Below are 72089 nucleotides of genomic sequence, written 5' to 3' on the forward strand. Positions count from 1 at the left end.
ATATTAAATAACATACCCCCAAAAAATCTCTGCATTATGCGTTCTGTAAAAAATTGCCCTACGTGCCAAACTGCTGTGTCAAGTAAACATTTTCAAAGGCACTGTCGTACTTGTGTGCCGGGAAAGCGAATATGTGCGACCAAACTGTGCTCTAAGTGTGGAAAAAATATTTCTATTGCCAACTTCAAGTTGTTTTTTTTTGACACGTATATATATTATTATTTTTTTAACAGAGGAAGAAAATCCGTGCTTCGGAAAACGCGATGATGTGCGTAATGATATCTTCCGTCTCCTGCATAGACTTGTACCAATCTACTGTGTACCGTCTTCTTCCCTGCATCGCCTCGTGCAGTTCGTCCGACCTCTCGTTCAATTTTTCCCCTGCAGCCGAAAGCAGAATGTTGAGATCACTGCACCTCAGGCCGCCGATCCCCCGAAGATGGTCCTTGAGAACCATTTCACAAGGGATGCGAAATTCCGGCGTTGTTCTTGCTATGATTACAAGTTTCCCTACATCCTCACAATCTCCGTTTACTGCGTGTTTAAATATTTTACATAGTAGCTCGGGCGGCAAATCAGTTATACGAGACATGTTGTTATTATTATTTTTCACTCTGTTATTTATATACCCCACCCTAATTTTTGTTTCGTGTTCATGGCGATGGTGGTAGAGTGCCACACACGTAAATTTGCCGTTGCGTAGAAACGAATTTTCGTTTCGTCTCCCTCTCTCTTAGCATCATGTGTTCTACCCTGCTCGATAACCTTCGCTATTGTTGCCACATTGTCATTCCATTCCTGGACATACTCGCGCAAACATCATTGAAAACAATTGAATAGCTCACGGTTCGCGGTTCCCACCGTTCGGTAGGGACGCTAATGTGGTAATATAGCACGGCGTAGTGGTTGCTTCTTTTATGCAGTGCATGTTCATTGACTAGCTAGTAACTAGTGTTGCCAACTGTAATAATGAAGCACTATTTCTGTCATGGAAGGGGAAAAGGCAGGTAAAATGGCGGTGAGTTTTGTTGGATTGGAAGCACCATATTTTTATTTTATACTAAGTATTTGACCGGTTTGACGTTGTGTGCGTGTATTGCGTGTGTGTATGTAAAAGTGTGTGTTTGCTAATGAACGTTAAATTCCATAATGCCTCCAGTTCTGTCGAAGTTGAAATCAAAAACCTTGCATAGCCAAGCTCGGGAAATTCTAAGCAACGTGCACGAGTTCATGAAGGAGGAAGCCAGTCATGGTGTTAGCATCCCAATAAAGCATTTTGGCAAGAGAGCAGCGAACAGCAGCAACAAATTGTTCATATTTCATAATTTTGGAATTATTCAAAATAAATAAATTATGTAGCTCCAACATCATTTCAATTCTGGCTCCGGCACGTGTTCTTGTAGAAATTGCATAGAGGAGGCTGTCATTTTTGCTGCTTAATGCGATACATATTGTTTTCTGTGTTAAAATTGCCATGCTTTGATGGGTGATAAGCCTATTGAAAACTGTGATCGAGCGAGATATTCTTTTGCGCTGAATAGTATTGAAATAGCATAAGAAGTCTCATTATTTATTTTATATTTTGATGTTTTAGTTAGGAATATATTGATTTTCAATTTTCCGTTGCTGCGTAATGACCGGGGGGGTCGAAATAGAGCGGCATCTGCCGCCACCTCCCAGGGAGGCAAAATGACTAGCGCCGGCCCTGGTTCATAACAAAAGAAAAAGCCGCGCAGCTTATTGTCTAGTGGCAGTATATGTACTTGTTATTGTTGTGGAAGCCGGCATTCTTTGTAAATGTACAACAAAGGCAACCGACTGTTGCCGATCTCAGAGAGGAAATAATAATAATACTGCTTCAGGAGGAGTGTTATGGTGCAATTGTAGCGGTTTAACACGTTGGCATGTTATTATCTGCCGTTGCAGTTCCATACCAGTGTATACGGGTTTTGGAAGTGAAAAGTTAAAACGCCACCAGTGCATTAATGCAATGAAAAATAATATATATATTTTTTTATTTTGTTTGAAATTACTCAAATAAGGAATTGTATGTAGAAGTCTTTTTTGCAGCATTTTTGGTAATTTTACTTATGTGTTAGTTCATATTTTGCGAATTTTTAGTCCATATGTATGTAGCTACATACAAAGTCACTTGTTAGTACATATTAATCCTAGTCCTGGTATAATGCATGACGTTTAAAACTCAACGTTAGATAGACCTGAATTCTCTAATTTTATTGTTGTACGTAACAGCTGTGCATCGGCGCACTGCAGCGATTTTTCTATCTGCTCTATTAGCAACACTGCTTCTTTAGTTGTTTCGCGCATCGCACGGCAGAATTATCTGCGCTGGACTCTACCCAGTGCGGCGACCCGTTCACCCAGTGATGCGTCTCTGCTCACGAACCTTTCGAAAGCTGCGTGCTCTAACTTTCTGTCTGCTTCGTGACGTGCATCCAGATCCGTCTGCGTGGTGTTGTAAGCAATGTCGTGATTTTTGCATGCGGCGTCCAACGGATTCACACCCTTGTCCCCTCTCTCCAATTTTTTCTCAAGTTTGGTACCCGGTCCGCAGTACTGGTAGCCAGGTAAATGTACGTGTTCTCGAAAAGTTTGGAGCAATCCAAATACCAGCAACTGATGAAACTGTACGATGGTCTGGACATTGCAACGTTCGCCTCGGAAATAAAACCACTCGACGATTGTCGTGAAAATTCAGTCGTTGTGTTCGACGACGCCATCCTGGAAAATCAAAATGAAATTCGCAACTTTTTCACGCAAGGTCGTCACAAAGGAATGGATTGTTTTTACCTAGCTCAAACGTTTTCCAAAATTCCAAAACAGTTAGTACGCGACAACGCTAATTTCATATGTTTGTTTCGTCAAGATCACACCAACCTCAAGCACGCGTACGATGACTACGTAGGCGGAGACATGAACTACAATCAATTTTCGGAACGCTGCTGTTTTTCTTGCTGGAACGGTGACGATTTCGGATTCGTGACGATCGACATGACGAGGAAACCCAACGACGGAAAATACAGAAACAAAATCAACGACTTTCTAAACGTTGCAACGTTGTGAGAAACGACGTTTATTTATAAACGTTTATAAATAAACGTCGTTTCTCACAACGTTGCAACGTTTAGAAAGTCGTTGATTTTGTTTCTGTATTTTCCGTCGTTGGGTTTCCTCGTCATGTCGATCGTCACGAATCCGAAATCGTCACCGTTCCAGCAAGAAAAACAGCAGCGTTCCGAAAATTGATTGTAGTTCATGTCTCCGCCTACGTAGTCATCGTACGCGTGCTTGAGGTTGGTGTGATCTTGACGAAACAAACATATGAAATTAGCGTTGTCGCGTACTAACTGTTTTGGAATTTTGGAAAACGTTTGAGCTAGGTAAAAACAATCCATTCCTTTGTGACGACCTTGCGTGAAAAAGTTGCGAATTTCATTTTGATTTTCCAGGATGGCGTCGTCGAACACAACGACTGAATTTTCACGACAATCGTCGAGTGGTTTTATTTCCGAGGCGAACGTTGCAATGTCCAGACCATCGTACAGTTTCATCAGTTGCTGGTATTTGGATTGCTCCAAACTTTTCGAGAACACGTACATTTACCTGGCTACCAGTACTGCGGACCGGGTACCAAACTTGAGAAAAAATTGGAGAGAGGGGACAAGGGTGTGAATCCGTTGGACGCCGCATGCAAAAATCACGACATTGCTTACAACACCACGCAGACGGATCTGGATGCACGTCACGAAGCAGACAGAAAGTTAGAGCACGCAGCTTTCGAAAGGTTCGTGAGCAGAGACGCATCACTGGGTGAACGGGTCGCCGCACTGGGTAGAGTCCAGCGCAGATAATTCTGCCGTGCGATGCGCGAAACAACTAAAGAAGCAGTGTTGCTAATAGAGCAGATAGAAAAATCGCTGCAGTGCGCCGATGCACAGCTGTTACGTACAACAATAAAATTAGAGAATTCAGGTCTATCTAACGTTGAGTTTTAAACGTCATGCATTATACCAGGACTAGGATTAATATGTACTAACAAGTGACTTTGTATGTAGCTACATACATATGGACTAAAAATTCGCAAAATATGAACTAACACATAAGTAAAATTACCAAAAATGCTGCAAAAAAGACTTCTACATACAATTCCTTATTTGAGTAATTTCAAACAAAATAAAAAAATATATATATTATTTTTCATTGCATTAATGCACTGGTGGCGTTTTAACTTTTCACTTCCAAAACCCGTATACACTGGTATGGAACTGCAACGGCAGATAATAACATGCCAACGTGTTAAACCGCTACAATTGCACCATAACACTCCTCCTGAAGCAGTATTATTATTATTTCCTCTCTGAGATCGGCAACAGTCGGTTGCCTTTGTTGTACATTTACAAAGAATGCCGGCTTCCACAACAATAACAAGTACATATACTGCCACTAGACAATAAGCTGCGCGGCTTTTTCTTTTGTTATGAACCAGGGCCGGCGCTAGTCATTTTGCCTCCCTGGGAGGTGGCGGCAGATGCCGCTCTATTTCGACCCCCCCCGGTCATTACACAGCAACAGAAAATTGAAAATCAATATATTCCTAACTAAAACATCAAAATATAAAATAAATAATAAGACTTCTTATGCTATTTCAATACTATTCAGCACAAAAGAATATCTCGCTCGATCACAGTTTTCAATAGGCTTATCACCCATCAAAGCATGGCAATTTTAACACAGAAAACAATATGTATCGCATTAAGCAGCAAAAATGACAGCCTCCTCTATGCAATTTCTACAAGAACACGTGCCGGAGCCAGAGTTGAAATGATGTTGGAGCTACATAATTTATTTATTTTGAATAATTCCAAAATTATGAAATATGAACAATTTGTTGCTGCTGTTCGCTGCTCTCTTGCCAAAATGCTTTATTGGGATGCTAACACCATGACTGGCTTCCTCCTTCATGAACTCGTGCACGTTGCTTAGAATTTCCCGAGCTTGGCTATGCAAGGTTTTTGATTTCAACTTCGACAGAACTGGAGGCATTATGGAATTTAACGTTCATTAGCAAACACACACTTTTACATACACACACGCAATACACGCACACAACGTCAAACCGGTCAAATACTTAGTATAAAATAAAAATATGGTGCTTCCAATCCAACAAAACTCACCGCCACTTTACCTGCCTTTTCCCCTTCCATGACAGAAATAGTGCTTCATTATTACAGTTGGCAACACTAGTTACTAGCTAGTCAATGAACATGCACTGCATAAAAGAAGCAACCACTACGCCGTGCTATATTACCACATTAGCGTCCCTACCGAACGGTGGGAACCGCGAACCGTGAGCTATTCAATTGTTTTCAATGATGTTTGCGCGAGTATGTCCAGGAATGGAATGACAATGTGGCAACAATAGCGAAGGTTATCGAGCAGGGTAGAACACATGATGCTAAGAGAGAGGGAGACGAAACGAAAATTCGTTTCTACGCAACGGCAAATTTACGTGTGTGGCACTCTACCACCATCGCCATGAACACGAAACAAAAATTAGGGTGGGGTATATAAATAACAGAGTGAAAAATAATAATAACAACATGTCTCGTATAACTGATTTGCCGCCCGAGCTACTATGTAAAATATTTAAACACGCAGTAAACGGAGATTGTGAGGATGTAGGGAAACTTGTAATCATAGCAAGAACAACGCCGGAATTTCGCATCCCTTGTGAAATGGTTCTCAAGGACCATCTTCGGGGGATCGGCGGCCTGAGGTGCAGTGATCTCAACATTCTGCTTTCGGCTGCAGGGGAAAAATTGAACGAGAGGTCGGACGAACTGCACGAGGCGATGCAGGGAAGAAGACGGTACACAGTAGATTGGTACAAGTCTATGCAGGAGACGGAAGATATCATTACGCACATCATCGCGTTTTCCGAAGCACGGATTTTCTTCCTCTGTTAAAAAAATAATAATATATATACGTGTCAAAAAAAAACAACTTGAAGTTGGCAATAGAAATATTTTTTCCACACTTAGAGCACAGTTTGGTCGCACATATTCGCTTTCCCGGCACACAAGTACGACAGTGCCTTTGAAAATGTTTACTTGACACAGCAGTTTGGCACGTAGGGCAATTTTTTACAGAACGCATAATGCAGAGATTTTTTGGGGGTATGTTATTTAATATCCAATGCTGTGCAATGCAAAATATAATTGTTCACTTTTTTTTAACTATTTTCTATGACCTTATTTGGGTTTTTTTTTCGCCAAAATATATGCTTCTAGTCTCCTATACAATACAATATACGTACAATATTGTCAACAGTATTATATTTCAGCAGGTCGCTTGTCGCCTAAACACTACAGCTCACAGGTCGGGAAAATCTGACATGAAAGCAGATAATACGCTTATGCCTTATTTATATATAATTTTCACGGGGCGTACAATATTGTCAACAGTATTATATTTCAGCGGGTCGCTTGTCGCCTAAACACTACAGCTCACAGGTCGGGAAAATCTGACATGAAAGCAGATAATACGCTTATGCCTTATTTATATATAATTTTCACGGGGCGTACAATATTGTCAACAGTATTATATTTCAGCGGGTCGCTTGTCGCCTAAACACTACAGCTCACAGGTCGGGAAAATCTGACATGAAAGCAGATAATACGCTTATGCCTTATTTATATATAATTTTCACGGGGCGTACAATATTGTCAACAGTATTATATTTCAGCGGGTCGCTTGTCGCCTAAACACTACAGCTCACAGGTCGGGAAAATCTGACATGAAAGCAGATAATACGCTTATGCCTTATTTATATATAATTTTCACGGGGCGTACAATATTGTCAACAGTATTATATTTCAGCAGGTCGCTTGTCACCTAAACACTACAGCTCACAGGTCGGGAAAATCTGACATGAAAGCAGATAATACGCTTATGCCTTATTTATATATAATTTTCACGGGGCGTACAATATTGTCAACAGTATTATATTTGAGCGGGTCGGTTGTCGCCTAAACACTACAGCTCACAGGTTGGGAAAATCTGACATGAAAGTAGATAATACGCTTATGCCTTATTTATATATAATTTTCACGGGGCGTACAATATTGTCAACAGTATTATATTTCAGCAGGTCGCTTGTCACCTAAACACTACAGCTCACAGGTCGGGAAAATCTGACATGAAAGTAGATAATACGCTTATGCCTTATTTATATATAATTTTCACGGGGCGTACAATATTGTCAACAGTATTATATTTGAGCGGGTCGGTTGTCGCCTAAACACTACAGCTCACAGGTTGGGAAAATCTGACATGAAAGTAGATAATACGCTTATGCCTTATTTATATATAATTTTCACGGGGCGTACAATATTGTTAAGAGCGTTAGTTTCCGTAGAGCTCTCTTTTTCCATCTTTCCTCTAAACAGTAAAGCTGTAGAAGACACAATTAGCTAACCTAGCATACGACATACCTTCCTAATTAATATGGATATTGTCACACATTCCTCTTATTTTATACTGTTGTAAATGGAAAAGATTATGTACGGTAAATGTTTTGTACATTATAGGAAAAAATGCAAAATATCCCCCAATTTTAATTCGAATCGAGTCGAATTTTTACATATTTCCACGCCGCCACATATTGTCCTATTTGCTTCTTTTACTTGCCTTGCTTAATTAACTCTCGCTAATTAGCATTTTTTTGGAAGAAGTCAACTAGAACAACATATGGCGGTATGAGAAATATGTAAATTAAAGAACATTTTAGCAATATATGGGCCCTAGCAATTAGCTTCGTCGACTAAGAGTACTCCTTCAAACATCTTCAGCTAGATCGTATTACTACGCGAGGACGTTTAAAATTTTTGGGTGTTGAAAAAGTTTGACCCTACTTTTTATTTCTATTGTTTGCTAATAGATGGCGCTAATAGTACCCCCTCCCCTCTCCTCTCCCCTCTTCTCCTCTGCTGTATGACAAATAGCACAAACATAAAAATCAAGATTTTGGAGAGCAAAACATAAAATTTGCATGCATCTGATGTCGAACCGGGAACTTTTATCTTTCGGGGAGTTAACATTATTTTTTTACTCAGTCGTCATATAACATGAACACACGCAAACATTCACATGTGCTTTTATTATTTTGTGTTCGGTAAGTACAAGTATATTCTTACATAAATTATTGTTTAATTTAATAAATTGTAAACTCAAAACCTGCTATACTAACACTCCTTCTGTCTATTGAAAGCGAATGTTGCGTGCATGCGGAAATAACACAGAAAAAAAAAGCGGATGGAAGCAATTTAAAATCAGTGGAGCAAGGTCAGTATTACGAGAGCGTAAAAACATGTGCTTCCATTCAACTTCGAAAAATAAGAATGAATGTGTGCATACAGAACACATATGCTTTCTTTTCACAGTTGTAAAATCATATAAATTGTGCATAAAGTAAGTTACGGGAAGGCTCTCTCTTTTATGTCTGTGTATATGTTGTACAATTAGGTACAAGTATTGTACAATTAGGTACAAATTGTTGTACAATTATTTTCCCCAGTTGCCCAGTTGGAGTTGGGGGGGGGCATAACACTGGTATTATTTGTAATCACAGTGCTTACTCATGTATTTTGTTTAATATTTTATTTCAAATTCACTGTCAGAAACTAGTGTTGTTAGTTTCTGCATGTAGGTTTATTTACTCTGTTGGTTGTCACTGTCAAGTTTTTAGTATTCGTACAGCATAAAAAGCTATAACCCCCCTCTCAAAATATATACATTGTATACGCCAAGATGCCCAATAGCCTGGCAACACATCATGAAAAAACATGCCAAGAAGACCCAGTGGGTTTATAAGTCAGTGCTGCCAATTCCTATTTGTAGGTTAGCTTAGCCAGTGAAAAATCATATAGTAGAATTTTTGTAGAGTGGGTGTTTGCGAGTTCCACGACACCTTGCCCGAGGATACCCTATGCAGTGTCATCCTGATTGCGGAGAAGTCCTTCGCCTACGACGTGAAGAACGAGAGGGTCACAGAGCAGTTTTAAAATTCATAAAAAATTGCCACATACTAAAAATCAACATCCAACACATTTTAGGTTATATAAAATTTGTGAAAACCCTATAATACTGAAATATTAAAACAAACAGAGTCCCTTGTAGGTTAGTTCGGTGCGTAAATAAAAAAATGATAGGTTAAGTTATATCACTTAGGATCGTAAAAAAAATTAAAAAATCGTAAAAAAAAGGATAGGTTAAGTTGTATCACGTAAGATCGTGATATACCTACCAAGTATAAATGGAAAAAATGAGTGCAGTGAAAATTTGTACTAAAACATCGCTAAACGCTATAACATCGACAAAAAATTGTCAAAATATGTCAAAAACTTATATTCGATTGATAAAAAAAAAATACCTACAAAATATGATCCTCAAATGATGACGATCAAACAGTGCATAAATAAAAAAAATGATAGGTTAAGTTATATCACTTAGGATCGTAAAAAAAATTAAATAATCGTAAAAAAAGGATAGGTTAAGTTGTATCACGTAAGATCATAATATACCTACCAAGTATGAGTGGAAAAAAAATGAGTATAGTGAAAATTTGTACTAAAACATCGCTAAACGCTAAAACATCGACAAAAAATTGTCAAAATATGTCAAAAAGTGATATTCAATTGATAAAAAAAGAGGATACCTACAAAGTATTACTTAGAAACAACCAATTTACCCTACTCACTTCTAATTCATTCTAATGTTAATAATAATTGTTATTTACATTTTTACTTCTCAGGTCGAACTTAGGCAACTCTAAGTCCAAATTACGCAACCGATTTCTCCATTTGGACCATTTATCCAATTTATTTTTTCTTATTTTATAAATGTTAGTACTAATATATTTTAAAATTTAATACTATCACATGAAAGTGCATGTAATGTTCTATACTTTAAAAATAAAAAAAAATCAAATAAGTCATTAATAGAGAAATGAATTAAGAAGAACCAAAAGTGGTCCAATTTCGGCAACCTTCCCCTACATATATATTAACATAAAATTCGTGCATGTTGTTTCTTTCCTCGCAATTCGCCGAAATTTCTTAGTTTTATTTTGTCTACGAAGAAAAAAAAATATGTAATTACATTGTAGTTATAAAATTCTTACTATTCACAGTAATTTAGAAATGAGGATATTGTATCTCGATGCTACTGCAGTCAATAATCAAATAAATTTTCAGGTATCTGTTGTCTAAGTTACCTGAAGAACAGTAAGGATTATAAGCACAGTTCCAGCAGCCCACAAGACAAGACACATGACTTTGGTTGATCGAAGCCCACATCCTCTCGTGTGTATGTTCTTGGTGCCTGAATAAATAAGCCCTGTGTGAATGCATTGTGATTCGAACGTACAGCAACTCTTGGGAACAGAGTCTTCGCTGGAAGATACATTGAATACATTAGTAAAAAACTGCATACACGTTTATAATTTACAACATGGCTAAATATATCTTCCACAGGAAAATGCACTATTGTGCTGATCCCCACAAGCTTGGGACCATATCTTTTGTATGTATTTCAGGTGTAAAACACGAATATATACTGTACAAAATGTCTTCAGTTATTTGGCAATTAACATTTCAAATAAAGTGCGCGATTGAGGAGAAGTGCTGTGTAAAATTTTGTGAGCTTCATAATTGCAACCAAAAGTAATAAATTTGAAAACTAGGTATTAAGATCGGTTCGTGTGTTGTATCTGAGCAACAGTAGTGGACCAGAAACCAATTTTCTCTATGTTGTGAGTGCTCCAAATTTTCCTGATATTTTCAAATCCCTGTCTAGACCAGCCATTCCCAAACTGTGGTCCGCGGACCTCTGGGGGCCGCGACGATAATCCAAGATGTCCACAATAACAATGTAAGTTGTACGTACTTAAAAAGCGATTATATGCAATTATAATTTTCTTTTGGTAATCTAAGAAATGATTCATACGATTTGATTCCCTTGAAGAAGATCAACTAGCCGAGGTATCTTGTGACTCGTCTTTGAAGACCCGCTTATCACAACTCCACGTATCTGATCTATTTCTGGATCCATGCACGTCCCCTATATCCTTCCATTTCTAGAAAGGCAATACTGCGTTTAATGCATTTCCCGACAACATACCTGTGTGACTGTACCTTTTCTGCTCTCACACAAATCAAAACGAAGCACAGAAACAGAGCCAATGTAGAGCCTGATCTTCGGCTGGAAAACAGCACCATCCGTCCCATTGATCCAACAACTGTACCAAGTGAATTTTCTCAAGTAAGTTTCCAGATCCAGCCAAGTGTCGCATTGTTTTATAATGTTTATGCATTTAGGAAGCATGTTTATGTAAAGGAAGTTTAATTAAACTTTAAAACGTTTAAAGGAAAATAAATATTAGGTCTATATTGTACGAATAAAATCAAACATGGTAACATTACAAAATTCTATCTTTTGGTTACTGAATTAAGTATTATGTTCTGTGGCTAGGGGGTCCTTGGACATGCATGCGATATGCTGAGGGGGCCTCAGACACAAAGAGTTTGGGAAACCCTGGTCTAGAACACTGTGTGGTGGAGAAGGAGGTTGATTTCCATTACTCGAACTGTATATTTCTGCATGCATTTGCACTCTATTTTTGAAGAGAAGATAAGTGAAAATTACTGCTGCTAATATTATTATTAGAAAACTGGACGAATACATTAAAATAATATAAAAAGTTCACATTCATTTTCTCACATAAATATCGCTACCGTGCATACAAGGTTTCACTGGTGGCTCAAATGAATTTTAATGTTTTATGAATTGTCATTGCATTTTGCAATCATTTTTCGTATACAGAAAATTTAACTGCTCTTAGAGCCAGTATTAAATAAATTAGCATTTGAAAGTGGAAAAAATATTTAGTGAGCTAAGTTAAAAAAAACAACAAGTTTTTGTGAAATAGAAACTTTTTCCACTGCAGGCTTAAAAACGTACTTCCCTTGTCATAGTTATTTAAAAGGCAATTTAAGTGCCAGGAAACACCCTTGTACTTACTTTATGAGAAAGGAAGGTACAAATCTCACTTCTTGAAACGTGCTATGTACGGATGTCGATTGGCTAATTATAGGCTATGTATCCAATTTTCATTTGTGGGATCTGATTATGTATGCAATTCTGTAAACAATACATCATCTCAGTTTTTTAGGACTATAATTTAATGTGAGAATGAAGAAATGAGAAACTTTTTAATGGTGTTGATTTTCCAGTTCCAATATATTTTTTAAATGATAAATATAATATAACTATTTTTTATCCAACAAACCAAATGTTTAAGGTTTTGGTGGGGATTTTCATTTTGAGTACACAAAAGAAACAGTTCCACGTTATAGTTCTGCCTTGTTTTCCTTTTGAGTGTTCCTTCATTAAATTAATCTAATCATCAGTTATCTTCATCGTCACGATTTGCCTGAGTAGCAGAAAATCGACGGAAAATAACAAAATTCCCTCCAAAAGACACTTCTACTTTATCAACTTACGTATACTGCTCCCCATTGGTGGGTTGTCCTTCTTCATCATGCTCATCATCATGCCAATTCACATCGAACCAATCGGTGTACGACACGTCACCACAACAACGTAGGAACCGTTGAATTTTGTCCGTAACAATTCTGGCGTCCTTGTCGCTTCTGTACTGTTGCATCGCTGGCTGGATGTTGTTGTTCTCTATCTGAATGACTCTAATCAAACAGTACATACCGGTGCAAAAGGTAAGCACCGAAGATATCAACATAGTGATCCAAACGCAAGCCATTTTGCTATCGAGCTTTACACGGTCCTCCATCGTGACAGATCTGTTCTGATTGGCTTTCAGGGCGGCGTTCAGATAAATGGGAGCGCTGATCAGAAATCCAAGAATCAGAAGAAGGGACAAGTTGACTGTCGTTTCCGGGTCGACCAGTTTGAGTACATCCAAGAGCCAGAACTGCAGTAGGACACCAGCTGCCAGCTGAACGATGGCCCAGAACAACAATCCGTAAGATGCTGCCTGCATCATGGACGTTTGCCTCTGTCTTGATGTTTCAGATAACTTAACTTCCATATCGATTTACAAACATCGCAACTCCGGTTGCAGAGCTCGATGTGATATGAAGTTTACATTCTGGCTTTATCCAAGCTTCCTTCCAGCTGGAAGAAAATATTAAGAAACAACTAAGAACAGTGGTACATACCAAAGACATGTTATTTGTCCACTCCCTACATACTTCCTAAGAAAATGCTGAATTGCCATGTACGATATCGTATCAGTTCATCAATGTTCATAATATTTTAGTGTAGCGGCTCTATTTATGGAGGGGCTAACCCGCTCATACCGAGCGCCTTTTGCAACTGACGGCTGGAAAGCGACTATCAGCGATCGGCTCAACAGTGGTCGGCAGTCATCGTTTACTTTCGTCTCCCAAAGTGCGAACGCCGCTCGCGTTAGGAAACCAGAATCGAAGAGACTCCATGTTTCTAAACCTACTGTAAGTGCCTATCTTCCTCCTTCGCGTTGCTTGATAAAGCCCTCGTGAGCGAGAGGAAAATAGCAGTCGAAGAAACTTGGCTCATTGTACTGCTAGTTAATGAGAAATCACGGCAACATGCAATGTTTTGCACAGTTGTCCCAAGGCAGCCGGTATTGTTCCTAGAAGTGAGCAAAACTCCAGCAAACGCCCCTTGAAGACGAATGGCAGATAGAAAGAGCTCCCAAAGTCGACCATTATTATTAGATGAGCCTTTTAGTATAAATTGTTTTTCGATGCACATTTCCGAAATATGCCATCTTAAGAAAATTAAAACTTGGCAAGATGAACTTAATTTTAATGTTTGTGGAAGATAAAATAATTTCTATTTATGTGCGCAAGGAAGAGAAAATATGGACAGATCACTGTAAGTTTTTATTCACATGCGGTATAAATCTTCACCTAAGTCATACAAATTCACTGAAACAGATTTACATGCTAAAGAGACTGAATTTTTCAAGAAACGGAAAATATGCATTAATGTGAAAAGAACATCGCATTCCACAATCTTGGAGAAAATCTGACTTCCTAACACACTGCATTTCAATCTTGAACGTCTGTTCCCCACACGTTGTATGTATGGCAAATTTTAAGTGAGCACACAATAGAAAAATGCTAATTCAAAAAGAAAAAATATACTACATTTCTCCCCCCAAAAAATAGGGATGAATCGTTGATAAAATACAAGAAAATAGCAACATATACGTACTTAAATGATGGTATGTATGCATGTGTATGTATATACTCACGGGCGTTTTTAAGGGGGGGTTCAACGGGTCCACCCACACCTTAGTTTCAGTAAAATTACCAGATTACCTGTAATATTCGTTTGTTCATAAAATTTTCATCGGACTTATTTTATTTTCATAAGTTGGAGACGTATAGGACGGGATACGGATGGGAAGGAAATCCACTCAATTTCAGTTGCAAATCTCTTCCATTGCATAGTAAGCTGTTTACTGTAAACAGTCATTGCTTGGGTGCCCGTACAGTTCAGTCCGCAGTTCTCAAATAAATAATTATATTTATTGTGAGATAGCAGCTAAGTTCATTATGGCACCTTAAAGGAATTGCAAGATTAATGATATACTACTTCGAAGTGGATATCTGTTGTTTTTTTTTAAAGAAGTGTAAAGAATATGATAATGGATAATAGTACATACACACAACTTTGTCGGGTCCAGAACTCCCCCCCCCCCCGCTCCACAACAAGCTTCCGGCCAGTAGTGTTCTGGATTTTCACTTATGAAATGTTGACCCCCCTTATGTGAACTATATATACGCCCATGTATATACATACATTCTCATAGGGAATGGAGAGTTTTCCTGTTGGGAACGAATTTCGAAACCTACAAACAGCAAAGAAAATTCAGAAGTGAGTAAATTCATATGACTCTTGCTCCCCCTTTCCGATTTAGACATTGAGATTCGCAAACCATAAATCGTAATATGAAAAAAATAAGATGAGTATTATTATCATCGTTATTATTACGGAGAGCGGTTATCCTAACAACCTCACCTCCTATACATTTCTAACTCATTATATTTTCAGAGACACGGAATCTAACTGCCTAACCTAACAAGCAGCGCAAAAAGAAATATAACTTACAAGAGAACATGTATGTTTTGTAAAAGAAATCCCCACACAGTTATGAGGTATGGGACCCGGTGAAAATAGCACAACAGTTAGGTTCACCAGCTGGTGAAGATACTCTGTTTTATAATACCTTGTAGATTATTTCATGCGATTCTCTTCAAGGATTTTCACTACTTTTTATTTTGTAGAGTTGAATTTTTCTTTAATACGACTTACTATTGTGTTTCCTTTATGCCCATTTGACAGTTTGTTTCCTTGTACTTGCACCGTTACAGATTTGTCCCTTCACATCGTCTACAGCTCACTGGGAGGCAAGTGCAACGACAAAAACTACGGTCCGAATTTTCTTTCAACTTTCAACTTTGAAGCACCTTTCTTAAAATTTATATGTTTGAGACCCAGAGGTAATGTTTACTGCCACTAACTAGCTTAATTTTAATATCATTACTTGTTAAAGCCTACTTTACATATAGGCAGAAAAATACCTTCCGGGTTCTAAATCAAAGACAAGATATATATTCAATAAGGTTAAGTACTATTTGCACAGGCCCGTCCATTGGCTACGCAAATTACGTCACTGCATGTTCAACACACGCTAAGCTATTGGTATGCAAGTGGGATATTCAGGAATATTTCTCTGCTTTTGGCGTAGATTGCTTGTATATTCTTATATAGCACTTATAGATGTAGATACACTCCCTATTATCAGTGCATAAAATTGGAAAGAATTTGTGGAATATTGAAATTATATTCGACTCCAAACTAATATTATTACTAATTTGTACTTCGAATGTGTATTGCTCCTACTTGAAAGGCCATAAACTTCTTGAGAATGAGCCTTAAATGGTTGCTAAGTCGTCGAACACCTTCATGTATTGTTCAACATTGGAAGGTCAGAAATTTTGATACTTAGTTTATAGTGTTTTCTTTATAATTAAGAACATATTACAAATAGTTGTAAACTGTTACTGCAATTCAATTCACTATCAACAAATTGAAATACTCTTAGATGAGAAATAATAAATAAGTGGCCTTGTTTGGCGATCAAGATATTTGCATCCAACCTAAAAGTGTAAGGAGTCGAACAATTGTGAAGAATTAAACTAGTTATTCACAATAAGTTAGCTTTATTGACAAAGCGATGTTAACATCAAGATATTCACATCCAGTACCTCTATTTACAGACGTGAGAATTTTTGCACATTCTACATAACGTTTTATTTCTTTATTTATTTTAAATATTTACATTTCGATGCATCACACCCTTATAAAAAATATAAAAGAAGTCGTTAATATGTATAACTCGTTTTGATGATTGTCCCTACCTGCAAGTTCTGGATCACTAGATCTCAAATGCACAAGATTTTCAACTAACAATATATTTTTAAGTGTTTTCCAGAAAGTAAGTAATCAAACACAAAACCACTTTTTCAGTACTGAACTGTATTATAACTGAAACAGCTGCTTTACGGCACAAAGGTGAAGCGATCCACTTGATCTTCTTCCCGCGTGGACACGAGGAATTAGTCGCAAATGTGGCTTCGCTTTTCGAAGCCGATCAGTGAGCGTTCCAGTCTAATATAGAGTTCAATGCCGCCCCCTCCGACACACTAGCTTTAGCAGCCTTTCCGATGGCGTAGTGGTAACGTGTCGCCTTGCAACCAAGATGTCCCACGTTAGACACCCGATGGAGGCACATAGTGGTTCGGATCCTACTTTAAACTGCAGGTTCATTCCCGATTAGCCTATCTGTGAATAAAATGGGCTTTAAACAAAACTTCGGACAAACTAACTTTAGGACATCGAAATGCCCTTTAAAAAAACTCTCAAATATTGTTGCCCTTGTACTGTACAAATTCACAGTTGCGAACCAACGAAGAACACCTAGGGTTACCAGACGTCCGGTTTTTCCCGGACATGTCCTACATTTTAGCCTTATGTCCAGCGGCCGGGAGGAATTTGAAAAATTTAAATGTCCTACATTTTAAGCGTCACAAAAATTAGGGAAATACATGTTTCAGTTGAACAAGAGAGATCATGTAAGTTATAAGTCTATGAACTACTCTCCCAAACTCAATAGTGAAATTTATTTTGATTCAGTCATTGCCCAAAAAAGAAAATAAAAGTTTGTCCTGCTAGAGGATAAACGGAAAAATGGGAGTAATTGATGAACAAAGTTTTGGGGGCCACATTCGGATGATGCCACTGTTCAATGCTTGAGCGGAATTTTGCCTTGGGGTTTATACTGATGGAACAAGGTGTTTCCCTGTCTTATTTAATATTTTGATTGTAAATTATAGAGAACAAAGTTATTCCGGGTGCCTACCAGTCAAGAAAGTCATGAAAATCAAGAAAAAGTAAAGAAATCAACAAGTCAATATAGGGTCAAGAAATTATACTTGTGGTCAGAATTTTTGCTTCACAATGACTTATTGGTTGATTTAGTTCATTTTACTTCACTTTTCTGCCTCTTTGATGCGTTAATAGACAAAGCAGGTCTAATTCTCTTGTTAAATACAGATTAAGTTTTAAACTTAACTGGCCTTTTGGTAGAGGTTTTTCATTAAATAGATATTTATTTTCTTAATTGCTAATTTCCAACTTTACCTATGTAGAGTTCGAATAAATAAAGGTTAAGAAAAACGGAAAAAAGGTCAAGAAAAAGTCCTGAAAAAGTCAAGAATTTTGGACTTGTTATTTTGGTAGACAGCCTGTTATTGAACTAAAAACTACACAAGATAAAATTTCTAGAACCATTTCAAATTACAGTAATTGCTGAATATTTGTTTGCATTACAGGTCATAATAGTACTTTAATTACCATCAGCACAAAACACTCACGAGAGAAATATTTTTTTCATAAAGACTGTGAAAGGTTTGGTACTGGTCACTATAATTTCAAAAGTCTCTCATAAATATATTTTGATTAAACCTTAAATTTTGAGAAAATTTGGCTCCTCTGAGAAGTAACAGTTAAAACATGTAGTAAAAGTTGCATTGTTTAGTATGATTACTAATTTGGAAATTTTGTATTTAACAATTCGTTAACAAATATTTTTTTTAACTGACAAGTGTCAAACTTAAATTACTTTTTAACGTGTTCTATAGAAACATGTATTATTTATTGCGAATGTTTTGTGTCCTACATTTTGGCGTAAAGTCCTACATTTTAGGACGTTATGTCCTGCATTTTCCTTATAGCAATCTGGTAACCCTAAGAACACCAAAACCGTGGAAACTATCGTTTATGCCATAGTGGCAGTCTGTCTATTTTACAGAAAAATCTCAAAAAGTTGATCACAGGTACAGTAAGTATTGCATTTAATAGAGTTTCATAAACAATTTTTCATTAAGAAGTTTCTGTTCCTCGTTTTTTTTTTCAGACATTGAGCCTGCCGTCAACATTAACGTGCTATACATCCAGGTACGTAGACTGGAAACAATGTAGCAGTAGGCAAGGCTGTAAATAATATTCAACAAAAATGAATATACACTGTCATATGGATGCTTCTGCATTTGTGAACAATAATTATTATATTTGTATTATAGTTTTAACTACAGTTAATGTAATTTAACATTGATATAGGCTTGAAATGCCTTAATAGAAAAATATGTAAACCAGGAGAGTTGTTTAGAATACATTGCAATTCTTAGCCTTTTAGATTCAAAGTTATTTTATAAATTCAAAGGGGCTACAGTAGGTCATCTGAGTGCCACGTGGGAGAACCGGGTTCGGGTGATCTAAGAAATTTTTCCGGTCTTGTCCCCGCATAAAGCGGCTCTGGCGCTCACCCAGCCTCAAATCAATGGGTACCTTGGTCCATACCTGGGGGGCAAAGTCGGTCGGGGCGTTGTGCTTGTCGCATCACCTCCAAAATGTCCGAGATCGAGAATGTATGGGGCCCTACCCCCACATCCCCTAAATGTACCTTCATGGCACGGTGCCATATCCACGGGGAACTTTACCTTACTTGGTTAATGTAATTATGAACAAAGTGTCAAGTAGCTGGTTTTGGAATTTTCACTTGGCTAAGATTTGAAAGGTTATTTCGTTTCGAATCTATTATCAAAAATTGCTAAGTAGTTTCTTGAAACCTTATATTCGTTTAGATATCTTCTCAAATTTTTAGGAGAAAATTAATTTGGATTGCATTCTATAACTAAACATGTATAAACCTATATTTTATTGCAAAGATCTAATATTTTTGTATTTAGTATTTCAGGGACGTTTTTGAAAACAGTATACATTTTCTAGGAGAAAATTATGCTCAAAATCTAGAACAACGAATAACATGGCATTAAACCTTTAAATATCATTGCACCATTTGCTTTTCTGTAGTGTTCACTGTTTGTGTAAAACTTATCCACATATTCTTGCAGTCACTGGTTGCAGCGCGAAAAAAGTCCAGGAAACACGAGAACGTTCCCCACGCCTATGTTTTATCTACAGTCTCAGAATGATCTCACAAATTGTTGACCTGCAATTATCACAACCATATTCTTTACTCAAAACCATTGAACAAAGTCCTGGTCTCAGTCTCGTATTTCCACATAGTATGGCAAAGATTTTATGGCAATTATAAATATATCATTCACATCAAACACGTAACGGTAATTGCACATGACCCTTGCCGAATGCCATGTAAGCAAGCACAGGGAACCTGAGAGACAGGAAGACAGCCAACCACATCTGGAAGTTCAAAAAGGGCCTCACAAGGAACGCGATGAAGGGCACCGTGAGGAGCCACTCGTGCACGAAGACTTGGAGTATGAGAAGGGCGTAGCTCTGTATGTGAATTGATCTTGACTTGTCTATAGCCGAAACTCCCGCCATGTACTTGGTGTAGGACATAAATGCGTCCCTGTCGAGGTAAGGTACCACTGGCCACATCCCGTCCAGCAGGGCGTTGGACATCTGTTGGAACTCTGAGGTGGGGTTGGCGAGGGAAGGTTTCAGGACTTCGTCAAGTAGGTTTTGACACAGAAGTTTTGTCTCTTCAACGCCTCCCCTACAAAGATTGAACCTGAAAGAAGAATTGCACTATTAGATTCCATTAAGAAGATTCTGGCAAAGTTGTCTTGTCTAATATACAAAGATTCAATCTAGCTGTTTCCAAACTTTGTAAATAATATACACCACTTTAATGGCTATTCTTATAAAGTAAAGAAAACGTAATAATACATATGCTGTTCCGTTGCTAAACAACGTGTTGTTAGAAACAATGGATAGATGTGAAAAAGCTTGTGTAGTTCAAATCACATTAAAGAGAACAGAAAGTTAATGTATTTTTAGTGCTAAATAATCATTAGATCCATTAGGGAGCTGTGTTGTGAAATGCCAAAGTCTCGACTATACTAGTAAATCTGAAAAAAGAACTAGGCTACTAGATTTAAAGAAAACGTTTGGCACAGGTGTTTCGTTTAATCTAAAATATTTGAACGCGAAAAATGCTGGGCTATTAAACGATATCAAGTAAATTTTGGCATAGAAGTTTTGTCTAATCTACAGAAATAAAAACTGAAAGAAGCAATGCGTCATTATATTCGATAAAGAAAATTTTGGCTCAGACGTTTGATGTAATCAAAAAAGATTGAAGCTCAAAGAAGAACGGACTAGTAGACTTTTGTAAGACGATTCTGGCACAGGCGTTTTGTAAAATCTACAAGGTTAGAGCCGAAAGAAGAACTTAACTACTAGATTTAATCAAGAAGATTTTGACCATGTTTTCAAATCTATAAAATTGAACCCCAAAGAAGAACTGGCTGTTATATCTCATCAAGTAAATTTTGACACAGACGTCTTGTCTACTCAACAAACATTAAACCTGGAAGATGAACTGAACTATTAGATTTCATCAAGAAAATTTTGGCACAGACATGTTCTCAAATCTATAAAATTGAAACCGAAAGAATAACTTGGCTTCAACAAGAAGATTTTGGCGCGGAAGTTTGTCTACTCTAGAAAGATGAACCTGAAAATAAATAACCTATTAGATGTTAGTCAGAAGATTTTGAGAAGATGAGAATATTAAAACTTAAGACATGTATAGTCTGCTATTTTTAGTCAGGTGATACCGACTTATAAGGTAATCAAATGGAAGTTATGAATAATTGAGGACTAAAAGTGGTAAACGTTGTAAGTGCCAAAAACGAAAGTGTTGGGAAATCGCATCGTTCCGCACATCAGCCCGTAAGAACGTGCACACTAGTGACCTCTTTACACGCCCTTTGAACTACTTAGAGGGCTACCAGCCACTTTTCACGTTTACCACATTATAAAGCATGTCACATTTCACAGTTTGACGTGGAAAACGGTGTTTGAATTATTGTGGCACTTACAGCGTTTACCAATTTTAGTCTTCAATTCGTTATTCTCTCGGAGATTGTAAGGGTAAAATAGTTCATGTCTAATTGTAAAAGTAATATTTTCATGACTGTTACATGAAGCTGTGATTTGTAATATGAACTTCTAAATTGCCACTTGTTCGTGTAAAACAGCCAGGTGTTATTTTTAACACTTGAAAATGCTTGTGGCCTATGGGTCAATTGTGAGGATAAAACAGTAAATTGTTAGTTTCAGAGTTATTGAAATCGAAGGAAAGGCCAATTTGCTCTTCAATTTGTAAAAGTAAAATGTTATAGAATACGAAGCCATGACGTTGACAGAAATAATTTTAAAAATAGTTTGTAACGTACAACGAAACACGGCAAATTTATTATGTTGGGTCAGTGAGGATGCAGATGTACAGTGAGATGCACAAGTATTGCTCGTCCATGACCATTTTCATTAATTTCTCTCTTGCATCCTACGTGCTTTTAGGAAATAATTTTTTACGTATGCTGATGCAGAGGCTGTTAGTAATGTGTTTGTCGTTTTCCTTCAACTCTTGAAGCTCTCACTGGGAAAGAAAACTAAGTAAATTAACATGGTGATGGACAATTTTCTTGATAGTACTTTTGTATCCAAGTGTGCCGTCCAATCCCTGATATACGAATCAAACCACTACTGTAGTAAAGTGAATGACATTCATGAGTCAAACATCTAGAGCACATATCATATGAAATCACCTATCATCGATGCCGAGAAGATACCCAATGGTTCTCCAGAAGTGGACGAATCCTTCCTCTTCCTCGGGTGTGAACGAGAGCCCAAGCTTCTCCGGGAACAGAACTGCGAACCCCATAAATCCAAACTGAGTGACCATCATGTCCCTCTGTGACAGGAGACCCAGTCCACACTTGCGAGATTTCCTCGCAGCCCCTGCGTGCCTTCCTCTCACTTGCATCAACGACTTGTACGCACTGCAATAGAAAGGAATGGTATTCAGTAACGTTCCAATATTGACATGCTGAAATGCACTTCTTAAACAAAACGTAAGATGATCATCGTAGAAAAATATTAAATAATGAAATGGAAACAAATTTGTGGAAAGATTACCACATCCAGAACACCAGTTAAGTAAAATACTGTAAACTTTATACATTTACATTTACATTTATTTATCGTATATGCCGAACACGACTGGTATAGACTAATACAGCACTATTTCGTATATTCTCTTACCTCATGCCTTATCAAAAATTTATAAACCAAAGCATTGTGAATTCACCTCTGCTGTCTTAGTTTAGAGTGGGTTACGATTTGAGCCTTTATCGATATTTCGGAACATGATAAATAGACCTCGAATTTTTAGGTTCTAAAAAGTGTGCTTTTTGGTTCCTAAAATAGGTTCGGAAAACCCTAAAATAGGTTCTAAAAATCCTAAAATAGGTCCTAAAAATCTTGTCAGGCTCCAAAAATCCTGAAGTAGGTTCAAAAAAACTTAAAATAGCTCAAAATTCCTGAAAAATGCTGATTAGCTATAGTCACCGACAATGAAAATGAGACACCTACATCCTGAAATACGCACTATGTTGCATAAAGTTATGTGTGTTGCCTAACCCTACGGCGATGGAAGAACTTAGCATTAGAAATTTGCTTTTAAAATCCACTCTTCGCCGCATAGTTAGACAACAATCTTTTTTCATGTTATCCACAGTCAAACTCCGCAATTTTGTCTGTGAGTAGCATCTTATATGATGAAAATAATCTTTCAACAAACACATAGTCAGTGGTGCAAACTTCAATGCTCAAATGTTAGTTTGCAAGCCGTGAATACCACAAAGCACCGAAGTGACGCAAAAGTGAGCAAGACCACACAGATCAATCAGACTACTTTGGATTGTACAGACATTTTATTTATTTATTTATTTATCGAACTCAACAGGTACGTACCTAATTACAGAGCCCATATGAAGGATACATAGTGAATACAATTACATCTACGTATTTCTGTAATATAGAGATAGATAATATATATATATATATATATATATATATATATATATATATATGTGTGTGTGTGTGTGTGTGTGTGTGTGTGTGTGTGGGTGGGTGGGTGTGTGTGTGTGTGTACACACACCTACATAAAATACATTTAAAATTATTTCCTATATATATACACACACACACTTGATCACATCATTTCATTAGGACATTATGTGTTTAAGCTTAGGTCATTGTGTTAATAGTGGCTTTACTGAGGTCCCTTAGGTTCATAGAAAATATGTCAATGGTGTTATTCTTGATTAACAATTTATTGTAACTCGTGCACTCTCCACAATGGAGATTTATTTTTTTAATTTCCGATCTAGCCTTCTTTATAAGAAAAAGCTTTGTTTAGAGCTTTGAAAAATCACCATGGACTTGGAGGAAGGGAAATCGACAGATAGTACGTTCGTCATTGAATTTTTTTGACCAAACAAAGCAAATGCCTCTGTGTGACATAAAAAACTGTAAAACCTTTAAAAATATATAAAAAAAGTAAAAAAAGGCTTGATTTATCAAGCAAAATAGGATTATATAGGCACTATAAAACTTCATCACTTGTTGCGTTTTTTAACAAAACGCTGGCATAACTTATTATTTCTTACATACCTGTAAATGAAAAAAAAATAGGTTAAAAACCTAGAATCCGAGGTCTAGTAATAAGCAATGTAGACCCTCGTAGACAAATAAAAAGGTTATGCAGCATATTTCGTATTTTTCTCTATCTCCTTCTTTCTTTAAATTCTAAGTTCTATATCAAGTTTCAGCGCAATCCGTTGCTTCGAATGGGCTCCAGAGGGCTCCGAGTTCATTGCGACCACCCAGCTTTGTGCGAATTAAGCATTTTGCTTTGGTGGGGGGGAGGGTTGCCACTCTGTGTTGAATTTTTTATCTCATCTCGAGAGGTAGTTTTTCTTTCTTCTTTTTATTGCGTATGCAAATTGTATATGTTGGCAGTGAGTAAAATAAACTATTGCCTTGCTTTAGAAAATTGGTTCTAAGCCAGCGGCCATTAGATCTTATGATAACATATACACGTAATTTGGAAACAGTATAAGCACGACTTCGGGATTTCTTAGAATGTAAATAAAAAGAGCTATCGAACTAGTAACACTGAAAACTTGAGCAAATTCCTATTGTCAAGTTCAAATTTAATGCCGATCTAATCTATCTATCAGTTTCTTGTGAACTCTTTAATGCTTGTAAAATATCAGCACATGCCATGAAAATAGCCTAGTGTTGCTCGGTTAAGTTAGTCAGGTTCTGAATGGTGTCTTCCTTTAATCCACAAGTTTGCATACTTTTTGACAGGAATTTTTTTATGACTGGACTATTAATGAACAGGAATGATTTTGTGTGTTTGTTACATAGTAAAAAAATTGCTTTCAATTCCATTTTCTTTGAGAGGATAAAAACATCGCTGGCAGGGATAAAAATTATTCCCCTTTGCCGACGATAAAATTTCTTGTTAGGGGGAAATCTCTGGCACTTCCCCCCCCCCTTCCAGGTTAATTCTCACACTGCCTCCCAGTATCATTGTGTTGGTGCCACCATCCAGTTCTCAATTCATATTCATCGTCCAGGTAAGAAAATACGACGCAAAATAATCGAATGAAAGCAAGAAAAAGAGAGAAGCTATGAATAATAATAATAACTCGTGGTTCGACAGCCCTCGAAAGGACTTGGTCCTATCTCCCGGCTGCCAGTCTCCCTCCCACAATCCTACCTAAAATTAGAGGTGTGGAGTTCTTCAACCCGTAATGGGGTGACGTGGGGTCAGCAAGTCGAACCCTCAGCCGTTGTAGGAGATTTCCGAGACCGGGTTACGCTACTCACTCGTAGCTCCCCAATTTCCTCACGATGGTGGGTTGCCACCGGCCCTATACACAGGTCGAGAACCAAGAGACTGAACCCAGGCGGACTCGAACCTATGAATACACTGGGGTAAAATAAACTGCTTTCGTTGGGAAATGTGTTACAGGTTCTGCATTAGAATTAAGGCCTGGGCATGGATATTTCTCTGTTAGTATCCTTCATCAGTTTCATCTAATCGTTGCGATTAATCAGAAGTGACAGATAAAACATATAAATAGAAAAAGTGGAAACTTACTTTGACCCAGGTTCCAGCAGGTCTCCGTTGTACCAGTCCATCATGTGAGCAACTGTTCCCAGGTAACGTCGAAAGGCCGCCGAAGCCTGCGACGATTGTTTCGTCATGACGAGGACCCTGATGATGCTGTGAACGGCCAGGATACTGAGAAGACCGCATAGTTTCGACACAAACAGGGCGTAGAAGTTCTTCCTGAAATAACGCTGGCCCCTGAAAAATAATAAATAAGCGAATGTTAGTTTAGAAAATATATATTTATTTTAAAAATCGAGAACGAGACAAGAGTTGTATAGGCGAGGGCGAGACAGACAGATTTGGTGTTTGAGTCTTTGATACTTACACTACACACTATTCAGACATACCAACAAAGCGAATACCGTGTGTGCTTGATCATTTATAAATTGGTCATAGTATGTTTCCTTTATCATAATTTCAAACATTTCCGCAATGCAATTACATGTATCTGTGTCATATGTTCCTTGCGAACCTTCTTAACGTCAGGAGCGTTGTCTAGCGTCTGTTGTCCATCTACTACACATATACACACGCGCGCGCACGCATATACATACATATGAATCATCAGTAAACTGTGTTCCCTGACATAAGTTACTTTATACAGGAAGTCCTTTATATCTCACAGACAGATTGCTTCCCTTAGGAAACTCAGAGTTATCATACACAAGATCCCAAAGTTCCAATCTTCTGAAAATTAAAACTGACAATACTGATTTTTTTAGTAACTCTTTTACTGTATCAGTGGTTAGGGACTGGAATGCACTTTCACATGAAATGAGAAAATCAATTTCCATAGGTATCTTCAAAAGAAGATTAAGAGAAAGTTTTATGGAGTATTTTTTTTTTGTTTTTGTCAAATTAATACATGTTTAATAAATATTTGTAGTGGCCTGTTATGTATATAAACCTATGTATGAGGGTGTGTACATGTATATATATGTTTTATGTATTTCTTTGAATTACGTATTTTTACCGCTGTTGGTTTGACGTATATGTGTGATCGTTATTTTCAATGTTTATATATGAATCAATTTATGAATATGTTCTATATTATGAACTTTTGTATGTGGTTGAGTGTAAAAAAAGGCATGAGCCTTAATCTCCACCACAAATAAGTAAGAGAGAAATAAATAAATAAATAGGTCTACCTTCCGACGACGTTACATTTTGATCTTAGCTACAAAGCCGAGAATAGATGTCGCATGGATGGGGTTGGGGGCGATATAAAGTTTTCACCCTGAGCGAGGTGGGATTTTTCGCACCGCCTTACTTTTTAAATCCCCCAATAAGAAATATAAACATGGCCATGTTCTATATTTACGGTTTTAACGACGAGAAGTAATAGCCATATTTGTAAAATACTTTTAAGTGTTACTGTTAAATAACGCGTTTATTGTTAGTATGTGCTTATTTAATATCTACACAATAACACTGCATGATTTTGCTATATACTTGTTGTTTTGATTGAGCATTATAGTATGTATAAATCATGTTACGAAGAAGAAGTAGTCTCTTGTTGATTACAATAGAGTTAGTTTCGTATTCCTCGGGCGCCATGTTGTACGCATGTTGAAAGTTGATTAAACCTCGTTTATGTTTTATGTACAGAAGTATTTTTTTTCCGTCTATCCGTGTTTTCACGTGTACCTAAGCATTCCACAATCACTCGGGAACGTTTCACTTATTTTGTTATGCGGCAGTAACTTCAATTAATTCTCAGCGGACAGAAAATAGTATGCCTCGTTGTTCACCTCACAATTGACAGAACTTGACCAGTGGGTCCGGACCTTCCCCCAAAAGACTTAACAAGTACTAAAATTAAGTAATGAAAATATTAGCATTTCTTGCATAATCGATGGTTATTAATTTCCTCTGAACTTTTTAGAAAGCAAGGATTATATTGTCTATCATACGGCTTTGAATAAGATTTATGTACACTACTACTCAAAATAATATGCATAAAATATTAATCAGAAACTTACTTTCTCCAACTACATGTAACATCATTTTTGTTATTCGATAAATATTCAATTATTCATCTATTTGACATTAATTTCATTGTCAGGGCACTTGTTTTTATGTAAATTATTCCGATCTTAACTACAGGTACGCATATAATTAGGAAAGAATAAAAATGTCTTAAGTTTTGATAAGCAAGTTCGCTTCTCAGTCTTTTTAAACAAATTAATATTAAAAAAATCCGTTGCTCAACAGCCCATGAAGGCCTAGGCGTACCTACCGACTGCTGGTCTCCCTCCCACGCTTTCCTTCGTCACCCCTAAGCGTGGAGATCTTCAACCAGTATTGGAATAGCCGGGGGGTCGGCCCGACGTATCCCCAGCCGGTATAGTAGGTCTCCGTGACCGAATTACGCTCACTCACTCGGAGCTCCCCAATTTCCTCACGATGGTGGGTTGCCACCGGCCCTATACGTAGGCCGAATAAATTCGACCAGAGCCGGATTCGAACCTACGCCGTCCCGCAGCGAACGATCTCAAGACGAGTGAAGGCCTTAAACCAGCGCTATTATATCTCTATTCTTTTCTTATACAGTCTTTTTACCTATTCGTGTAATAATAATATAATATTAATTTATGTATTGTAATTAGTAGATGCGGGACGGCGTAGGTTTGAATCCGGCTCTGGTCGGAATTTATTCGACCTACGTATAGGGCCGGTGGCAACCCACCATCGTGAGGAAATTGGGGAGCTCCGAATGAGTGAGCGGTAACCCGGTCGAGAAGACCTACAACGGCTGGGGGTTCGACGGGCTGACCACCCGTCACCCCAATACTGATCTAAGATCTCCACGCTATACTAGGTGACGGAGGAACAGTGTTGGAGGGAGACCAGCAGTCGGTAGGTAAGCCAAGGCTCTCAAGGGCTGTCGCGCTGTGGGTTATTAATTAGTAGATATTAATTTGATTCATTTAAACATTATTATTATTATTACTATTATTATTATTCCTGAGGCACTTGGTACGGACCCCCTCTCCGAAACATATTTCTAGACACGTGCCTGGCTGTAACGGAAGACTGAACAATTTTGAATTTATACTTACCTACGAAATTTATCCCATTCAAACCATGGTGGCAGTTCCAGCGGATTCCCACAATCTCCTGGTAGATTGGCGCTTTCTTTCAGTACATATTGCAGTTGGCAGTCAACAGCTAGTGACATCTCGCGGCATTTCTTCGGACTATCTTCACCTGCAAGGAAAAAAAATCTGGTATGTTATATAGTTCAGACACTTGTTGATAGATGGCACTGTAGTGACTCTGTAGTCAAAGATTTTCTTAGGTTTGTTTATACTCTAAATTCTGACAAACAGAATCACCAACAGAATAAAGAGTACACAGTACAGTAGACAATATCTTCGATAATATAACCGTTAATAGCGTAATCCGGTCACGGAGACCTACTATAACGGCTGGCGATACGTTGGGCTGTCGGACTATTCCAATACTGGTTGAAGATCTCCACGCTTAGCGGTGACGAAGGAAAGCGTGGGAGGGAGACCGGCAGTCGGTAGGTACGCCTAGGCCCTTCATGGACTGTTGCGCAACGGATTATTATTATTATTAATAATAATAATTATTCTGTAGAATCTCAAGTTTCTCTGACCAAGACTTCCAGTTTATTAAAGTAAACGAATGAAAATCGAAAACAGGCATCACAATTAAAATTAAGGTTTCTTTCACCCACAAACAGCAATAAGAATATTAGAAAATTTGTTAACGCACTAAAATTACAAACACGAGATTTTATAAATACTTGTATGGCGATGTACACGTAAAAGAAAATTTATTGATAGGATTAGATAATAATTCAATAAATATTTTCCGATTTTAAGAAACACAAGTCTACAAAGAAACAAATTGCCTCTGGATAACTAAGAAGATTTAAAATATCAGCAAATTGAAACGATCATTACATAAACAGTACAAACAAAAAAACAACCCTACCCTTAAAGATAATTACAACTAATCAACAAAAAATACTTTAAAAAGCACTTAACGAATGGAAAGGTGGATAACATGAATGCTGGAGGTGGCAACCCTATTAGGGTCTAATTATGTATATATATTCAGTTTCCTCCTGGTAACAGTTATTCCAAAAAATCTTATAATCCTAAATTCCTCAACGAGATTCAACAAGTTTTTAATTCACAGAATTCATCAAGCATTTTGGAATGTGTCAACTGTTGGTGTACTAAATGAATGGGTTGTGCAATCTAGAACAGATTATGTTTTAAACATTTTTGGATTTTAAATTGTAATTGATTCTACTGTAAATATGCTATCTTCTGAACGTCCAAGGAATATCTCAAATTATGCACTTATTATTGTACACGTGAAGATACTATTGTTTCGTTTCCTTATGCATCGAAACACCTTCCCAACGGTTCCTGGTTCGAGTCCCGGTGGAGACACATAGTGGTTGTAATGCCTCTTTTAACTGTAGGTTCATCCCGAAAGCCTCTGTGTTTATACTGTAAACTAATGTTCCTTCATTGCAAGATTGACAGCTATGAAAAGGTACAGTTAGCCGCGTGCAAATTTTAAAATTAGGTTAAGAAGAACAAAATAAATTTAGTTACTCAGTGAAGACTTTTTCAAATACCTTGAACCAATAGTGGCAACTTCTAATAAATTACCTATGTTTTATGTTATCATTTTATCCATAATTGAATTGTAATAATTTGCGACAGCTCTCAATTAAATTTGTACCACACACACACATAACCTCACCTGCCTCCTCTGTTCGTGAAGCCCTTGACTGTGGAAGAAGAACACGTGGAAGTATTGTCGCAGCACCAGTACACTGAGTTGTGTGGCATTTTTGCCAATAGATAGACGAACAGCAATGCGAGAGATAAACATTTGCACAAGAGCGAGGAGTGAAGCGTGTACAAACGGCGAGCATATTGAGAGAATCCTCAGTCTCTCTTTTTGGTCAAGTGCTTCCACCAATCGTAAACCAAAGAAAATTAGAGGGTTTACCTAACGTCCTACTGACCTTATGTCTTTGGAAGAGGTGAACTAGAAAAACAAAAGATGCTTTCAATAACTTTCCTCTCATATAAGCAACTGTTTGTGCAGAAGATGAAATCCATGGCCGCCTACAGGATGGATCACGCGGGACTTTGGGATTCAGTAAGGTCGGGAAGTCAAAATTCATGACGCAACCAAGACACGACAGATAATTGATTCACCTTTTACGCAGCCATCTTGGGTGCAGCGTATATAGCGGACGTCGCAGGAAATTTTGACTTCTTTGCGTGGCCGAGTTTCGATTGTTAGCTTGTGCTCGATTATGAAGGGAGAGAGTTCCGTTAAAGGGAGAAAGGAGATATGTACTTTCACTCTTTAACAACGGAACATAAATATGTCGTTCCAAGATTCAATGTACTGTCTGATGTTCTAAAAGTATAGGCATTTTGATTACCTTGTAGACCAGCCCAGTAGATAGACATTTTGGCGCCCTAGATAGGATTGTGAATCAATTAGATGCCATATACGCATTTCTCGATATCCCGTTCGTTCGTATGTTCTAGCCAATAATCGAATTCAATCGATGATCTCTATCTCTATATATAACAAATCCCCAAGGAATATCCATTGCGCATACACATTTTCTCGTTGACATCTGTAGATGTATCCTTTAGAGATCCTAATCGGACTCCTCAATGGCGTAATAGAAACTTCATCACCTTGTAATCAAGGGCTCCGTGTTCGATACTCGGTAAAGGCACAAAATTATTCATGTCCTACTTTAAACTGTAGGTCAAGCCATGATTAGCTTGTGTGTGTATATAGTAGGCTTAAAGCAAGAACTGTTTCACATCTATGTTTCTTAATATCGATGGCCTTTTTTTTCGGCTATCTAATAGAGCATATGCTTAGAACTTATATAAGTACTGACAATGCATAATATATACTGCGTAGGCGGATCTGAGTGGTGGAGTGGTTATCACAGTGCGCTATGAAGCCAGGAATCCCGGCCTGGGCATGAGTGTTCTTTTTGAGTTTTTCTTCATCAATTTCTTCATATCCCTTATCCTCCAAATCAAAGAATCAATAAATATAGCCTACTGCGTAATTCAAACACATATCGACATCTAATCGTTATATTTATAGGTGTCTTATCTTGTTTCAATTTAATATACAAATACCACAAAACAACTATAACAGTATTTTTTATTATTATTATTATAGTAAGTTCGATATAGGGCCGGTGGCAACCCACCATCGTGAGGAAATTGGGGAGCTCCGAGTGAGTGAGCGTAATCCGGTCGCGAAGTCCTACAACGGCTGAGGGTTGGTCGGGCTGACCACCCGTCCCCCTAATCTGGCTGCAGATCTCCACGCCGGCCTAATATTGGGCTGTAGCGCTATAGGATTACTATTCATAGTAATCCAGCTGGTAATGTCAAGCTTGAAGTCCGCGATTCAAGGATCCAGGGTCAATGTTCCACTTCTTTGTACGTAATCTAGCTCATGTGCCCGACGGAAGTTAGGTGAAAGTTTTGTTTTCGCGTCATTTCCAAGGAACTTTCAGACGTCTGAAATCCACCAAGGCCATTTGCGTCTAAGAAGTTGTTTGCTAGCCCACCATACTTGTGACATCCATATAACAAGTTCAAAAGTGGTTCAACTCTGCTCTCAAGGAATCTGCACAAGTTGCATTATGTTGTAAACTACCCGTGGTGCAGGAAGGGAAGAGGGTATAGTACCCTAGAAAAGCCATGTTCTACGTTTCAAAAGTTTGTCTGATAAGTGCATATAGTTAAAGTTGATTAAGTAGATTTGGTTAAGGTAAAGTGTTTTTCTCGAATAACATGTTCCCTAAATTCAAGTTGTTCCCATGTGAGGACAGGTGTATTTTGAAAAATTGCAGTTTTCAAATGTGCGTAGGGTTTTGTGTTTTGTGCAGATTTCGCAAATTTAATAAAACTCCAAAATGTAAGAGGTGATTTCTGAATTCTCCTCTTTGAGAGGGGAACAAGGAAGACAGGGATTTTATTTCAATGGCTTTCTTGTAGAGATCCTGTAGCAGCACTACTTGTAATTATTAGCCCCTGTATAATTATTACTGCAAATTATGTTATTCAAATGTATTTATATTTGTAAAATATTGTTGACATTAATTTTCGAGGGGATAGTTCTTGACTCCCCTCCCCGTTGCTTCCCTTCTGGACGCTCGTGTTGAGTTCGGGTCTGTAAAAGAGATGAGGTAATTCAAATTTTATACAAGACAATATGCACTGGCTAATTTGCCACACGAACATATTTAAAACTACATATGGTATAAAATTATAAATGGATATGAAGAAATAGAATGCTTTAAGATAAATTCACAACAGACAGCCTGGTTTTATTTTAGGGACATAGGTGATGTGTTGCTCTTCTCTCTCCTCTTGTCATTACATCTGAAGGTATATCTTATAGAAGACATATACCTGAGGGGCTGCAAGAACTATCTTTGATTCTATGTGCAAACATTTCTAAGTTCGTTGGAGATAATGTCAAAGGGGAGTGGGGGAATCGCCCTATAAATTGTGTTAATCGCTCATATTTATGCGAGATGACTATCAACAGAAAAATTGAATACTCTTTCGCTCATATACAACTACAAAATGAGAGAATATAAATTAATACATTATGCTCACACTTCCATTGTTTATTTACTTTCTCTAAAGGCCCTTCTAGGGCTGTCGAGCCACGGATTATTATTATTATTATTATTATTATTATTATAATGGATATCCTTTGCAAAATGATTTAGGTTGGTTTTGAGCTGTCACTGCCTCCGCTTCTTCCTCAGTCACTCTTCATGCAGAGTTGCCCCCTTCCCCTCCCCCCGCCCCCAGTTTTGGCACCCAATCGCCGCTACTGATCACGCATATAATTAGGAAAGAATAAAACTGCCTTAAGTTTTGATAAGCAACTTCACTTCTCAGTCTTTTTAAACAAACAATACTTTGTAGATAAGTATAGCTTCTATACAGACCATAATGACTGATATTTGTGTCCCAGTTCAGTTGTTTTCGCTCATATATGGACTAAAATCTGAGGTCTAAAATGTGTATCTAAGGATTTTCGAGGGTACTTCTTTAACCTACCCCCTTCCTTTTCACTCAGTCCATGTTTCTGCGCCACTGAGTATAATAATTTATCGCTCCGAGGATATTTTGGATGAAGTTATCTCCCGATGCCAGCCTACTAAAATATGCCCCTGTTCCATTCTGCCCATTTATGTTACATTTTTGGTGTGTATTGTTGTCACCCACTCTTTTCAAAACACTCGATAGAGGTCAGTGGCAGCACGTGTCCAGCTTGGCTTTCACTGGAGATCACGGTGCTCTAAGTAGAATGACGTGACGCTATGTGCTGTGACGTCACAAGATTGCTCTCATCACGCACCAATCAAATGACACCTGAAGGTCAAGGATGGGAAGGAATGATTTTTTTGTGTGCATCTCTTGTATTCCGTCCGACGCTGCAATACAAGCGAGGTTAACTGTTGCTTCATAGTTGCGCATATGAGACAGTTCGTGAACTCGGATACAATAGTGGTTTGTATTCATGTTGATAAATTGTTAGTTTATTTTAAATTGTCGAATTTCTGTTCATAGGCGCAACTACAATTTTTGTCTGGGGGCAAGTACCAATCCAGTATCAAGTACTTTTGTAAAAATCAAACACTACGCTTCCACGTAGTTCCTTTTTAATAGGGCATTTATTTTTGTAGATTTTTGAGGAAAAGTTTTCTCCAAAAGAATTAATAATTTTCTTATCCGGTGGAGAATTCGATGTTGGCCCAGCGTTGTGAGGATTCGGGAGCTACATGAAAAAGATAAGTGGCCATCTAAAGTCTAAAAGTCAGTAAACAGGCGATGGAATGTGTATGTGTGTCGTGATTCCTGTATGATACATAAGTACACAGACACACACATTCAATACGGAGACAATTTAATAAAAGTCGGTGTATTAAATATTGGAAAAACACCACTCTGTAACTATGTTTGAAACATATCTGAACAAGCAAATTACTCATCCGATCGTAATAGGCATGCGTCATTTCAGGTTGAAGGGGAAACTATTTAGACCTGAATCAGAACTGAAATTCTCCACTTTGTTACAAGTACGGAACAACGCTCTCTCCATGTTAACAGGCGAAGCTTTCAGGCGATTATGATAAGAGCTGAATGATTCCACGGCAGGACTTCCCTGAAGTTGCTACATAGTGAAAGCGGCAGAACAACTGTCCTTGCGCACGACCGACCATTCATTCCTCAAGATCTTAAACCAACAGAAAATATTTTGAAAGGTTACAAAATCGATTGTTGTACAGCTCTGATCGTATTTGCAGGGAATACATGAACATGACAAAAACAGTATGTGCAAAATCGCTTCACTGTTTAATTGCTTGTTCGTGGTGATCTAGTCGGTAAGGTGTCTGACTGCCACGCAGAAGTAGGGTTCGATTCCCGGGCTGGGTGATCTAAGGTCGGAAATTTACGGACTTGTCCCCGCATAAAGTGGCTCCGTGGCCCACCCAGCTTCAAATCAATGGGGGGTAAAGGTGGCCGGAGCGTGGTGCTGATCATATCATTTCCAAAATGGCCGAGATCGAGAATGTGTGTGGCCATACCCCCACATCAGCTAAATGTGCCTTCATGTCACGGTACTACATGCAACTTTACTTTTACTTAAGTGAAATGTGATAGCCTCGCTTGTACATTCCAGAGCAGAGAAAGGAGCAGTCAGTGTTGGATCCAGCCGCCTTCCTCCGGGGGTTAGCAGTTATTAAAACGGACGATAATTTGAATTCGTTCATTATTTTGACTTTAAATTATAAAGATGACTGTAACAGAGCTTATTATTACGAGAGGGCCAGGAAAAGAACGAATGAAAAAAAGCCAAAGTGAACGTGGTTGTTGCCACATTTCATAGATATTTCCCAGGTTATTGAAATTTTCGGGGGGAGGGGCTTTTCCCACGGGACATCGCCTGAATCCATCACTGCGAGTAGTTCATCCGTTTGGCATACATAAGAAGATTTCAGATCAGATTCATTTATGACAGAGCAAGAAGCACACATACAGGAGGATATGGGGGACAAGGAGTAGACTGAAGTAGAAAGTGGTAGAAAGAGAGAACTAAGAGAAAGAAGACCGAAAGGGGGAAACAGAAGAAGAAGAAGACATGGAATGTCAATTGGGCATTATCCATAGCCTAGTATTTCTACTATTTACATGAATTCTAACACTACGTTTCGAGAGAGCACCTCTTCTATTGTTTTCAGTTGGTCATTCCTTTTTGACGTCAGCATGATATCCGGTACTAGAATTGATATCCGTCCAAGGTTGGGGGGGGCAAGGCTCCCCCTGCCACCCCCCTGTGATTGCGCCACTGGTGGCCGTACACTAAAGAGGAGCGAAAACCACTACAAGTGACGTAATTTCAAGAATCTTTTTAAGAACATGCCCACTGCAAATACATTTGTTTCCTGTTCATTGTATGGTGCAGAGTGGTACACAAAGTCCTTAGTTCCGCTATTGCACACTCAAGGTTTCGGCTTGTCAACATGTCTGTTCTTGGGAAAGGAAGATCTTGTAAAGCAGAGACGACGCCAAGCAGTGGCGTGCCCAGGATTTTCGAAAGGGAGGGGTTATGTGTAGTTTTTCATGTAGTCAGTTCTCATTTTGCCATATTTTCCTGCCTTCGACGTTCTTTTTTTTTTTTTTTAGAAATGGTGGACCAAATGGGGGGGGGGGGTTATAACCCCCACCAACCTCCCCTTGGACACGCCACTGACGCCAAGGGTTGGTCAGAATGAGCCGTGGCTCAACGAGAAATATGATGGAACCTTTACTTGTTTCAATGGTGTAATAACGATATGAATATCACACTATCCTTTGAAGATATAGCTGATCCAACTCTTCTACAGTCATCCAGTGGCGCACAGACATCAAAATGTCTGACGCCGCCACTGCTGTAAAGTGATTCTCGGGCTGGCCCTGTGCTTTGACTCAAAAAGATCTTGCAAACTATCTTTCTTTCTTTATGGGTTTCCCTTTTTTATTTCGCTTTTCTCTTTCGCTCTTTCTATCTCACTCTATCACTATCTCGCCTCTCCCTCTCTTTCTTTATTTCTTCTTCTCTCTATCTTTAATCTTTCTATCTTTCTCGTCTTCTTTTCCTCTTTCCCTCTTTTCTTCTTGCGTTCTATATCTCATATTTCCCTTTCTCCTTCCCTCTCTGTTATTTTTATCTCTGTATCTTATCTCGATTTTCTCTTTATCTTCTTCTACTTTCTATCCCCCCCTCTATCGCTCACCCTTTCCCTCGTTTTATCTCACTATATTCGTCACCCTTCCCTGTCGTGTATGTCACCTTTTCTCTCTGTTCCTCGTTTTCTTCCCCACTCTGTGTTTTCTCTCATCATTTGATTTTGTAAGCGAAATTAATTACAAAATATAAATATATTAAATCCTCACGAATGTGTTTCAAATTTGTATTTACAAAAATTACTAACATTTTGAATCTCCATCCAACTTGTAAGGTATTCTCTACTATCACAAGCGTCCTTTGGATAATTCCGAAATGTGTATGAAGTAATTGAAGAGTGATGGTTCATGCTATGCTCCCTTAACAATTCAAAGGTTATAATACAACGGCTTTGACTTGTTTAAGTCCACTTTTTGCACAGATAGGCTAATCTGGACTGGACCTACAGTTTAAAGTGGGATGCCATGTGCCGCCACCGAGTATCGAATCCAGAACCCCTTAATTACAAGGCGACGCGTTAAAACTACGCCATCGGGGAGGCCCTACATTTGAGTTATGCTGTAATTTTGTAGTATGAATGGTAAATTTTTTAGCATGTCATGTAATCCAATTATATGTAATTTCGGGCAACAATGAACATTCTGCTATTTTATAGCGATTGATAAAGGTTATTTCCCTAATTTTAGGCGTTCCGATACAACATTTGCTGGTTGTTTCAATTACATACCCCCTGCAGAACATGAAGACAAACAAGAACCAATCAACAATTAATGTCATTTTCGAATTCATCAGCCTGAAATCTACAAAAAATATTATTTTGTTTCTGGAAAAATTGCAATGTAGAGCAGTGCACTTCGTCAAAATATCCGAATGGGCTGGTAAGTCCAGGCCTGACTACATATCGCGCCCTTGATGGTGGTTTCCGCACCCTTAGCGCCGACTATGAGTTCAATGCAGCTACTTGATGTGGAATATCACTCTCCTTTCGGCCTTGATGTTTGAACTTCAGAAGACTTATGGTGGTCTTTTATCAAGTCGAGACAAAACTCGGTAGCCGTTACACTGTGTGAATAACAACACTTCACCAGGAACAAAGCATGGTTGAATGCAAATGTGAAAGTGTTTCCAATCGCTCGATCAACCTTCTTGTCACGTTTGACACGTCGTTATAATAGACAGCGTGCAAGAATTAAATTGGGTTTTAGAGTCTATCAGATACTTTAAACGATTTGCTACCTACAAGTTTTAAACGATTGACCACCCAAATTACTATTCTCTATTCGCTGTGAGAACGAAGTCGATGTAAAGAAGAGTATGTGGCGTGTGAGAAATCCTATTGGTTGTTCGAATGGAAGCTGTGCAGGAATCTTGCGCATATAAATATAGTGCACGAGATAAAACCACACCATTCAACGTATGTGTTGTATTGGAGTTGTGGGATTCTTTACGAGCTGCACAACTATAACTAAGATATTCATGGGCAAAATAACACCAGAAATAACACATACGAAAGAAACTATTTATCGTAAGTCACATGGTTTGGCTTATATTAACTTCGTTCTTACAGTAGGTGGAGGAAAGTGACGATTTTCCTGGATTCTATAGCGATTTTGTAACATGTCGAAGCTTCATTTACTGCTTGACTGTCATATGCTCCTGCCATATCCATATTCTGAAGAATAAGATTATTATAACTTTAATTATGCTACTTTTCTCGTAGATGCGAGAATGTGTGATGAATTTTCGTTGTAAACCTTAATCTTAAGAAACAAACATTCTAGAATCTTTTGCAACTTTGCGAGAGCGTGCAATATGCATCACAGAAAAATGCCAGAAGCCCCAAATGAATTAGTAATCCTTTGCCTTCGAGGTAGACTTGCCAATAAGACATGTTCATCAGGTTAATGGTATACCTTTAGTGACTCTAGTTTACATTCTAGTAGAATGTAGTATATTGCAATGAACTACTATTCGTCTCCAAAATTTGTGTTTATAGTTCTGGCAGTATCTGACATTTCTAATGTTCATGTGGATAAATTGGCGAACACGACTAACTCACCAGCCAGTGACGTCACAATCGTAAATACATTTCATTCGCCAGGCCTGATGGACCAACCTTTATGTATTAACCTTGTTCACGCTCGTACATCTGGCAACAAAACACGGTGTTGCCATGTCAACCGTGCTGTCATCTGTTGTCGTAGAGCTACTACAAAACTGACTTCAGTACTGCCTAAATAGAATTCTATTGTCTATTTCTCCTCGTGCTCTTTTCTATTTCCTCTTTTTTACTCCCCATTTTTATTCTATAGCGTCCAATTAAAACATTTTACTCCATATCTACTACAATTTTTCTTAACCTTTGACTATAGCTGGAGTATCAGTAGGAAGAAGTAAGACAAAAGCGTAACACAATAATGCTCGGATGAACATGAAAGTAAGAGTTGTTCTTTTCTAAGAAAAAATCTTCAAGGAAGACGTTACACTCCCTTGACTTGCATTACAGCGGGACGACTTACTCCCTTTCTGCATGGAGCACACTTGTAAATTAAAAGTAAGCCTAAATCGACAAACTACTTAAATCTAAAGACAAACTATTTGCCATGGCTATCAAAGTAATTGGGGTAGAACAGCACAGTAGAGTACATACTATATCGCGCCGTAGTTGAATGAAGGTGAACGATGTTATCCGAAGAACTCCGAATACATCGCCTTTAGTACAAAAGCACTCAAATCAAAATAAAATAAAAACGTCATGGGTTGCGTAAGTATAAAGATCCACTATTAAGAATCGAGACGCGTCTGCATCGAGCCGTGAGCAAACGAAAATTTAATTTTTTTAAAAAAACACGCTTAAATTGTTTGTATGTTTTTGTTACCATACATATACGTAGATACAGATACATGTATTTTTATAGATAGGCTTTTTCTAGTAAACGGTTCTGTAAAATATTTGAACAGTTTGATTAAAGCAAATAAAAAAAATATTTGTAAATATATTTTTTTGTTTCTGATATTGTACACAATATGAACCTACTATGGAAATGTTTGTTGAGTGTGTTAATGAATCTTTAATAAATTTCAGTAACTTTTCTTCGAATGAAAATGAAACATTTTGGATGTACTTATAACATAACATAACCCACAGCGCTACAGCCCTTGGAGGGCCTTGGCTTACCTACCGACTGCTGGTCTCCCTCCCACACTGTTCCTCCGTGGAGGTCTTAGACCAGTATTGGGCTGACCGGTGATCAGCCCGACGAACCCCCAGCCGTTGTTGTAGGTCTTCTCGACCGGTTACGCTCACTCACTCAGAGCTTCCCAATTTCCTCACGATAGGGTAGCCACCGGCCCTATACGTAGGCCGAATAAATTCCGACCAGAGCCGGAATTTCGCCGTCCCGCAGCGAACGATCTCAAGACGAGTGAACGCCTTAATCCGCTCGGCTACGGAGGAGGACTGGATGTACTTATAATTGTAACTTAAAATATTTGTTATAGTCTATGTAGCTGAATTTTGGCAATTTTTATACTGATAGTTTCCAAAATATCAGCTGCCATGTTTATTTACAGTTTAATGATAATGACACTATCTATAGTGTAACATGGTTAGTATTTTGTATATTTTTCTACATCCAAAATGTTTCATTTTCATTAGAAGAAAAGTTAATGAAATTTATTAAAGTTTCATTAACACACTCAACAAACATTTCCATAGTAGGTTCATATTATGTACAGTATCAGAAACAGAAAAAATATATTTACAAACCTTTTTTATTTGCTTTAATTAAGCGGTTCAAATATTTTACAGGGTCGTTTACTAGAATACAATACTACCCAATTGACACCCAGAATTTGGTGAAATTCCACATTCTTTAAATCAAGTTGGATTATGATTTAAATCAAAGTTTAAATTAAGATTTAAATCAGATGATTTTTTTTTAAAAAGAAATCACTGATTTAAATCACTTTAAATAAATAATTTATAGAATAATGTACATAATGATTTTGTAGATATCATAATCACTTTTGGTGACAGTACATTAATCTCGCAATAATTTCATTAGGCTCTAAGAAAGAAAATATACCAAACATTTTTATTTATGAGATTAATGTACTTTCACCAAAAGTGATTCTGATATCTACAAAATCATTATGTACATTATTCTATAAATTATTTATTTAAAGTGATTTAAATCAGTGATTTCTTTTTTTTTTAAAAAATCATCTGATTTAAATCTTAAGTTAAACCGTGATTTAAATCAATCCAACTTGATTTAAAGACATAAACTTGGCGAGCCGATGGCTGTGTTTGCCACTGTCTACCACACAATCCACACGAAACTATACGTAGAAATTGTAGAAATGATACGAAGAAATCGTCCGTGGCACAGCAATCTCTCGATAGTACTATAGATGCTAAAATGCTGTTATACATAGCACTTAACACTGGACCTCCCGAAGGCGTAGTGGTAACGGCCCCGGTCTCGGGTTCGATACCCGGTATAGGCACATAGTGATTCGGATCCCACTTTAAACTGTAGGCCCAGTCCCAATTAGCCTTTATGTGCATAAAGTGGACTTATAACCAAACTCAGCACTTAAGATTGTTACTCTAATGGAGCTTACTACTGAGAGAATCAGTTGTTGTTGTTGTTGGGGAGGGGGGTGACGTTGATACACAATCCATGCAAAACTGTAGATCCAGTCCAGAATAGTGTATGTTTTTATTAACAAATAATTTTTCTGAAAACTTGTGTCTGTGTAGAATAATTCTCGAAAAAATATTTGACTGTAAATGGGAGGTGAGATGAAACCAGAGGAGTTTCGTCTCGTCTCGTGTGTGAGGAGGTCGGTTCTCAATTTCGTCTCGAGCTGTAAAAAATGCCCGTTGCAAGTCTCAAAATGCAAGAGAAGACTCTTATTATTTAAAAAAATGATGTCGACAAATCTAAGCGTTTCTTGTAATAAGGGTTTATAATTATTTAAATAAAAATAGGTATAAAAGGTAAGTTTGCACTTCAGAGTTTTTACTTAAAACTATGTGTACTTTACGAGTTACCACAGAAATGTCCAGACGACAGTCAAATTCAACTAATATTTCCTCCAGTATACCTCCCTGATCAACTCAATGACACTATTTCAAAACTTTGTTACTAATTGTAAGTCGGATCCCGCGTGTTCCAAAGTTGGATTCCCGTTCTTCGTCAAATATATTGACACACGCTGATTAACTTCGTATATTTATAATTATGACCCCCCACGAATCTCATTGCGAAAGTGAAGGAGGCAGTGTGAAGATAAAATGGAATGGGTGGTCTCTTTAGTTACACTGGGAGCATTGATGTTGCGGATTTAGTACGAACAAATAATGTAGGAATAATCCTGCTACCACCTTATTTTACGTCTTCTTGCCTCTTTAGGCTAATTGTAATGAAAATGAATGATGATTAGATTAAATTGATGAAGGGACGCTCACGAAGGAACAAGCCATGCCGACGCCAAGACGCTAACCCAGCACGTTGGTGGCGATAGCTCAACGCACTCGACCATCAAGGCCTTAAAATCACTCTGTAGTTCCTATGTACTGCAAGAAAATGATACAAAATAAATCGAGCTCAATAATTTCATTAGTAAACAGGAAGTGGGGAGGATGGTATACTCCAGAAGTTACCATGCACGTGTGAGAAACTTTTGTTCAGTAATATACTACAAGGTTACAAGAAGCTCCAGTTTCCTCGTTCATTGTTTATTAATTTCCAGCTGGATTCATTCTTCCCTCGGCGCAGGCCGTAACAACAGAGACTGGAGAAAGTGAGTTTGGAGACCATGAAATGGATCATCCTGTGAGAACTTTCCCTTTGCAAGCGCCTATACAAGAAGACAACGCCGTCTGCATCTTCCACTTCCTCGTTGTTGTCAACAACAATGTGGTATTTGACCGTTTCTAAATTCGTCGCGAAACCATTTCTCTTCATGGGTTAGAAAATGTATGTAGGGTTCTTAGAGAGTTGAAGCATGGATTACTAAACTCGAGGTAAAAGGCAGCTGTTAGGAATAGCTTCAGAAGCATGCAGATATAATGTCAGGAGGAGTTGTTGCTCTGACGTCACGCACTCACTCGTTTTACGCTAAGAACACCCAACCCAACCTGCTTAAGCTACTCACACGTTTATTCCTATGGTTCAGCGTAGCTTTTCTGCCACTTGTGGCTAATCGCGACGATGAGGATGAGTGATGAAATTGATGAAGGGACACCCATACCCAGGCACGGATTCGAACCCGGCAAATTAAAAAGCCATCGTACGAGTGGACTCTCATGAACGCGGGAAGAAATAGCAGTCGAAGGCCTTCTTTGCTCATTGTACTTTCTTCAAGCGTGCAAACTCAGCAACAGGCAACACTTGGCAACATTGTCTCAAGGTGCCCGATGTTCCTACAATGTTCACGTCGCAAATGAGATTGCCACCCGCTCCAACGATACCCCTCAAAGCAGGCGTAACTTTGTGGAGGCAAAATCGAACTTTGGGGGAGGGGAGGCCAGAATCAAAAAGTTTTCAATCCCATAATATTATCCATGTCTATTTTGATAAACTGTGTTTATCTGCTATCCATTATAGAATGTGTAAACACAAATAATTAGTTTTCCACTTTATTGTCAGGGATCGAAACACATGTCTTGTTTCTTCGATTCGAATCTGAGGCAGCGGCGTGTCTAAGGAGGGGTTCTCGGGCTTGAGAACACCAACGATATGTATGTAGCCAGGCAAAAATGACATGTCGGCGAATTACGGTGTTAGAATCCATATACGTGTACATGAATTTCAATGTCATATTTTCCGCTCAAAGTACATATTTATTTTACATAACATGTGGTATTTGTTCCATTTCTCAAGTTTTCATTGAGTAATTTACATATGTTTGTGGGGCGGAACTTTTCGATGTGAGTAAGATATAACTAACAATGTGACAAAAATCACAAAACTAGCCAACCCAGAAATGAAACTGCGAACTAGCGCACCGTGGGGGAGAACAGCCACGCAACCATCTAGCTCATTCCTGGGCTAGGAAGACCTATTCTAACCAGTCGTTTGCGATCAGTTATACGAAAATAATTATCGATCATTATCGTGATAACCATTTTCACGTGCAGCGTTTATTTACGAGTGAAACATCCAGGAAAAGGATATACGCAACCTGCAAATGAAACTTGAAAGGAGAATTCACACGTAAATTCTGTTCCTCGGATATATTTTATTGGAGTCATCCATTCTGTCGTACATAATGATGCCCGTTGTTATATGTATTGCATCATAACACTTGGCTGTGTGAGAACGAGGGAAATGCTCTCATTCCCATGTCAAAGACATTGTTGTCATGCTTCCACGCGATATTGTTACGATTGTTGCGATATACATATAATACACACACACACACACCTATCCTGCCCCGATTAGCCTATCTGCATGAATATAAAATAGACAAACTTGACGTTAACAAATTGAACAAATCTCTGTCTCTTTTCTACGCTTCTTTTCCTTGTTTTTCTTTCTTTTTCTTTCCCTTCCGTTTATTTATTCCTTTCGCCTCCGTTTATTTCTTTTTCGTCATTGTTCTCTTTATTTATTTTTCTACGTTGCTTTGTCGTGTCTATTTCTACCTTTCTTTCCCGTTTATTTCCCTATCTCTCCTTCTATCCTCATCTCTTTTTCTGCCTTTCTTCTCCCTCTGTGCGTGGCCTTCCCGATGTCGCAGTGGTAGCGTCGTCGCCTTGTAATCAAGGGGTTCCGGGTTCCATACCCGGTGGAGGCACATAGTGGTTCGGATCGCACTTTAAACTGTAGGTCCAGTCCCGATTAGCCTTACTGTGCATAAAGTGGACTTAAAACACCAAATCAATCAATTCTCCCTCTGTGCCTATCACTTTTTGTCTTCCCAATGGCGCAGTGGTAAATGGTGTCGCTTTGTATTCAAAAGTTCGATCCCCTGTGGAGGCAGAATAGGCACAATGCTCTCAGTGCATCCCACTTTAAACTACAGGTCCATCCCGATTAATCTACCCGAGCATAAAATGGACTTAAACATTGGGTTTTTCTTAACCTGTTAGTTTCTTTCAATTCTCAATCTTTGCCTCTATCCTTTTCACTGTTTCCTCATCTCCTAAATGATTCCGAGAACTTCTCATGTATTCGATTTATATAGCAAGAGAGAGATTTTCACATTGGGCTAGAGCGCACCCTCCCCCTTCCGCGGCGACGCCCGTGAAATCATCATATAGCAATAGCCAAGGCCGCCCGCAGGATTTTTCGGGGTGAAGCTTTCCCCCGGTTAAGATAATTCTCAAGTAGCATCCCCAGCACTATGATAATTCGAATAGGCTCTTAATCTGTTTTCTTTCACAAGACTTCACGCTACAATTTCAAAATTTGAATTACATGAAGTCTTTCCAGAAATCTGCCCCACCCCCATGGCGCCCTTGGCAATAGCTCTAACTTGTTATTTTTTTTTTAATGTGGAAGGAAAAACAATAAGGAATTACACAACATTCTTCGGTGTGCTTAAGAGGAAAATAATTGCCAATCTCATACCGAATTACATGCTCACAAGGTTGTTATATTTCTATGGAGACAATGCTGTACAGATGAAGCAATAGTTTCTTTTGTAAAATGGACATTAATTCCGGTATAAAACCTTTTATGTTTTCCCATCATTTAAAATACGTTCTAATTGTTATGTGGGCTCCATCCACTCTCCTTCCGATAAATACTATACAACTCAAGGACTCAATTAAATTTCACTTAAGTAATCATTGTTGAATGGGGTTATTGCTGAGTTCAGCACCTTTGGCATTAATAAAGATAAAGTTATTTTCTTTTAAGCTTGTTTTTTATACTACTGTTCCTCTACAGACAAGGTGTGTTTCTCAATAAATCACGATTTACTTTCAAGGACATGGAACATCGCCATGTGTTGGGTGTTCCTGTGCGGAAGTTGAAACTCAAATTCAAGGCAACGACTGACGTGATGGGCACGGGCGTAGAAAGCTGAACTGCACCGACTGACTTTCAGCAAATGCCCATTGTTGCATCCATTAGTTATTTCATGTCACTTTTCTGTCTTTCTTGGACTTTCTTTGCGACGTAACCAAACAAAAATGACGATTATTTGCGAATTACGATGTTGGGAACGATACTATACATCAGTGGCGGCGATTGTGTTCCAAAACCGGAGGAGCGGTGCGAAAACTAGGGGGCAAAGACATTATATTTCCCTTTGTAGATAAGGTTTAGCATCGTGCGGGGGCAAAAGTGGCCAAAAGTGGAGGGCAACTGCCCCCGTAGCCCCCCTAATCGCCGCCACTAGTATACATACATTTCATGTTACATATTTTTACATAATTTTAGTTACATTATATATTTTGCCTTTAGAGTGCATATGTTTACATCAAACGCGAGATTTGCGCCATTTCTTGATTTTGGTTCAGTTATACAGACATACATTTGTGGAACAAGTATTCAAAATATGATTTCTCCAAAAATTCGGTAGTTTTTAATCTGATTGTGTCAGAACCGTCACCTTACTGTCACTTAATATTGTTTTAACCTTATTGTGTTCACTTAGTATTATTCTTTGATTGTCTGGGAAAGTTATTTTTTTGTTTTTTACGTAACTTAGAAAGAAAGAAAGGGCTATGCTGAACGATAGACGTGCTTTCCCATTGCTTGGAAAGGATTGTACAGGAACAGGAAACATATCGTTGAATTCCCAGATCCAGGAGCCACCTTCCGGAGAAATGCGGAAGTATATATTATGAGAAAAATATTTTCGAGTATTTAGATATAGTCAAGACAAATAAACTGCTCATTTTGAAGAAGACTGGATGAACAATTATAATTCGTAATGTAACAATTGCTTCAACTGAAAAAGATATTCTTGTGAGATTGTCGTCCCTGTTCGTTGTATGCACATTCACCAGTCACGTACCTAGCTAACACGTAATAATTATAATACTCGTAATCATAGTAGTAATAAAAGAGTTTATAATTACTAGGTAAGAAGATTATTAATAATATTTTTAACAAATAACCCATTACTAATAATAATTATTATTACGTGAATAGCTAATTAGAAGATACAACAGCGTGTATTCATTATCTAGCTTATGTCTAGATAAGATCTCTACAATTTTGTGTAAATACACCTACCATACCAAAGAAATTAATTTTTAAAGAAATTAAATTGAGTATTTATTGAATACCGAAAAGGTTGTTAGGTCCAGCTGATATAAATTATATAAAGTCCCTCATCATTGTTTTTATGCGTATTATTATTAGTAGGGTCAGTAGCGTACGCAGGATTTCATCAAGGGGTGGGGGTTGTTTCTAAAACTTTCTCCAAATTCACATTACCATTGTTCTATTATACTTTAATTAAATAATAATAGCTACTCATAATTTATTAATAATACTTATAATTAATTAATTAGTTGATTTACTACTAATAATACGTACTACTAACACCACTACTACTATTAAGTAGTAGTACATACATATGGTACTTATGAAAGCAATATACCGAAATTAGTTTCTACATAGTCATTCGATTTTTAGCAAATTCTAGGAGCATTCTTTTGTTTCTTTGTTACGAAAGTCAACGAGGTGAGACATTTTAGATGTGATGAAAATCCATAAAAACAAGGAAATAAATTGAAATAATCAAAGTATCCAACTCATCCAAGGAGCTGCGGCTGCGGTAGTCTGGTCGGTAGGGCTCTGACAACCACGCAGGAGATCCATGTTCGATTCCCGGAATGAGTTGGATTTTTTCCGGCTTTATCCCCGCATAAATGTCTCCGATAATTCACATCTGGATTGTCTCGCTGTTCTTACCAACAAAACATTTTACAATGTTAAGATTGTTGTAATTTGAATTCAGAAATTCAAACGTGTCGACGCCGCGGTAAACAATGGAAAGTGTAGTGTATTCTTGACCGCCTAACCTTTGTCTATATAGCTATTAGCCGCTTACAATGAAACAAGAACTTTCTTTAGTTAATGCTCATTGTTCACACACAAGAAAATACATGTTCATTGAACATTGATGCAGTAATAAACAACTTTTTTTCTCTTTTAAATCAAAAGTGCCCTCATATTTTATTTTCAAGAATTCTTGTTTATTTTCAAGGCATTCACTAGACGCGTATGTTTGGAATGCTGTGCTTTTCTCCATGCTGCATGGGGAATGATAATGCAAATTATTATTATTATTATTATTATTATTAGTAGTAGTAGTAGTAGTAGTAGTATTGTCCCAGATCTTTGGCTGTGATAAATTGGCCATTTTTATTTTTTTCCACAGCATTTTTACATAATATTTCAAAAGCTCAAGCGGGGGATAAATCCTGTAACCCCCCTTGCGTACGCCACTGAGTAGGGTATGCATAATTTTCGTATGCATTGTCAATGTAAGCTGTATAATCACAATCAAATCCTTATGTTTATGAAAGTCCTGTCGAAATAAATCTACTTTGCTTTGCACAACAGTAAACAAGTATTTTGCTTATTTAATTTTGGTCTTGGTGAGTCTTTTGGTGTGGGTCCGGACCCCATGGACCCCTCAAAATACGTCTTTGACGCACACAGACGCACCATTGTTGTCAATTATGAATCTCTTAAAACTCCTCCCTAGATTTGTTCCTCTTACATCTGACTTCCAAAATATAACGACAGAAGAAAAAGTTTACAAACAAAAACTCTAAAATATTCATTATGCAAAGAGAAAATACTTAATTTGATGTCAGCATCTGTAACGGAGCCTATATTGCCTAAATTAGCTTTATGCCCGTGTAAATTAAAAAAAACGATCAATTAAATAGATTAGCGAAGCGCCAAAAATTGTAATTTCACCTTTGAATATTCAGTTCATTCTAGGCTGCGGTCTCAGAAATAATAACAATAATTCAAGTTTAAACACTTGAACTGTCTTGTTTTTATAGTGTTTTGAAAGGCAAATAAAAACTTATTTATTACTATTGTCACTACTGCCACCTTCCAATTTGACCTATAATCATCACATTACAGTTAAAACTAAATATATCCTTTTAAAAATACGCTATAAAAAAAGCATCAAATGTTGTTTGTGTATAGTACAGTCGCAGACGAAACCGCCTGGGTTGTAGTCGGCCCCTGTGCCGGAGTAGTGTCGACCTCCGTGGCGAAGTGGTTAGCAGAGCGCGCTACAACGCCAGGGGTTCTGGGTTCGAGTCCCGGGTAAGGCATGGGTATTTGTGTTCGTCCAGTTGATAAGAAAGAAAGAAAAATGTAAGAATTGAAAAGTGTAAAGTGAGAAAAGGAGTGAATGGTGGGGGATACCTCCGTGTAGGGGGTATTTCCTTTAAAAAAAAAAAAGAGTGGTTAGCGTATCGCGCTACGACGCCAGGAGTCCCGAGTTCGAATCCCGGCCTTGGCATGGATGTTTGTGAGTGTCCATTCTTCACTTTCATCATGTCATCACTCATCCTCATCTTCGCAAATTAGTAAAATGAACCAAATCAATCAAACCTTCTCGGTTGTAGTGAATCCAGTGAATATCCATTGGGTTGTTAAACGGTAGAATCATTATCGAAACTATCTCCATTGTTGAGAACATGTTAATTGAGTATGTTTTTTTTCTTTTTAAATGAACAAACCGAATTTCTGATACATTGTTGTTCACTTATGCTCGTCTCGATTATATAAGCGCCTATCTCGTATTTTGCTTCGATTCGATACACTTAATTCTCGAAAACACGCTCTCGATAACATATAGTATATGCCAAAACCGAGGGACGCTAGATTTATATTATAGAATAATATTGTAGCGACGGTTCTGTGGTTCGGGGGGGGGGGGGAGCTGAAACATGCATGATTTTTTTTTTCAGATTCTGGCAACCCTGAGAGACGTAATTAGTCTGCATCGAAAGCTAGGGCTTTGTTTGTTTTTCGTCATTTGACGACGCTGATATCCTTTCTTCGGTTGATCTCGAGTCGCAACGATGAGGATGAAATAGATCCACTGAGGAACGCAGTAACATAGCCATGCTCTGGTCTAGAGCATACCCGATAACGTAATGGCAAACTTTGGGGCCTTGTAATCAAGGGGTTCAAGGTTCGATTCCACATCAGTGCTGTAACTTGAAGACAAAGAAGCATTTAATATTGCATAAGTAAGTTATTACTTTCTACATCATCCAAATGATAGGTGTTTATATCTCTAGTCCATATTATGATAGCTCATAATTTGAACTTTACGCAAATGTACTTAGTTTACAGTTTAATCTAAAGTCCTGATTATAGCGAAGGAAATAAGAACGCTGTGTAAGGTAGACTCAATATGGCCTACATACGAAGAGTGTCTGGGAGACACTAAGGATGATAAGATACCTTTCATTTGCACAGACTGTAATGTGTAATCCATGGTCTGCTGATGACAATTATGACACGTCACTTTCTTGCTTTGTAAACGATGGCATTTCTTTGTATAATCTCATTATGTCGTTATGTAAATAGAACATAAGTGTATTAATATACTTTCTACCTATAAAAATAACATTCTGGTACTTTCTTTACAATTTCTGTTGCATTTTTGATGTGAAAGTACAAAATATATGACTAGGCCATATTGGGTACATATGTCCTAAACGTTACTTTTTTTTTTTTAAAGAAAAGGTCTTCATTGAAGCCTTCGTTTTATTTGAAACTGACTCCCAATTTTCAGTGAACGTCCAGTAATGTTCCCTCTTTTGAATCTTTCCACTAGTTTTACCTTTCCATTATAAACAATCGCAAACCGTAGGTAGGCCATATTTGGTTCAGGCACCGTATACCTTATGCTACAATGCGTATAGTTTCTACTTTCGTTTCGTTTATACTTATTTACGCAATTTGGCTATTACTCCAGTGAGCTTATTACTGCCATATAATTATAGTTTCACGTGATCGGGAACATAATGTCGGGAAAGACCGTCAGTTGATCAGAAATATGTGAAGATATGGCTTAAAACCACCTTGCCGCAAATTACGCCAATTCTATAGTTTGTGCAAAACGTTCTAGTGACACGTGTGGTGACGTATCAAAAGAGGCACCTAGCAGACAGGTAGAAACAGCTGCAGAAGAAAACTTTATTGCTTGATGGAAGTATAGTGCGGCCTTCAAAATATTTTTTCCCAACTTTTTAATTTTTAGTGTCGTAAGTACTAGTATTAAAGTTACGGTATTAACAGTTTACAGAATCACACAAGCAACATCAAGAAAAGAAAATACAATAACCTGCTGTACTGTCTCCCTTACGTTCAAATGCAATAACTACAATAATACGCGTCTTGTATTTTAAAATTGCCTTCTTTATTGTAATATGCCTCACTTATGCTAATTATGGGTATGTCATCATAATCATCACTATTCTTTCATGTCTGCCCCTGTGGCGGAGTGGTTAGCACATCGCACTAAGACGCTTGGGGTCCCGGGTTCGAATCCTGGCCTGGGCATGGATATTTCTGAGTGTTCACATCAATTTAATCATATCATACCTCTTTCCCATCTTCGTAAAATAGCCAAAAGTGGCATAAAAAGGGAAGTAAAATAAAGCAAAGGTTAACTGATTTCATCCTATATATTTAATGGGAACATAATCTAAAGTTAATGGAAACATGGTTTCTCCTTATAACGTTTCACAAATGTTTGCGTATGCCCTCTGAAGTGTTGGAACTACAGCACTGAACAGTACGTATGTAGCTCTGTAAGATGATTAACAGTTGTAGTCTAATTGAAGCCGCTGTCGTAACCAAAGAATTCTGATTGGCTGAGCTTGCTGGTTGGCGATAAGATAGACCTGGTTGCATGGGATTCGTTCTCTTCCCCTCTATTTCTCTACTTCGTTCAAGCTCTTTTTCCTTCTATTTTTCAGTCACGCTTTTTTCCTTTTCTTTCTCTCACAATCTCCCTCTCTGTTTTTCTCTTCTCTTCTATCATTCTCTTTCTTTATCTTAATTTCTCTTTCACCTTCCCTTTCTTTCTTCTTTTCCTCTCCTCCATATATCACTTCCTCTTTCTCACCTTTATCTCCCTTTTACCCTTTTTCCTACACACAAACACACACACACACACACACACACTCTCTCTCTCTCTCTCCCTGCCTATTAATCTCTACGCCATATTTTCTTCTGACTGCCTGTCATTATTTACTTCTCTCTCTCTCTCTCTCTCTCTCTCTCTCTCTCCCTCCCTTCTTCCCTATTTCTTTCACCCTTTCCTTTTCTCTCTTACACTGACTTGCCTTTCTCTCTTCCTGTGTAAGAACAGTTATTAGTAGCAGTGTTCTAAAAAAAGCTAACGATATTTCACCAATTCCTTTATTCCGTTCTTGTGTTTGATGATCTTATGAAGCTCTCAACATGTCTGATGTCCGGGATGTGGATATTTTTAACAAAACATAATGTCCTGCATTTTGAATATCACGTAATATGCATTAACAAAATACGTCTTTCCAGATGGAGTAACAGAGAAAATCTCAGGGGAAACTTAAGAGAAACTGGAACCTTGAAAAAAGTGTGAGTGAAAACACATGTAGTGTTGTTTGACATTTTGTGCTAAAGAAAATCATTTCAGAAACCCATAAATTCTAATAGGTTCTGTAACCTTTTTTCTCACACAATTTTTATTCGGTCCAAGTTGCGTATTGTTTCATTTCAATACCGAACTTGGACCGTATTTAAATTGATCAGAAAAAAAAGAGTTCCTTAACTGAATTTAAATAATAATAAAGCTTCATTATGATGCAGAACCCATTTACGCTTGCTGATTTTCTCTCCCGGGGCCGGAATTGAATTTATTTTGAATTCCTGGAGCTTTAGCAACATGTTTAAAATGCATTATTTTTACATTTTTTTATGTCATTTTCAAATTATTAACTGATATATCCCTGCAATATATTGTAAATGTTATTTTGTCCTACTTTTGAATTATATTTATCTGATAACCTTAGTCCAGCCTCGCCCACTCAGTTGCGGCCACCCTGATTGAAAAAAAGAATGAACATTTTCCAGGTCATGGCAACCCTGAGATGCAATTAGGCTGCATCGAAGGGTGTTTCTCGCAGACGACGTCAGATGTCTCTGCCCCACTTTCCTTCCTCTTCCGTCGCGTCCTTGGGTTCCCAGAGCAAAGGATGGGAATTTCTTTGAGGAAGGGATCAGATTGCTCAACAATGTCACAAAATCCTTCCGGAACAGGTGTTATCGCGCTGGAAAACGCACTTTGGAAACTATATTTATCCCCTTCCGGCTTTCCCAGCCTATGCAGGACAGGCAATCAGATTTGGACATTCTGTGACGTAATCCTGCACGAACATTAGTGGCAGTGGCCATGGACGTCACTGGAAATTTTTGTAGGGGGTCAGGCGATTGATAAAACTTTATTAATAAGAAATAATAATAATAAACAGTACCACGGTTATAATTGATATTTTACAATAATAACTATTATAAACGAATAAAAATAAACAAATTGTATCACAATTTTTTATTATTTTTATAGATGAGGAGACACACTTACCTATTCGATCCACTAGATGAATGAATATCCTATACAACTGTTTTCCATTTTTTCTTTTCTACATTTCATGCAGTTAATGTTTATAGTGATTTTATTTTCTTATTAACTATTACGTACCTCGTTCAAGAAATGACTTAATAGCAAGCGTTCTACATTTTGGTTACTTGATTGATTGATTTGCTTTATTTTACTTCGCTTTTTTGCCACTTTTGGCTAACTGCGAAGATGGGAGTGAGTGATGATGTGATGCAATTGATTAATGGACACTCACAGACATTCATGCCCAGGCCGGGATTCGAACCCGGGACCCCTGGCATCGTAGCGCGATGTGCTAACCACTTCGCCACAGGGGCCGGCTTTTGTTACTTGAAATGGATGTCAAGTTCCGGGGGGGAAGGGGGGGGCGACCGATCTGTTTGACACCCATGGCAGTGGTACAGGTTGTTGTTACATTATTCAATGTCGTTTATTTGTATAGATAGGTAACCATGGTGTGGAAGATGGAAAAACAAAAGGTGAATGGAGAACTTTAAGGGAACGGAAGAAAGCGTTCGTATCCTTCGTCAAAGGAAGCGCCTCAGCATTCGCCTTCGATGATCGAGTAAATTTACGTCAAAAACTCAGAATCTGCAATCGGGGATTTGAACCGTTCTCTTCCAAACACGAGATTGAGCTTTATTTCAAGCCCCTCTAATAGGGACTGGACCTACAGTTGAAAGTATGATCCGAACCATTATGTACTTCCAACAGAGCCTCTTAATTACAAAGCGTCGACGTTACCACTACGCCATCGGGGAATGTGTCTTCCAACAAGAGTTCATCACTTTAACCCCTCACCCAACTCACTCGGTAAGGTACCACAACTTATCTGAGGACAACAACAAACGAATGAATGAGCACGGGAGGAGGAGCATGGAGCATGCTATCCCTCATTTAAGAATATTTTCACAAAGCATCCCCCAGCTAGAATAATTTGCATAAGCAACCCCCTACTGAATTGTCTCTATGTTGATCCATATACAAGCATCCACCTTCTATCCCAAACCCCCCCCTCCCCACCTCTAGGAATTTCCACTTCGAACATTGGGTAGGAAGGATTTACCCTGTGAACGTAGTAGGCTTGAAACTAAAAGACTTGGATATTTCACGGTTAGCATAATAGATGATGTTTCTGAATATACAAATACACAAAGAGCGTTTACTGTATATGGCATCTCATACATGTTGACAAGCGGAAGTACAGATGAGTTAAATAGATTGTATAACCGTCAGGCACGTAGCCAGGGGGAGGGTTAAGGGGACTGAAGCCCAACCTCGAAATTCTACAAATATCTAATTTCAATAGGGTCCTTCGACTCCCTCCTGGATATTGACATCGTTCAAGTTTTAAAAAGGCAGAAGTTTTTATTTTTATTCTTAATAACATAAATAAAGTTATAACCAAAGTAAGAAGTGCATTACATCGAAAAAAGTTTAGTATATATTCTACCATTTAATCCAAAGAATATATGAATCGTCAGCCTCCAAAATTTATAGTTTTCTTTCTGAGAGGTCACACAATATAAACTTTATGATTAAAATTTACCCCTAACTTTTAAAGCCTTTCTTTTACGGAATGTGTAAAATTAAATAACAAAATACAGTAACGGTGAATTCCAGTAAACTACAGTAACTGTACAAAATGTAAGAAAATAGTGGACAACAGTTGTGTTGGATATTCACTCATACGGTGGATCGAGTAGCAAAGTATTATCTCCATTTATATAATAATAATAATAATAATAGTAACAAAGAATCTGAATTAAATTTGCTTTATATTCAATAACTTATAATAGTTGTTTTTGTAGAATAACAATAATTTTTATTGTCATTATTATTTCTACTAATCAAGTTTTATCAATCGCCTGACCCCCTCTACAAATATTTCTGGCCACGCCTGTGCTGATAAGGGATGAGCCCCCCCCCCCCCACGAAATGAAATTTTGGCTACGGGCCTGCCGTCAGGCGGTAATCGAAGAAGTGTTTGTTGAGTAAATAGATTATTCGGAGACAAATATCGTGGATTGTCAGAGTTACTTTAATTCTTACGAATTGTTTGTTAACATTTAAGTGTGGACATCTTAAAGTTATAACTTGCAACAATACAAAAAGGCTGAAGAAAAGTTATTCTCATGTCTGTACAAACATTTGTGATCATTGTCATTAGGTTAAGGAGACTGTGAAAATTATACAAGTGATCTAAAGGCGAGAGAATATGATTTGTTTTTAAATACAGTATACCATAAAGGCATTCATATTTAAACGAGATTAAGCGTAGAACAGCTACAGTATGTTTATTGTCATGGCTGATAATTTTCTTCTGATCCATCCTGTTAACCATAAAACTAGGGGTGCTGTTACTAGGGGTTGAGATTGGGCACTAAAGCGCCATGACATTGTCTGAAACCATCAGTCCAAAAAGCACACACCACATACAGGTATTTTCATATTATGCTAACGTAATTGTTAAAACACACTTGCCAATCTTGGCCACCGAATCAGAATAGCCGAAACAAACCATTGCCTAAAGAGAGTGGGGCGTCACCAGAATACTGGGTAGTTTTTGTCCATGTTTGCCCCATTGAGTTAATGTGCCATTGCCTGAAGCAAATGTACACACACATTTCCCAACCTGACCTCACTTCGAAAGGTGTCGCCTGCTTGTGTACACTAAACGTAGTCTTAGTAAATGTCAACGACAGGAAAAACTAGCACTTGACCTAGTTCGACCCAACAGCTTAGGGTACTTACCATTAGGTGGCCTCTGTTGGTTCTTTGCGTCACGTTCCATGTCTTCGTAAAAGGAGAACTAACACTTCACACAATAGATGTCACCCAACACTTCACTAGCACATAAAAGGATCTAATAGTGCACAAAATTGTAAGAATCCGTCTTTACTTTGTGCACTTAATTGGTTCAATCGAGACTTTTGTTAAACACGGCTTCTACTACCTTTTTGTTGATAAGAATTAATAACTAACTTGCACCAAAATTATCACTTCCTAATTGTATGATCCTTCAGATTGCACATAAATAAAATAGTATTGATCCTGCTTCACTAGGTAGAACGAGAACTTCAAAGTGTTAATGAGTTTACGTAAGTCGCGCTGCGGGAAGTGATTCCTTATACAGATAACAGATGTCTCTCACCCGCTCACGGTAACGGAACGCCTTGTACTGATGCTGTATACCTCGGACGTTCTTTGACCCACTTCAAAGACATCGGGAAAGTGAACGTGAGCCGGGCAGACACACGAGTTGCCTCTGGCTACATTGAAGAACTTAGGAGAAAAAAAGAAACAAACTGGTTTCGGAGAAAGTGAACTGCTGCATCAACAACAACGCAACCTGGTGGAAAGTTGGGGAAGGTGGATTGGAATGAAGGAAGAAATTATGGGGTGTGCAGGTAAAAAGCAGCATCCCCTCAACATAACTGAGTCTCTCTGATCTACCTGCGTCTCCTGTGTAAGCCCTGAGGCGTGTTTTATCTTTTTAAAAGATATTGCAAGATCTGACAATCTTGAGTATTATCGGAAAACAGTTTTTTCTCCCTTTTTAGATTCCGGTCACGGCAGTGGAGTGGAAGTCAATTGCCAATGAGCTAATCGGTAACGATATTTAGGAATTGAAAGTATGCCACGTGAGTGCATGAACAACGTACAGTCACCGGTAATAAAATAGGACACCTATATCCTAAAGTCCTGCTTCGTTGCATTATGTGTGTTGCCTAAGTCTACGGTGATAAGTGGATTCCAATAGCAAATTTCAATGGTAACTTCTGCCACCGCCGTAGATTTAGGCAATACGCGTAACACCTTGCAGGGAAGCGAGTATTTCAGGATCTAGGTGTCCCATTTTAATTGCCGGTGACTACATACAATACCACATTTGGCACAATTAACTCTAATGATGACTAAGTAAATGGCATGCCCAGTGAAGGATGATGGGTATGGGGTTGTCCAGAATTTTCCATCTTGTAAAAATTAAGCAAAATAACCATAAAGTGGACCTTTGTAGAACATTTTAGGGGATGTTGAAATTTTGGGGGTGTTTGGGGTAAAGTAAAGGGAAGGTAAAATTGCCTTTGAGGGGATGTGGGGTAGAGCCTCACACATTCTCGATCTCGGCAAATTTTTGGAGGTGATGTGATCAGCACCACGCTCCGACCGCCTTTACCCCCAGGTTTGCCCATTGATTTGAGGCTGTCTGAGTCGCTCTATACGGGGACAAAGCCGGAAAGAATCCGATCTTAGATCACCCATCCCGGGAATCGAACCCGGGTCTCCCGCGTGGGGTTGTATTATTGAAATCGATCTCTCTCTCTCTCTCTCTCTCTCTCTCTCTGTATATCCCTATCCGCACCCTAACAAATCAGTATTATGAAAATACAATGTGCCTATATTTCGCTATTTCGATAGTTAAAGTATATTTTAAATATTTTCACATAATGCATGAAAAGTGTGTTTTGTGTGCTCTGTTGGCACAATTCGCAATCGGCACTACAATGACATAACAACCGTTGCTAGTTTTAAGTTTTTGTACGGTGTTACATTGTGTAGCCAAGGTTTTCGGCTAGTCACATTTGAGTTGTTCCATCTTTCCAATGCTATGCACAAAGTGCAATTAGAGCAAGCTTTATCAACTTGTAAGCGTTCCCTACTTATACACAACAGATTTCTCTTCCTGTGAAAGGAATTGTTGTAGAAGTAACGCAAGGACGGGTCATATTTAACATCTTCAATCTTATTTAATCTCTTTAAGTACATATTTCGTCTTTCGTTGCATATTTAACAATATTTTTCTTTTGGTGCATATTTTACATTCTTCAGGGCATTATTACCGTCTTTTAATGCATAGTTTCCTCTTCTATTGCACATTTAAGCACGTTTAGTGCATATTTGCTCTGTTTTGGATTTAGAGCATACTTTCCTACCGTAAGTACATATTTTAACAACGTTTTGTTCGTATTTGTAGTCTTTCAAGGTAAATTAATTTTCATTTAGTACTATTTTTACCAGATTATTGTATTTTCATTCTTCTGTAGCCTATTTTTCTTCATTCAGTCATAGGCGGAGTTCTGGAGGGGCCAGGGGGGTGGCCTCGTACCCCAAGTTAGAAAAGATTAAAAAAATAACACATGATTAAGTTCAGTTACTACATTTTTGTTACGAAGCCATACCGCAAATCTTGACTTTTGGCATGATCGCATGTGCGGTAATTGCGCAGCAATAGCGGGTTTTAGACGATTTGATTGATGTGTACAGTTTGAAGAAAGAAAAACGTAAAATGACTTTGTGTTGAGTCAACAGTTACTGCGAGGCATCAAAAGAACTTTTCAATTTAATTTTTCTAAAATTTCTGAAGCTTACTTTGTACCGTAACTTTTTTAAAGTGATAGAGTATTGTATCAATAAAAAAATAATGAAATGCAAAATGCAATAATCGTGCTGTTTTGCTTCTTTTAAAACTGATAACCCATATACTAATTAAACATTTTCAAATCTAAAAGGCCTAGAACTCAGTGTTCTTAAGTTGTTTTTTTTAATTTCCGGGGAAAGTCTCCGGATCCCTTATAAGCTAGGGGATATTCAACAACCCTCAGGTACAGTGGTGGAAAAAGGTTCTTCCCCATAAGACTTTAATAGCAGTAAATAATGCCGGAAGGGTAGGCAACACACATTGCACGTTTAGGCGATCGGGTGATTCAGTGTCTCAAGAGCAACTCGTCTTACATGCAAAAGCCAACAGGCACAGGAAATGTAGGAAAGTCACGTGACTTGTCAGGTGGAATGTTGTTCGTCAGAAAATCGCCTTTTCTCAAGCCAGGTTGCAGAACCGACAAGAACAACCTACACGTTATATCTCCGAAAATGATTCACCTAAAAACGTTGAACGAAACGCTAAAACAATTCTTGCCTTAATTACATAGGCTACTATGTTGTATGTGCCGCAGTAGCTCGGTCGTTAGGGCGTTTTATTACCATACGAGAGATCTGGGTTCGATCACCGACGGGGGAGAATCGGGATTTTGTTCACGGGTTCAAGAGGCTCCGGTGTCGTATAAAGTGGGTACCTGGAGGAAACTCTGGGGTAGCGAGGTAAGGCGGCCAGGGGTGTGGTGCTGATCACATCATCCTCACCTTCGGACTGATGAAGAAAGCGTGGGACCTAAACTCCACACCCCCTATACGCCTTCATGGCTTGATGCAAAGCACAAGGTTGCACTTTGCTTTTTAATTTACTGTACATCCCGATTTTGTCGGAACGGAACTTCCCAATCTCTACGTGGGCTTTCTTCCAAGTTCCGTAGGGATGGGAATAGGCTCCAATTTTTCTTGACACAATTCATACATTTTATATTTCGTTATAAGAACAACGGCCGATATATTTTGTGTGTGGGGGGTGGGGGGGAGGGTAGGGTAAAGACCCCGAATATGAGACCCTTTTGGTAGAATTCGATATACTTGTTGATTAAAGCATAAACGATTTATGTTTTTTTTTTTAAATATATTTTGTAGGGAGTCTATTTTATGATACAAGGTATTGGAATATAAATAAAAGTAACAACCATAAATTATAAACAAAAAAATGAACACAAGTGCTAATGAGCTATTTTTGTAGGGGATACCGAATAAGAGACCCCGACCTTGTTTGGGTTATATAAATCATTTGAATCTCTGAACTAAATTATTTTTTAACTAAATGATCTAAATTATTTTCTTACCCAACTATAAGTGAAACGAAATTATTTTTACACCATGTTTAAAAAGCTTAGGCTATTCTAAACAGAAACTGACAATTTTTACCATGCTAAAAATACAAAACAAAATGTTCCTTCTATGCTATCGTCACCAAAATTGGTTCACTTCAAATGAAACTGTGAAAAAACCTACATTGTGTTACACATGAAGTAGCTACCTGGTAGAAACGAAGTTCATCTAATTCTAAACTGTCAGACGATTCTGCTAACGAGAAAGATTCTTCCGACTCATCTGTGGATTCTTCACATTTCTTTGATACAACCTTCCTCTTCTTACGTGAAGTAGAACGCGAGTAATCTGATTGCTGCTTTTTCTGGACCTCAGTAGGCTTCCTACTGTGAGTGCCTGTAACACCCCTACCAAAAAGGTTCTTCTTCACTTCCTTCTTAGTTTCTTCGAAATGTCTGCAAGTCTTTTTTTGTATGGTGGTGTTGTTATAACTACTGGTTGATTCACTAGGCGAGATTTCCCGGAGTTGGTAAGAGATGGGCTGTCTAGTGTGGGCAGTGGCTCAATGTCTTCTGGCATTACAATGGCATCGTCATCAGGGGTGGTACTGTTTGAAGACTGCGTAGCCTGAATAGGACTGCTTTCAGGCTCCTGTTCCTGTTCAAGTTGGCCTAACCTGCTGCAGCTTAGTTGGGGTTCCACTTCACTTTTGGGTAGTTCAACTGACTGACCTGTCACATTCCGCTTTCCCTTTTTAGAGCTGACAGAGAGTATTGCAAAATCTTCATCACGAGAAATGTATCTATTGCAAGGAAAAAAACCAGTCCTTCGAAATGCATTAACGGATGTTTCCATAGTAGCAGCTCTGTTGTATGCACCTGACAATATTCTGGCAATTTTAGTTATTTTTAGTGGTTTTTAGTGGTTTACAGCCCTTATCATGCTTTCTGGGCTCTACTTCTTCCTTTGGGATGAGGCTGCTCCCTGAAACAATGAAATAAACATTTTCGTAATAAATCCTAGGCTATAGGGCTATAGGCCTACACATTTCTAAACTGTTCACATTTTATTAATCTAGTTATGAGTAAATTGGGTTACATTTGAAAATGAGTGGGTCCAAAACATGCATCCAACAATTGAAGTACTTTATGGTTTTGTCTTTTCTTTCGTTAGAAAAAATACGTCATTGAATTTATTAAAAATTGCAATACTTTGCCTTCAAGTTTCCTTCCCAAAAATATTGTCCGATATATTTCGATATTTTGTGTAAAAGCTACAAGAATATTCTATTCATTACATATAACAAAAGGTAAAGATTAATAACCATTTCATTTGTAACATAATTGCAACGTAACTCCCAAATTAGGAAAAGCAATGATGAAAATCAACGTAAAATATTAGATATATTTTGTGACTCCTAATATGAGACCCTTCATTATTATGGTAGTCCTATTATGAGACCGGTCTCATATATTGAACCTCTTCCAGGTCTCATAATAGGACCTTCGCAGGGTAAATAAATGAACAACGCTATCTCTCTTACAAGTGGACGAAAACTAGCAACTAATTACATGATACAACACACACACTCACCACTACGAAACACAGTAGAGAGGGGATCAGTAACAACTTACCTTATCCATTTTCAGCAGCTAATTTCCAAACGGCAGCAAAATTTCCATGAGCACGCTTTCTTTTTCACATTCGCTGCCTCACCAACTCTACACACAAAGAGCTCACGTGACTTCCAGTGATATGGCGCGATTCCTCCTTGTGTTTCAGCTTCTTTCAGCTAGGGTGCAGCTATTCGTTTACGAGATACATGGGGTCTCATTTTAGGTGCCTATCCTCATATTCGGGGTCTTTACCCTATAATCCAAACATGTGAGGTGATCCTTTTCCCACTACTGCATTCTCAGAAATAAATCTCAATTCCACAGACCGTAAATGTAGCACTTTCTACATCTTAGCATGCAAATATCTAGTAGCAAAGTAACGTGTGGAAAGAGAAAAAATTAACGATTCGTAGTTTATTATTTTTTTTTCAATTTGAACTGACATTCATAATATTCATTAACAATCCCAATATTGACTAAAGAATATCTTAGCTTTTCTTCATTACCATAGTCACCGTAACTCTCTCTCTGTCTCCCTCTCTCTTAGCCTTCCCGATGGCGCAGTAGTAGCGGAGTCGCCTTGTAATCAAGGAGTCCCCGGTTCGATACCCGATGGAGACAAATAGTGGTTCGGATCCCACTTTAAACTGTAATTGTAGTCTCGATTAGCCTTACTGTGCATCAAGTGGACTTAAAATACCAAATAAAAATAAAAATAAAAATCACCGTAACTCGCTACAAAGCCAGAGGATCCAGATTCGAAATCTGTTGAGGCTTAGATGTAGCATTGCATTCGTATCATTACCCATCATCTTCATCGTCGCGATTATCGCAAGAGGTAAAACTGCGACACAAAATACCCCCAACAGAAGCTTGGAATGAATCTGAATATTGGTTACGTTGGATACGTGGTAGAATTGTCTTAAAAATCCCTTCCTGTGATGTAATAGGGTTTTTGATTGGAGACCATTTGTATAATACATACATATCGTTGTTGCGAACAATAAGTAATTTCACGTTCACCACACTCTTTGGTTTAGAAATCGTAAGGAAGAAGGATCTCTAACTTTCAGCTTTCACATGTCAATGAAACTTTAACATAAGTTCAGTGTAGGTCACAAAAGAGATTTACATATTGTTATGGTATCTTTTAAACTTCACCAAATCTAATTCCAATAGAATACGATACTACTCCTTACGTTCCTGTAAATGTTCACCATTAGTCTGCCGAAAATAAAGTTACGAAGAATTCCGTGTTTCTTTGAGCAAAGATAAGGCACCTGCAAGCAAGCACCAACTGCTTCGATCAGTGACCTTCACTGCCGGAGTGACTCTCAGCAGACCTGCGCTCGTTCCAGTGTGTGTATAAAACAGGTATTTTATTTCGTTCGTTCCAATCCACAGTTACTGTATATCAAGCTAACATTCTAATATTTTCGTAAAGTATGTAGTAAACAACTTGTATACATTATGGTCTTCCAGAGTGTTGTTGCCTGCTATTTACACGCGAGAGATGTGGGTGTTGAAAACATTTCTGAACCCAAACGTCGAGCACGAAAGAAAAGTTGTGTAAGCATTGGAGGTAATAACAAGGTAATAGAAGTTGAAAGAAATGCTGGAATAAATTATATCAGAAATTGAGTAAAAACAGTTCTCATCACGCATAGGGCTATCAGATCACTCGTGAGCGGGAAGTAGGACAAATTGTCTCAAAATGTTGGACACGAACTCATTTGCAGTAAATATAATAGGTTACTAGGACATCGTAGCATATAACGAGAATGTGACACATCTTCAGTTCAAAAATTAATGTTGCAGTGAACGGTTGAGTTAAAAATTCCTCAACTGCAAATTAATAGCACGGCCGTATGTGATTTCAACTTGTGTATGCAAGGCAGAACGTTTTCCGTCGAGACGGGGCCAGGAAGGGAAAACAATCCATGAATTTGGGAAGGAAAAAGTTCACAATTTCTTAAACAAAGTACGGATGTTCTTGTGTATTGAAATGTAAAAAACTACTATACACTGAAAAAAAAAACAGAATTGTGTGCCTTATTTCTCCAATAAGAACTGCTTATGTAATTTCTAGAATGAAACTTGTTGCTTCGAACAAATTACCGACACTTATAGTATCGATAAAACTTCACAAAGTAAGCATTTTTATACATATATCCGGACTTTTCCGGATCTAGAAAGTCTGGAAGTAATTACTGAACTGGGATTGTAATTGTTTTTCCGAACATCCAGTAGCAACCATGCACACTCTTTGATTTAAGCATATTTCTCCAAGGACCACGTTATCTCAGACTCCCCTCACATTTTATCTTTCTCCATCAAATTTGAAGTTACGTGATACCCAAAATACGTATAAGACATTTGTGATTTATTTCAAATTCCTTCCGGAGGCCAGACATAACTATAAAATCTAGGACACGTCCGGAAATAAGAATGATTCTTTTTATTTTCTTACTTAGCGTTGTTTTTCTTTCACCTTTTGCTAATCGCAACGACGAGGATAAGTGATATGATGAAATTGATGAAGGGACACTCACAAAGAACGCCCATACGCACGACGGGATTCGAACCCAGGACATCAGACATCGTAGCGCGCTGTGCTAACCACTCCTTCACGAACGGAATTCTTATAGCCCTAATCGTTCCGCAAGCATTTTTCCTATCTTTAACTACACACGAAATATAAAGAACGATCTAAATAAACAGGTTCACACTCTAACCGTAAAAAAAACATATGCATGTGAAAATGCAAATTAATATTTATTTTTAGGTAGTTGTGATTTATTATTGTATATTATAGAAATATGTTAGTGATAACATGACAGAAGTAGAGGAACATCTCCAATGAAACACTCATGCATTATGGATATTTGTATTTCTTGCCGAACAAGGTTCCGAGTTCGAGTTCCGACCAAAATGGGTTCATTGTCTATGTTCATTCATGTCTTTAGTGTAATCATAAATCGTCGTCATGAATAATTTAACTTCAGAGGAAGAAAACTGAGGTAATTAACAATAACAAAGCAAATTTGATCTTAAAGCCCCGGCTTTGCGCTACATATTCCATCACGGGGACTGACACTTTACGTAAGTGTAGACACGCTTCGTACAATTTGATGATATCGCGATTACGTAATGGATGTGCAGCCACTTAACTGAACTCCCCAAAATTCCCATTTTATTACTAAATTCTAAATTAGCATAATATCACAGAGTTTACCTATTCATAATATGCGCCGCTTTAGTGCACTTACTGGATTGTTTCGTTGGTTGGTTGTTTTAATTAATGTTGCATTAATCAACATCAGGTTAATCACGGCAGGCAAAGTGGAGGAAAAATGACAATGAAGCAGAACGAGGGGGCCCTTGGATCCCGATTAATGAAACTTTGTCTACATGCAACTGAGTCGCTGCGTGAAATAGCTGAAAATGTCATTTATTAATTTCTTAATTTTGCTTATTTTATATTGCTTTTCTAGCACTTGCGTCAACAAAGGCGATGAGGATGATTAATGAAGCTATGAAATAGATGATAGGACAGGATGATCCATGCCTTACACAAAATTCTAAGTTGGGACTAATGAATATCGATTCGTCTTTTCATTTGTCAAGTACTTGTTTTTAACTCGAATCTCTTTCAAGGACTCCTGGGTTGACAGCATGTGTATTGCGCGATGATCATTCAATGAAAACCACCAACTTTCTTGACAATGACTCCAATATCAGTAAAGAGAACATTTCCTTACGAGTAGCTCTTGTTAAGAAATCAATTCCTGAAACTTTTTCTGGTGGTCTCACGGCACCCAGCTGTTGTTTGTTATGGCTGGGCCTGGGGGGTATGACTCACGCTGCTGTCAATACTCAATCGTTCCCGAGAATCCAGGTCCGCCAGGCAAACCTAAGCGACAATTTAGTTATTTGGGTTGCATAGACAACAGGCTTTAAGATGTTACGATCTCGTAGGTCTCGTGGCCCAAGAACTACTTTCTCTGACTGTACATCATATGCTTCTCCCAGAGTCTGCCCCCCACCCAAAAGCAAAAGCTCAAACTCCGCCCATGCTTTCAGTACGATTTTTACTCTCTACTTGGCTCACTGAAAAATAGAATTTGAAAAACTTGAACCGATGACAACGTACTCATTGCAAGAGTGCGGCTAGAAATCTCGGTCTGTGCATGCAAGTCCAGTTCTCACACACAGCAAACTTCTGAAATTCTCTCCTCAATCAATGACTGGACTTTCACTTTTTTTTTCCAACAGAGTAATTTTGTTTGTTGCGACAGAACTCGCTTCCGAAACGAAGGTAAAGACCCATTTCCCTACTTTGTTACATTGCAGCAACACAAACAAATACAAAAGATAAAAAAAATCGGCTAATATTGTTTAAATAAAAGTCGGTTGGATATTTGGTAATGCTGTATTGCATAAAGAGCAACGACAATTGCATCACAGTTTATTCATTCCTTTGAATTCTACATGAACGATACTGCAGAAAGTTTCAGAACAAGTGCATGATTGACTTATCTGAATGTTTTCCACCTTGGGTTAAAATCGACTACGGAATTTGCATTGTTTATTTAATTATTAATAGTAATAATTAATGATCAATGATATTTTAATATTTATAATATAATATATAATACAGGGTGTTCATAAAGTATCGGTACCATTACAAAAAAAACATCCAGGAACCAGTTCGCCTTCGAAGGGAGGAAGTAAATCTTGGTCCAGGAACCAGGACGTCTAAGATATTGGTCCAAGGATATTCGAGGTCTTCTGGATAGGCATTTCCCTGGCAGGTGAATAGGCCGTAATGGACCTATTCCCTGGCCACCGCGCTCTCCTGATATCACACTCTTGGATTTTTTTCTTCTGGGGGTATGTCAAAATTGTGTTTACCGCACTCCTGTTCCAGATGTTGCTACTCTTCGAAGAATAATAACGGAGATTATCCTAACTGTTACTGGTGATATGCTGGGGCGTGTATGGGCAGGAGTGGATTACCGCTTTGATGTTCTGAGAGCAACTAGAGGGGCGCACATTGTGGTGTATGGCATATAAACGTGGAGAGTTGTAGCTCATTTTGCAATCAACAGCATTGTTCTATTGCATGTTAACTTACGACTAAAGAGGAGCTCCGTACCCCCTGGACCCCTCCTGCAGAGGAGAGAAGAAGGAGAGAGAGAGAGGGTGGAGAGAAAAGAGAGAGGGGGCTTCTCCTTCTCCTTATCTTTATTTTCATTCTCCCTCCCCTTGCCCAGGACAGGAAGGGAGAAGGAAATCGTCGCCTTGTAATCAAGGGGTCCCGGGTTCGATACCCGGTGGAGGCTCATAGTGTTTCGGATCCCACTTTAAATTTTAGGTCCAGTACCGATTAGCCTTACTGTGCATAAAGTGGACTTAAAACACCAACTCAATCAGTCAATCAAAGTTACGAGTAAAAGGTACAATTAGAAAATAGTTTGAGAACAATTGCTCTACGATATTGTTTCCATATTGCTTATTTCCCCCCCCCCCTTTCCTCCTTCTCTTCTCTGGTAGCAAAAGAAATCGGCGCCAATGATGGCGATACATAAGACTTCCGCAAAATTTCGGTATTTTGTTCTAGCATTTTAAGTCAGTGATATGTTAATCACGTGGTTAGAGGAGGGCGGGGGCGCGTTTCATTCAATAATTCAGAAACGGGGGACAAGGAGAGGCCATATTTTTCCCAAACGTTCTCGCTGGAAAAATAGTTCGCTAGCAGGCATACCGTGTCAGTATTTTTTAAATATTAGAGCCCATCGTTTTCAGAATGTTACAAAAGATGAAGAACGCACAGTACACTTAATATCAACCAGACTATAGCAGAACAAATTAAATATGACAGATTAAAGTAGGCGTGCAGCCAAGGAGTTTCAGGGCGCAGGTTTCATCCACGGAACTCTTAGAAGGGATTTTCCTGTAATAAAAATTTGACTGAATAATTTATTCATTATTAGACGGACTAATCACATATTAGTTATTCTTGAACAGTCATAAAGAAGAAAATATTATTTTGGGAGGGCAATATCCAACTCTTGTATTTCCTAAACTATCGAGGGCATTCTAAAGGGCTAGGAGAGAGGAGGAGGGGTGGGGTTGAGTATTAAAGTGAAGGTGGACAATGTCCAGTTTCAGGGTATTTTTTTTACATTTCTCTCTCACGTGTTTTCGTACGGGCAACACGTCTTTCCTAACTAGGGATGGACGATATTGGAAATTCGATGTCGCGATACATCGTCAAGAAAATATCGTCACAGACGATACTATAAGATATTTTTTCCGTATCGTGATATCGACTATATATCGTCTCTACGATATATATCGCCAAATATCAAGTCGATATATCGCCGACAAAATATTGTCTAGTTGATAACGCCTGGACGATATTTTTTCAATATCATGATATATCGTCTGGCCGATATATCGCCCAACACTATTCCTAACCCAATGATATCATGTCCTAATGATTTTTAACTGAGTCTTACTGAGATTGAGTCCTCCTCCGTGGCCGTTCGGTCTTAGGCACCTTGCTTTGAACGGCGGCTGCGGGACGGCATGGGCCTGTGTATAGGGCCGGTGGCAACCCACCATCGTGAGGAAATTTGGGAGCGTAACCCGGTCTAGGAAATCTCATACAATGACTGGGGATGACCACATTACCCGTTGAAGAACTCCACACCTCTAGGTAGGATTGTGGGCAGTCGGGAGACAGGCCTAGACCCTTTCGAGGGATGTCGAGCCTTGGGTTATTACTGAGATTGAAATTGAAGAAATCCAGCAATCGTCATTATCAAAAAAATTATCTGAATAAACTGCCTAGTGAATCACTGTCTTCTGCAGGGTAAATTTAGGAATGAATCATTCAACACTTTTTTTTGATCAACCCGATTCTTATTCAGTTTTATTTTTGAATATCTTATTTATTTTGGAAATTGCTTTAACTCGAGAAAAATCCGAACAATTTTGATAAATGACTACCTAACTAACTCTATAGCCTTCTTAAACCCGAAGGTTCATGGCTACAGCAACACAGGCCTTCCATCTGTCCCTATCCTGAGCAAGATCTATACCTATACTCTTTTCCATCCCTACCGATTTCCTTTAGGTCCATCTCAACGTTGTCCCTCCATCTTCGTCTTGGCCTTCCTTTAGGTCTCTTACCATCAGGTCTCCCAACAAGAATCCTGTAAACTCCTCTTTCCTCCCCCATTCGTTCCACATGGCCTGCCCACCTAAGTCTTCTTGATTTAATCATTCTAATAATATCTTTACATGAATATAAATTATGTAGTTCTAAATTATGTAACCTTCTCCACTCACCTGTCTCCTTATCCCTTTTAGGTCCAAAGATTTTCCTAAGTTTCTTATTTCAAATACTCTCAATTTATTGTCCTCTTTCAATGTAAGGGACCAAGTTTCGCATCCATATAATAATACAGGCAAAATTACTGTTTTGTATATTTTAACTTTTAGTTTCTTAGGAATTAAACGAGAAGACAAAAGTTTATGAAGAGAGAAGTAACATGCATTTCCTGAATTAAGCCTGCTTTTTATTTCCTCTTTGATATCATTTTCATTTGTTAGTATTATTCCTAAGTACTTGAATTTGGAAACTGGTTCAAACGAGATATTATCAATAATTAGATTATTACCTAACTCTTGGTTTCGGCCTGTAAGCATATATTTAGTTTTCTCTTTGCTAACTTCTAAACCTTTAGCTGCTTTGAAAAATATTTTAGCATTATTTTTTAATTGTATTTATATCATCCCTTATTAAGGCTACATCATCTGCATATGCTAACAACTGAGTCACACCGTTTAATTTTAGTCCTTCATTAATTTCTTTTACCTTCCTAACAGCATATTCTAAGGCAAAATTAGAGAGCAATGGAGATAATGCATCTCCTTGTTTTAACCAATCATGAATTGTAAATTTGTCAGACACATTAATACCCACACGAATTTTACTTTCTCTTTCACTGGTGCATACTTTTATCATATTAACAAGCTTCTTAGGTATTCCAAACTCTGAGGAAATTGGGGAGCTCCGAGTGAGTGAGCGTAATCCGGTCGAGAAGACCTACTATAACGGCTGGGGATACGTCGGGCTGACCCCCCGACTATTCCAATACTGGTTGAAGATCTCCACACTTAGAGGTGACGAAGGAAAGCGTGGGAGGGAGATCGGCAGTCGGTAGGTATGCCTAGGCCCTTCATGGGCTGTTGCGCAACGGATTATTATTATTATTACTAATATATTATATAATTTATCTCTTTTGACCGAATCATATGCTTTTTTGAAATCAATAAATAGCTGATGGACACTTTGATTATATTCCAACTATTTCTCAAGTGTGAGAAAAATTTGATCTGTTGCGTTTAAATGCACATTGATAATCACCTATAATTTCATTAGCATATGGGGTTAGTCTTGTTAAAAGAAAGTTAGATAATATTTTAATGTTGTTGAGAGTAGAGAAATTCCACGGTAATTATTGCAGTTCATTTTATCACCTTTCTTAAACACAGGAACAATTATGTATTCTTTCCAATGTTGAGGGATTTCTTCTTTATTCCATATTAAACAAATTAATTTATAAATTTGACATATTAACGAATTTCCACCATATTTAATTAACTCAGCTGGTATTAAATCAGTGCCAGATGTTTTGTTACTCATTTTGATAAATGACATTCTATGAATTTGCGTCTCAACCAAGTAACAATAATTGTTACGATTAGTCGAAGAAAAGAAGTGTTAACACTCGTAAAACCAAATTTTACAGTGGTTAATACAGTATTTTAGGGGGGGGATAGATTAAAAAATTTCAGGGAAAACTGCTTCCACCACAAATTCACGGAGTAGTTGGTTAGAGCAACGGATTTGTACTAAAAATCTCAGGTCTGTCATAGGTTCAATTCCCAACACCGGCAAAATACATTTCACTTCAATACAAGAGAAGAGGTGCTCTCTCAAAACGTAGTGTTAGAATAAGTATAGTTTAAAGCATTAGACAATGGATAATGTCCAATTATCATTCCATGCTAATGTAGAACCATTGTCACTAACATTCGGAGAATTATTAAACAGTGAAATTGTTGGCAGGTCCTCCTCCGTAGGGTTAAGGCGTTCACTCGTCTTGAGATCGTTCGCTGCGGGACGTCGTCGTAGGTTCGAATCCGGTTCGGGTCGGAATTTATTCGGCCTACGTATAGGGCCGGTGGCAACCCACCATCGTGAGGAAATTGGGGAGCTTCGAATGAGTAAGCTCGGTCCCGGAAACCTACTATAACGGCTGGGGAAACGTTGGGCTGACCGCCCGACTATTCCAATACTGGTTGAAGATCTCCACGCTTAGAGGTGACGAAGGAAAGCGTGGGAGGGAGACCGGCAGTCGGTAGGTATGCCTAGGCCCTTCAGGCTGTTGCGCAAAGGATTATTATAAATTGTTGGCAGGCATTCTTTCATTTTTGGTTGTTCATTCCTAATTATGTTAAAACTTAATATATAAATATACAGTCAAAATCATAATTAAAATAGTAACATGTTAACATAACAGCAGTAAAAGATATGGCCCTCTGTGATTTGTGTTGTACTACGTAGTACGTTAACGTAGATACCAATATGTAAACGTGTATTATTATTATTAGGCAACAGAGAAACTAATAAATATATAATAACCCATGGTGCGACACCCCTCGAAGGGCCTTGGCCTAATCTCCCGACTGCCAGTCTCTCTCCCACAATCCTTATATTTATATATTTGTAGAGATTTTAGACAATGATTAGTGAAGCATATTATTTATTCACAAGTATTGATTTTGTAACTTTTTTATATTCTGCAATATTAAGCTTGTAATCAATTTTCTGATTATTTTTTGCAATTCTATTACACATGATGGTCCTCCTCCGTAGCCGAGCGGGTTAAGGCGTTCACTCGTCTTGAGATCGTTCGCTGCGGGACGGCGTAGGTTCGAATCCGGCTCTGGTCGGAATTTATTCGGCCTACGTATAGGGCCGGTGGCAACCCACCATCGTGAGGAAATTGGGGAGCTCCGAGTGAGTGAGCGTAATCCGGTCACGGAGACCTACTATAACG

General features: G+C 38.1%; 1 protein-coding gene across 1 annotated transcript; it reads right to left on the reverse strand.

Annotated features, from left to right (window-relative positions):
• Positions 1-16311: 16311 nt before the first annotated feature.
• Positions 16312-56791, reverse strand: LOC145985149 (uncharacterized). Its single transcript, XM_083118814.1, has 5 exons — positions 56375-56791; positions 28759-28906; positions 25682-25891; positions 22272-22505; positions 16312-20227 (listed from the first exon to the last, which is right to left on the reverse strand). The coding sequence occupies exons 1-5, from the start codon at positions 56412-56414 to the stop codon at positions 19801-19803; spliced, it is 1059 nt and encodes a 352-aa protein (XP_082974940.1). The 5' UTR covers positions 56415-56791; the 3' UTR covers positions 16312-19800.
• Positions 56792-72089: the final 15298 nt, after the last annotated feature.

This window comes from Lepisma saccharinum, chromosome 3 (assembly GCF_977018435.1).
Source record: "Lepisma saccharinum chromosome 3, izLepSacc3.1, whole genome shotgun sequence".
NCBI classification, from domain to species: domain Eukaryota; kingdom Metazoa; phylum Arthropoda; class Insecta; order Zygentoma; family Lepismatidae; genus Lepisma; species Lepisma saccharinum.

Excerpts from the sequence above, each read along its gene's own strand:
- LOC145985149 (XM_083118814.1), bottom strand. The coding sequence starts at position 56,414 with ATGGAACGTGACGCAAAGAACCAACAGAGGCCACCTAATG. Across the intron at positions 28,907-56,374 it reads CCAACAGAGGCCACCTAATG|GTGAAGATAGTCCGAAGAAA; the intron begins GTAAGTACCCTA and ends TTTTCCTTGCAG. Across the intron at positions 20,228-22,271 it reads CTTCTCGGCATCGATGATAG|GTTCAATCTTTGTAGGGGAG; the intron begins GTGATTTCATAT and ends TTCTTCTTTCAG.